Raw genomic sequence first — 72,089 nt, forward strand, 5'->3', positions numbered from 1 at the left:
CACGTAGGTATTATGGTTCCAATCAGGACACCAGCAGCACGTGCCAACCTGATGGGTAACCCGGGGCTTGGCCACTGGTGAGTTAAGTTGACCTTGAAATAACAGCTAAAAAGCAAACATGAAGCAGATAGGCAGGCCTCCACCTCTGGCTCACCTCTTCAAGAAACACAGCTGCAAGGCTTGAGAAAAGACATTTACAAGATTGGTCAGCCAGCAGTCATCAGCTTGGGTGCAGCTAGGGAGCAGGGTAGCTGGAATAATGCTTGGTTGCTACTCTCTGCATCTACTTCTAACCAGGGTGTGTCCGAACTGAGAGTTATTAACAGCTCATAGCTTTTTGCAGCTTGGACCTGACTGACAGAAATTTTTTGAACTTTCCTGTGTGGACAGGTGTTCTCAGTTCTTTGGGATCTTTTGAAGCAATTTAGCAGGCAGAGCTGAAATAGCACTGGAGGCTGGAAAGGAACCTGAAGATTGAGGAGATGATCTGGGCATGGGATACAGAAATGGTTTGCTTCAACCTTCCAGGTCTGACAACTTGAATATATCATGCCACTTCCCTGCCCTGTGTACTCTTATTTTCTGCCAAGAATGAAGATAAATATGTGCCTTTGACTGCAGAGTAACGTCTGAAGCTACTTAATGGACGGAAGGTATTCTTCTTAATCAGATTGGTTTCATTAATGCCTGTTAATTTTTTCTGGGCAAAGACTTTTTCTCTGCTGATAGCAACAGCCACTCCAAACTGCTGTGATTATTAACACTAGGGTAGTAACATTAGAGCAATACAATCGATTACTAACAGTCCTATATAATGTTAGCTTATAGAATGTTAGCATGATGGAATACCTTGCATAAAATTTCTATTTAATTCTCACAATAGACATAGAAAAAAGATAAGAGCACTTTATTATCCTCAGGGATTTGGGGAGGTAAACTCACCTACTTAAGCACACAGTGGAGTAGAAATTTGAAACCAGTTTTTATCATTTTTTCCAGGTTTTATGGTTCTTCGTGCAAATACCAGGGAGGACAGATTAGCTGGCTTGTGACTCAGAGTAAGAACTATGAGCTTGACCTCAGTGCTAGGCACAATGCTTAGGGCATGGAGGCAGAGCATCGAACACATAGTCTAGGTTGCACCTGACATTTAGTTAGGGCTCAATTAGTAGCTCACAATGGACACAGAACAGGTAGGTGTCTACAGAGGATAATTCGAGAACCACTAGAAGGAACTCAAAAAGCCTGTCTAGACTTATGGAATCAGAAAACCTGAAGGTAGACACAGTAATCTGTGTTTCAATAGGTCCTTCAAGTAATTCTGATTCACACTAAAGTCTAAAATCCCTTGGAGCTGGGTATGGTAATCCCAGTACTGGGAAGCTGAGGCAAGAAATTGTAAATTTGAGCCCAGCCCAAGTGACTTAGTGAGATCCTGTTTTAAAATTAAATGGGCTGGGGCAGTGGTGGCAAACCTATGGCACACATGCTGTTTGTATCATTAAAAGCCCTAAAAGGTTTGCCACCGTTGGACAGAAGGATGTAGCTCAGTGTGAAGGTCCTGGGTTCAATTTACAGTATAGATCAGGGGCTCAGCAAACTTTTTCTGGACCAGATAGTAATTATAGAGTCCACCCAAACATTATATACACATTCTAGCAGTTTGCCGTAGTAATAAATGCTTGGAAGTTAAAGGCCACCACTTGGAGCACCTCTTGTAATTGTACAGGTCAAAGGTAACTTGTATTAATCTCATAATGTCTCAATAAATTTAGCATTAAAATATTTATACAAGCTTTCTTTTCCTGATGTATACATTTTTTTGACGATTAAACTCTGCTATGGTAGTGTGAAAGCAGCAATAGAGAAATAGGCTGTGGCTGTGTTCTAAAAAAACCATTAGATTGCCCAAGGCTCTCTCAGTTAATGATAGTAATACACCTATAGAACTGGTAAGTAAATTTTTTTCAAAGTATAATGTGCTATTTTAAGAAAGTTTAAAAAGTTTTATTTTTATGATGACTGATGTCTAGTCTGAAATACCTAGCTTGTTTTTTTCTACAAAGACACCTAAGTGACCCTGAGCTTGATAACAGGACTGTTATGGGGCATTGAATTAGCTGGAGGCATACTGGCCCGGAACAGCCATAGTCACATGTCTAGACATTGGCAAGCTGTTAGCTGGGTCACATTTTTCTCCATAGGAGCAAGCTCATGCTTGCTCCAATGGTAGCTGGTAGGGCTTTGAGAGAACTAGCAGAAGGTTACAAAGCCTCTGGAGGCCTATTTTTACAACTGGCTCAAGACTCTGGAGGCCTATTCTCACAACTGGCTCAAGAGTATACTCCTGCATATACTCTTGGTAATGCAATTCACAAGGTCAGGCCAGATTCCAGTTGTAGAGAACTACACTTCCCTTGAGGGAAGGAGCTGTAAAGGCACATAGCATAGTAATGTAGATTCAGAGACAGAAATAATTGTAGCCATTTTCACAGACACTGTACTATATGGGTGGTTTTAATGCTTAAGACCTGGCTATTAGAAAGTTCTGAGAAAAACTCTGTTGATCATGAGGTTAATACAGACTCCTGCCTGGTACTTTCAGTTATTGTATCCTAAGTGGAACATTTGGGAGAGAACTTATGGGATATTAATGATATACACAGTCAGTGGGAAGAGGCCAAGGAGGTGTTTATTATTATTTTTTAAATCTCATTTGACAAGCTGTGACACTAAAATATTTTGGATCCATTGCCTGTATCTTCTCTTTCTCTGAAATCTAATGTATACAAAATAAAGTTCATTCTTTGCAGTGTATAGTTCTATGAGTTTAACAGATAGTTGCACAGTCTCAGCTGAATCAAGATGTACACTTACTACATCACCTCTGAAAATTTCCTGGAGCTTCTTCAGAGTTAGCCCTACCCTCTACCTCTAGCCCTGGCTACCACTGATCTGTTTTTTGTCCGTGTAATTTTGCCTTTCTAGCATGTCATATAAACAGAAAAACACATTATACAGTGTGGCTCTGGTTTCTTTCCCTTAATTCACTTAATATCTACCCATGTCCTAGCCTGTATCAGAAATCTGTTCTCTTTTATTTCTATTTACTCTGAGTTCCTTTAAATTATTCTTCAGAAAATTAACTTAGGCCAAATTTAGATGTAAGTTCTAAGCACACACACATTTTTTTTCTAGTCCACATCATGTGGAATTACCAAAACAAGGAAAAACAAAAGTCTATCCAGGAAAAAACAACATGGTAGTTACTTTTAACATGTTAGTTGTTTTACATACATTTATCTTTCAAGTGGTTTCTTTCCTTTGAAGTGTTCAACAAGTGACTCTTAAAGCTAATGGCAATTTTAAAGATCACCTAATCTAGCCTCTTGATTATCTTTAAATAAATGCTTATTTCTTAAATCAAATTATTGCAGTCAGGTGATTTTATAGAATCAAATAGTACTAAATGACTTGTAACTAAAAGTCATAATGCCCTGTCCCACCATTTCTTTACTCTCCACTTGAAAACCTCTGTATTTTAACCCTTTTATTTTACCTTTGCATTTTTAAATTGTGTAAACATACTGATAATGTTTGATCTATCCATTTGGATGTTTTATGTAGACTTCATATTATAGTAATGAAGATTTAGGTCTCTTACACTCTCCTCCAGACTCCTAGTGTGATCTCAGAATTTAAGTTGACATTTGTTGTATCTAAATTCTTACAGTTTTGCAAACTTTGTTTACTGGTGCACCAAGTAGTTTACTACATTATTTCCTTTTCAACACTTTCTTGTAGGAAATAGCATACTTGATATGCTTAATTGGAGATGGCAAACGGAGATTAAAGACAAGACACAGAGATAATTTGGAAAGAGGGGGCTAGGGTGCTCTTGCCTCAAGTGGACAAAGATCCCTGAGCCTTTGGCACACCTCACTTTTATTTACTTAGACATGGGAGCAAACGACTAGGATAGCAGAAGATTCATCCGCCTCCTGTGATCTATATGTATGGCCAGGTAAACAACAGGATCTTAGCTGTGTTGATTCTTCCCTGGAACTTGCAATACGCCAGCATGCCTACATATTGCTGAAGGAGCACAGCTTCCGGCTTTTCTCCTTTGTGCTCGCAGAGAAGGTCAATTAGTCCTCAATCCTCATTATCTGGTCTTCTACAGTTTCTCAATAGTGTTAATGATCATCTTCAATATTTCATTTTTGTTGCAGATATCTAATTTTTCCTCTAACAAATGCTTAATCCAGTTTTTCATGATGACATACTGATTTAATAGTTCCTTCTCTTCTCTGGAATTTTCCATCCTTTTGCTCCAGTGTGACTGATTTCTGTCTGGGCTACCTGGACGATACCATTATTCTAAGAATTCCCCTAATCTTCCTCTCTCATGTCTCCCGTTTTTCTGCCCCTAAAATTTTCTTATTATAGTTTTAGAGTTCTTATGTGGAATACATTTTTTAGTAGCTTCCTGAGATTAATTAATGATAGGCAAAAATTTTAGATCCTTTTATACCTGCAGATGTCTTTATATTACCCTCATAATTGACAATTTTGCTAGACATAGGGAGAATATAATTTTCTTTCAGAACTGTAATGAGTTTCCCATTATTTTTTAATTTCCGTTAATGCTGCTGAGAAGTCCAATGCCATTTTGATCAATGATCTTTTATACATGACCCCCACAACAGAACTCTACAACCCATTACAGTCTTTAGTCTATATTGAAATGGGCAATGATGTCCTTTGGTATGGGTCTTTTTCATTCTTTGTACTGATGCTTCGAGGCTCTTTCAGTCTAGAGAATCATGTCCTACACTTTTCTTGCATTATGTCTTTGATGATTTCCTGCCCAGGACTTTTTATGTGCTCTATCATTTATCCGTCAAGCAGATGTTGGATCTCTTGGCTTGAACTTCTAATTTTCTAATATTTTCTCCTTTGGTTTATTTTCTTGTCTCTTTATTATATTTGCTGGGAGATTTCCTAAACTTTTTCTGCTACCCCTTTATTTTAAAATATTTTTATTTAAAGTTTTAACTTTAATATTTTTAATTTTGAAAAACTTTCTCTGATTCTCTTTTTATAGTTTCAGTTATTTTTCCAAAAAGATATTATTTTCCTTATTTTTAACAATATCAATTATACTTATTTTGTGGGAAAATGATTTTTTGCTATCTCCCCTTATCATCACTGTTTTTTCCTAGTCTCTGTCTCTTTTTTACTGTTTTTAGTATTGAAAGATTTTCCACAAATGTCAAGTGACCTCTGATTGTCAGTTCATATTTAAAAAGAAGTCATTAAAGAACTGATTGGAAGCCAGGCGTGGTGGCACACACCTGTAATCCCAGCACTCAGGAGGCTGATGCAGGAAGATTGTTGTGAGTTTGAGACCAGCCTGAGCTACATAGTGAGTTGAAGTCCAGCCTGAACTACATAGTGAGACCCTGTCTCAAAAAGACCAAAAAAAAAAAAAAAAAAAAAAAAAAAAAAAAGAGCTAGTTAGAAATTCCATTTGTAGGATTGAGCTTGTTGGCTTCATTGCTAATTTGTGAAATAATAGCCTGCTTGATTTTCACTGGTGGAATTCTATAACTTTAGATATTTCCTCTGGGGTATTTTCAAATTACCCTTTTAAACCTTGTACTGACTTAAATAGACAATATTAAAAAGGGTCAATTTTCCATATCTTTACCATCTAAATATATCAATTTTTAAATCTTGGTCAATCTTAATGAAAAATGGATATGGTATCATTTTTTTTTATTTTAAAGAGAGTAGTACATGAGACACAAACAAACAAAGAAATAGAAAGTGGCAGTATACCAGTATCACGAACATAAACAAATCAAGGATATGGTATAATTTTTCTTTCTTTGTCTTTTTGAGACAGGGTCTCGCTTTGCAGTTCAGGCTGGCCTTGAGCTCACTTTGTAGTCCAGGCTGGTCTCAAACTCGCAACGATCCTCCTGCCTCAGCCTCCCGAGTGCTGGGATTACAACCATGCACCACCACGCCTGGCTGATATGATATAATTTTAGCTCTATTTCTGGATGACATCTGACAGGATCCACTAACGAGGATATGAGAACCTCAGCAGATGAGGACCTACCTACTCATGAGGTAGGTTTTAGGTTTGTTGAATTGTGTCACAGAAAAGGAATTTTCAAGATATATCAGTGAAAGGCATACAGAGGTTTATTTGGCAGAATGTAAAAGGTATACTCTGGCAGAAGATACATATAGTGTGGGCCCTTGAGAGAGGCTCACTGTAGTCATGGCATGGGGGTTTTTATGTGGTGTTGGGAGTGTCTCCAAGATGTATGATCTAGGATGTGTATTCCTACTGTCTTCAAGTTACTCATTTGGCCAGGCTATGTTAGGATGAAAACCACTTACTAATGTTTGAAATTGAAATATACTGGCCTGGTCATGTTGCTGCTCTCTTGAAGGCGGAGCCCTGTAAAAGAAGGGAAATTTACAGGTGAAAAGAACGGGACTAGAGCACAATTTATGGATTTACTGTGTCATTAAGGCTCTTAAGAAATTGTTTTGGAAATAATTTTTTTGGGAGAGAAAAAGGCTTAAGTAAATTTTGTGTCCTGAAGCTGCAGTGTTTCTTAAAAGTACAATTTTAAAATTACTATTTTCCTTGTCTCCTTTCTAGTTATCTTTATTTTTTTTTTTCTGTCCTCCTGTACCTTTTTGGAAAATATCTCAAAGGGCTCACCCTTCTGACAGTGGCAGTAGCATTTGAGATTGCACATGAGGGGAATTGTTCACACACAATAAAGGACCCAGCGGAATGAACCTTAAGAACTGAGGGCCTGTGCCATTCTTCCCCAGTTTGCTTTTTCAGAATTTCTTCCCAGGAGGCAAGTAGAGGTGACAGAAAGGGGATGGGAGACTTATCCTGCATTATGCTTTCTTCTCAGGCTCCTGACTTCTTAGTTCTTAGGTTTACACAGTATGTGTCCTCTAAACTGTTCAAGGTGCTATATAATCTCTTTCACAGTGAACATTTCATAAACATCCCAACAGTCCAGCTGTCAGATGCTATGCTGAAGGAAAATATTTGGCACAGAAATTAATCCAAATCTCTGGGCTGCAGTCACTGAGGACTGTGGAAAGAGATGTTTAAAAGAGAAAGATCTGATTAAGAAGTTATCTATTCTCATGTTTGAGAAATGTGAGGGGATTGCATTTTCCGTTCCATGACCAACTCTTCTGCATTGAGGACTTTTGTCTCTCTAGAAGTACAGATATTAAGCACCAAAGACTCTAATGGGAGGTATTAAGGGAGATTAGGCACATTTCGGCAAACTGAATATACCCAGTTGTGAAAGTATTTTGCTAATGTGTAAGAGACCTGCTTCTTTTGCCCTTCTTGACACTTTATGGTAACTTTTCTACCTAATTCATACCTATAGCCAGTTTATATCTATGGCTATGTTGAGGAGATCATTTCAGCCCAGAGGAAAGGTTAAGGAAATCAGGAAAGGTTTCAGTTCAGTGTGGCACATTAGTTGCACACACATCACAGCACTCTAACTTTTCTTTTGTGAGACTTAATTATTGAACCCTGTCTTCTAAGGGTTCCTCTCCTCAAGTATTTAAATAGATCTTCAATGTTCTAAAGAATTTTAAGTTAGATGTGGTGGTGCATGCCTGTAATCCCAGCACTCAGGAGGCTGAGGCAGGAGGATAGCCATGAGTTTGAGGCCAGCCTAGGTTACAAAGCGAGCTCAAGGGCAGTCTGAACTACATAGTGAGACACTGTCTCAAAAAAAAGAACCCCCCCCAAAAAAAGAATTTTAAAAACATGTACACTATAAGCTTGGTTTCACTTAAAGCTGATGTATAGTTCTGAAACTACTTGAATGCTCATTTCATCACCTTCATACACAAGCAAATGGAAATACACTTCTTTCTTCCTTGACAGCAGATGAGCAAACCTGACCATGTACTCCACCAGACTGTTCTCGACAGACTAGACACAGGGATATTGGCATTACATTTCAGTTTCTAGGCATGATTTTTAGCTTCCCGAGTGAATGCCTAACACCTGTGGGTCTCTAGTGCCATACTGCATCTCTACCTTATTTAAGAGACATTCAGCAATTTCATCAATAAGGTTTTTTGTTGTCATTTGACAAGGGAACAAAACGCTGACAGACTAAACCCACAATAGCTTCTATCAATCAAGTACTTTGGGAAATCAGGAATGACAATGAAATCCACTACATTAAATAACCCATGGTGCTGGGAATTCATCAGAAATCTGGTATGTTGAAAATAAATGAGTTTTTAATAAATTAGATTTGAGAATTACTTACAAGCTGTGGATTATGGGTCTGTGTGGAAGTGGCTTCCAATTCATTGGGAAATCTATAGGGGGTGACTGCTGCTAAAGTAGACAGGAAAATATGCTTGTTTCTCTGGAGAGGAGGTTACTCAACTGTATGCCAACTTCTCTCTTGCCCATGCTCACACGGGCTAAGCTAATCTCTCTGACCTTTATCTTCTCTCTGTTGACCTTGACATCAATAGAGAAAAATTGATCCTACTTGCACTTTTATGTTCTCCATCTGCTTTTCTCCTTATATTTAATTTGTCTGAAGTTTTAAAACAAATTATGTAAAATATGATGACATGCAATTTTATAATTAAATTAATCAATTTGGTTTGTTTGGGAGACAGCCAATTAATGACCTACCATAGGCAGCAAGAGCTAGTCCACCAGACCCTGGCAACCAATTAGACCTAATTCAAGGCAATACACCAACTATTTATGGAGTGCCTACTGTGTGAGAGATGCTATATTGTGTATTAGAAGTACAAAGTTGCCAAAGATCCCTCAGGGATCTTAGCATCTTGTAGGAGAGGCTGGATCTGAATACAAAGGTGTCCTAAGTGCTTAGGTGAAGTAGTAAAATGCTATAAAAAGGTAGGGGACAGCCAGGGCTTTATGGCTTGAGGAGCTTGGGAAGACTTCACAGATAAAGAGCATGTAGAGTAGATGCGGGTGGACTAACTTATAGTTAGTGAGACAGTGGTTACCAGTATTGCAAGCTGATAGAACAGTATCAACTAATGCTATGATGGAATCTTGAAAGTACAAGACATAATTGAAAATTGAAATTTATTCACTCACCAACCATTGAGTGCTTACTTTAACGTAGCTACTGTAAGACATAGCTGAAATATGAAGTTGAGGCAGAAATTTGGTAGCAGATGAGGTAAGGAAAAAGTTTTCCAGTGCTGGGAACTGAACCCAAAGCCTCACCCGTGATGCACAAGCATTCTAACCCTGAGCTACATCCCAGCCCAGGAAAAAGTTTTGGACTAGAGTTTGAAGGAGAATGAGTTCATGTGAGTTTATATGAATGTACAGTTTTGTTTTGTTTAATACTTTCATAGATGACATACTGAGACTATTTTTCTGTAGCTTGATTTTTGGTTTTCACTTAATATGTTTTAGATATAATTCTGTACCCATATCTATAAAACCCTCATCCTTTTTTTTGCATCATATATAGAGATGAATCCTAACGTAGCTAACCATTTGCCTACTGATAAATATTTACAATAGGGAAAAAAATTTGAAGTGCTTCTTTTCTTAAAAAGAAATCTGCCCAAATGATATTTACTAAGTTGTAAAACTTTTCAAAGGAAGACTTTAGAGCCAAGACTGAGTACTACTAATCATTCAGTCAATCAATTGATCAATCAATCAATATTTGCAGAGTTAGAAAAGACACTGTATATTCAAACTAGATAACTGAGAAAAGTTGAATAAAGTTAAATGTTCATAAAGATAATAAAGGCATTGTTTATGAAAATTCAGGCAGAGTTTATGAGATGGTGTCATACCCCACAGAATAACAGTAGCAGGGAGCTGTTCCACTCGAGGCCAGACCGGTAATCAAGATATATGATTACTGCAAGTAGCTATTCAGAAAGAAGCAACAAATTCATTATGAACAGGGAGAGGCTGAGCAACGACAAACACATACCCTGACCTCACTTTCCCCCTGTCCCTTTTCTCTTACCTGTGCCTCCCACTGGTCAGACCATTGAGGGCAGCGTGGTTCTGTCCACAGAGCTCAGTCTCTTGGGGCACAAATTAGGATGGAGAGAGAATCTGGAAGTATATCTAGGTAATCTTAAGTACAAAGTTATCTAGAAGTTATCAAAAATTTTTATAATTAAAATGTTACACTGAAAGATGGGGAACTTTCACTTAGAATTTCAGAATGACTACCTGTTGGGGGAAGAAGTAATATTTTTTGAGAGTCCAAAGTAGGACTTCTAGGACATTCTGTAATATACTTGAACAGTACTCAGAAAGAACCTCCACAGTGCCTGCCTGGCAAGCGTGAGGTCGTGAGTTCGATTCCCTGTACTGGAAAAAAACAAAAAATAAAAACAAAAAAAAAATAAAAGAACCTCTAAATCTCTACTCTTGAGTTTCAAACTCAGATTTTAACTGATGGCTGGGCATCATTCCTATATTTCTGTCAAAGTTAGCATGTTTCATTCTTACTTCTCTAAACCTGTTCCTGACTCCTGTGTCCCTTGCCTACTCTTCCCTTCCTGTGCCTCCAAATTTCTCTATTTCTTTCCCATTATATCAGCCAAAGTTTAAGTTTCTTCCTCAGCTAGATTGTTAGATCCTTGAACTCAAGACAAGGCTGTGGTTCCTTTCGTACCTTCCACAATATCTGTGTAATGTCTACTTCCATCTTGAGGAGAAATAGAAACTTTTTTCAAAAGAGGTATTCCATGAGACTTACCTGTTTGTATCACCTTAGTCATTCTCAAATCGTTCACATTGTTAGCCATTTCCTCATTATATTACAAGTTATTTAGGGGAAGGGACCATGTATGTCTTGATGCATCTCACAGTATCCTGTATTCTAAGGAAAAAACACTCAGGGGAGTCCAAGAGCTATCGGTTACGTTTTTGCTCTCAGTTAATCGTGTCTGGAGTAAACTGTGTCTCAGCTTGGGTACCTTTAAGCTTACTAGACAAACCCCAGCACAAGAACTAAGTTTGGAACTGTTATATTATAGATTTCTATTGTGTCAGGGCTCCCAGCTGGGAAAATTGCTTTCAGTTCAGCCAGCATTTAACGGCTTCTTCAGCAGACATGAATATGCAAGAGAAAAAAGAGGGCCACCAACAGATCCTGGCATGGCTTGGTGATTAGACATTAAGAAACAATCGAAGTATGGATGGACTGAATCTTCAAGTACTGCAGGTATCAAAAAAGGGTACTAAATCTTTCTGATTTTGTTGAAGTGGCTGTTAGACAAGACTGGAAAATACATGATTATAACTATCCCTTTGTGGCTCTCTTCCACATTCATTTGGAAGAAGTATGGCAGCTCACAAAGAAAAGCAACTTCCTTGGAAGCCAGAGGGCTTAATGAAGAATTAAGGATATTGCAACCTTGTAGCTGAAATAATAGAAAGAAAATTGAATTATTCTTCCCATATTAAATGCATATATTCCTGAGTATTTCTGCCAAAACGACTTCACTAATCCATGGAGTAAAATACACTTTGTTTTCACGTGGGTGCACTAAACAAAGCTGTGGGCTCTCCTACAACTGCTTTGAAGGGAATGAAAAACATCAGGATGAAAAAGCGCTCTGGATGTACGGTTATATCAGCCCTAAATTGTATCACAGCTGCTTCTGGCACCATTAGACGGAACACTGGGTAATTTACAGAAGTCATTTTTAACAATTTGATTGTTGGTATATATCTGCTAAATTGATTGGTTGTGGAGACAGATCTTTATTTTTATAATAGCAATAACATCCTTTGCAGATTACTGCTCAATTTATTCCTGATACTAACATTACCAACAAGCATCGTGCAATTTATATTGGAAAAATATGTTATTTCTTAATTATCTGTTTAATTGTAGAGAGAGTATTGTCCCATAATGCCCTGATGTGCAACACTAGGGAGTTTGCCAGAGTCAATGAGAGCCTCATGGTTAGCTTGTAGAGGGTTCTGTGTAACTTCATGATACTGACAACTTGTACTTCTGTGTATATAAGAAGACACTTGTCCCCTGATATGAGCTAGCAGCACCTCAGTGGAAGTCCTCATAAATGTTTAAATGGATCTCCACAGACCAACTTCATTCCTCATCTAATCTTCTATTTTTTTGTTTGTTTTGGATACCAGGAATCAAACTCAGGACCTTGCCCTTGCCAGGCAGGCATTGTGCCACTGAGCTGTATCCCCGGCCCCTTCCTCATCTAATCTTGCCGGCTCTTTTGGTCCAGAATCTTGGTAATGACACCTCCATCGGGTCTCTATTGGGTTGCATGACCTTTGTGGAGAGTGATTGATTGGCTGGAGGGCAGGACTGCCCACATTTTGTGGCAACTCATTGAAATAAGTAGTAGACCTCATTTCTGAGAAATGGGTTACTTCAGTTGGTAAAAAAGGAAGCTATACACCTATAGCCCGTTTCTTCTTCACCCATCGACTACTACCCAACAGAAACAGAAAGTTATATATAGGTTATAGATGCATATAGGAACGCAACTGCTGTAATTAAACCATTTCATTCATATTTGACCACTTATTGTGAGTCCTCAATTTTTAAAAATTATTTTTATTGTGGTACAATACACAATACACATGACATAAAATTTACCATTTTTACCACCTTTAAGTAGATAGCTCAGTGATAATTAGTATATTCCCATTGTTGTGTTACTATCACTGCCATTCACATCAGAACGATTTCATCTTCACAAACTGTAATTATGTACCCAATAATTAAATTATTATTATAAAATAAATTGGGTGTTATTATTTAATAACTGAATTCAGTTATTAAATAATAACACCCAATTTACCCTTTACCTTAGCCTATGGCTACCACCATCCTACTTCCTATCTTTATAATTTTGACTACTCTAGATATCTCTTAGAAGTGGAATAGCAACATATTTGTCCTTTCAAGTCTGTCTGATTTCACATAGCATAATCTTCAAAAGGTTCATTCATGCTGTGGCATGTGTCAGAACTTCATTCTTTGTAGAGCTGAACATTCCACGGTATGTATGTACCACATTGTATCTATTCATCTCTGGATGGACACTTGGGTGGGTCCACCTTTGGGTTGTTGTGGTGAATAATACTGCTATGAACATGAATATACAAATATCTGTTGGAATTCCTTCTGTTAGTTCCTTTGGTCTTTATCCACTTCTTAGAAATACAGATTTTCCCTTTAACCCTGTGGCTCCATCCCAATTTTCATCCTCACCGCCTAGATTCTACCTCTTCTCTTTAACAGCACCCCCTTGTGTTTGACTTCTGCATCCCCTTCTTTAGCTCACAGATTCTGGTTTATCTATCAAAATCCTTCTTCCATTTGATGGTAGGGCAGAGACAGAAATCCAGGACTGGAGTCTTAAAGAGGGGATTCTCCCACAACTTACCAATGATATTCATAAACCTAGATGGGCCCCATTTCCAAGATTTCCTCAAAAGTAATAATTCTCAGTTTCTACACAGCAGGCTACATGAGACAAGAGTCTCATCTCTGATTCTGAGGCTCTGGCAGAAGAAAATGGTGAACACAGACACTTGTCAAAGATCAAAACCAAACCTGTGGTACTGGCCTCAGCTGCTTTGAACTCCATTAACAATGAAGCACAAGATCATCTTTGTCCTGAGTCAGATCCAAGCTTCAGTAAAGAAAAGCCTTCTTCAGTAGGAAAATAGTTTGCTTGGAGCCAGAAGCCTTTCAGGGATTATAATCACACCTCCTCTAAATCAGGTTTTTTTTTTTTTTGACTATTTTTCTTCATCACAATCATCATCATTATGGTAGACAACCTGAACTTCTAGAATCCTTTCTATATACAAAGCACTTAAGTAATTTGCTTACTATTAATCACAGCAGTATTGGAGACACACTGCCAAGTTTAAATCTAGGTTTGCCTCTTAGTAATGGTGTGAATCTCTGTATTGCTCACTTGCCTCATCAAAGGAGCATAATAATAGAATGCATCTCATACAATTGTAAAAATTGAATGAGCTAACCCATGAAAAGCATTATAACAGTACCTGGTACAAAGTCAGTGCCTGACAAAGATTAGTTTTTATTATTATTTCTCCATCTTAAAAAATCAGGAAACTAATCACAGGTAAATAAACTTGCCCAAGGCCACATATTCTAGGTCTGTTGATAATAAGTTTGTAATATTTAGGAAGTTTATAAATGCTTACTCTGTTATTCATGGAGGAAGAAATAGAATAACCAATACTTCAGCCCTTTATATAAATTACAAATATGTGCCTATCCCAAGATGTGTTTTGTGTTAACTAGCCTACCAATACTTCAGGCTGCAAAGAGTAGAGTTAAGTAAAATTCTACCTCTAATTTTTACTGACCTAAAGCAAGTGGATATCTGAAAGACTGGTATATTGATAATATCTTCCATGTACAAACATACATAAGTTGTAGAGATTCCTTATCTCACACTCTGTTAAATATCTGTTCTCAACATTCCTAGTCACTGGGAAGCAGACTATTAATCCTTTCTCCTATCTCTCTACCCTCATCCTTTCCCACAAATTGGTACATGAGAGATAGTGAATGTAGGTGGCAATTCGCAAAACCAGAAATGATCTCTACAGGTATTCCTGATGCAGAAAACTGCCCATTCCCCAAGAAGAAGGACTGAATGAGTTCTTCTCAAGTACATTTCAAATTAATAGCAGCAGCAGCAGCAGCAAAACTCTTTCAAAACACGGACCATTTCAAAATTATATTTAATAGACTTCCCATTTCATTTTCTTGAGCTTCACTCAAATGAGAACCAATGTCACTTTTCCTCCCTCTAGTCTCACTATTAAAGTGCCATCTATAGTTGATATTGATTGGTTATTTGCAAATGGGCATGGTCCATCTGGCCATGTAAAGGTAATAGGGCAAGTTTCTGAATGTGGTAGTTTTAAATTGAAGCATTATTCTGCTTCGATTATGGGATGGCCTCTGGACACAGATGTAAGCTTAACTTTGAAAGAATACTATGGAAGTTATGAAATACATGTCAACTACGTGTCTATGGAGGTACATAAGGTTGGCAGGGCACATGTCTTAATGTGTTTTAGAAACTGCTTCTGCAGAAAACAAAGTTTACACTAGAAAGTGAAGTGTAAAGTCCCTTTCAATAGCCAGTCTTTCTTATTCCATAGGACTGAGTGAGTGTGTGTTGGAGGTTAGGGTTGGTAAACATTTTATACAAAGAAACAGCAAATAGTTCAGGACTGGCAGACCATGTGGTCTCTGTCACCAGTAGTCAACTCTACCGTTGAGGCAGGAAAGTAGCCACAGATGATTGTCAGTGAGTGAACACAGCTGTATGCCAATAAAACTTCATTTACAAAAACAGTTTGTAGGCTGGATTTAGCTTTTAAGCCATAATTTGTAGATACGTACTGGTTCTATCCTCAGTATTTTATAGATATTGTCTCAATAGTTCATAGCACAGATAAAGTGAGAATTTTTGGTCATTCAGTCAGTGACAGTAAATAAAGGTGACTCCAGTCTTTCACACAGGTGCACTCAGTGCTAGAAGACAAAGGAGGAACATCATCAAAGTTGTAAGAGAAAGTGTGACCCATGAATGTGACATTATCTAGTAAGCTTTCAAGTGAAAGGCCTCAGACAGCCCTTCTCAACACATGAAATAACTCAAAGAGTGTAGCTCCACGAGTGCTTCTGAAACAACTGCAGGGAACAAAATGCCACATTGAGATCAATTAAAATAAAGAACTCAGGCATGGACCTTCCATGATAAAAGGACTTGTAGTGAGCATAAAATGCATTTGAATATAAAGCCAGATGTAGAACCCAATCAGATTTTCAAGTAACCATATACAGATATTAAACTGAAAGCTATTAAATGTGAACAATATAAAAACAATAGTGCAGCTCATACAGATTGAGATGTAGGGGAAGGAAGATTGACAAACTGTGAGAGTGCCAGTGCCTGAAATAGAAGTGTAATGATTCTACCCTCCTAATATTTTTCATAAACTTTTATTGATTTTAGAGGGATCTTTTAGAAATTGTTCCTATGGCAGTACAATGAAATCTTTATTACAAGTTCAACAGTTTTTCTGTTTCACATGTATTCAGATAAGGTGAAATTAAGTTTAATTATTTTGATTGAAAATAGTATCTAGAATATAAACCCATTTAAATATATATTCATAAAAAATATGTGTTCATGATTATTTTTGCAAATCCATGTCTACATTTTTAAAAGAAGCTTTGGATATCAAAGAGTTTTTGTTGTGCTCCATCATTCTTATTAAAAAATTTCAAGGATAGAGGAATTTGGGCAGTTTTTTTTTTTTTTTTTTTTTTTTTTTTTTTGTTTTTCTCTGGTACCGGGATGGGCAGTTTTAAATTTAATTTTTTTTTTTACATTTCCATGTTAATTGAATTTATATCATGATCAAGTAATAATTTGCACAAAATGATGGAGTACATTTTATAAAGAAAAAGAATAAAAAGAGACAAACGTCAATAGTAACTTTTGGTGAGGATACAAATGTTTATTTTTGTTCCTTTATATATTAAAATAACTTTAAGTAAACCAATATGGATTTATAAAAACAGAATAATTATGTTATTATAGAAGTATAGAAAGAACATTTTCAAGAATGGAAAAGAGTGGTGAACAGCACCAATACTAAAAAGAGAATGTACATGTTTAGGACACATATTAGCAGCAGAGAAGGCAAAGTTGACCTCAATGAAAACATTTCAAGGGACTGGTAGAAGCAAAAGCCAGAAATAATTGAATGTGGAATAAATGGAAAGTGAAGAAGTAGAAGATTCGGAAGTTAGAGAATTCTTTCCAAAATGAGTCATTCTTCCTCGAAACCACTCCCTTGGGACAGATGCCGTTCCTACTATTCTTAGGAAGAAGTTGAGATTTATTCTTGTTAATCAAGATAATAGAGAGTAATTACTGGATGAGCATTTGAAAGCAAGTCTTTCAGACTCCCAAGCCTATTCTCTCTCACTATACCATGATTTGTGTGAAGTTTTGGTTGGAAGAGGAGATGGAGAATGTAATCAGAGTGGAGAGAAACAGGAGTGAGAAAGATTTAATTATTTTAATTAATTATAAATATGAACAATATAAAAACAATAATGCAGCTAACACAAATCAAGAGGTTGGGAAAGGAAGACTGATAGAACTGTGGGAATGCTGATGCCTAAAATACAGGCATTTTAGATGCTTGGCCAGCCTACAGTATCCCTTCCTGAGGACCTTCCATTGTCACAGGAATGGGTGACAATAGCTGTGTGTGCGCTGCTGCACCTTGCCATTGGGCCATTATGGTTTATTCATTGTGTCAGCTTGAAATATAGAGGCTTAACTAAGTATCCAGGGGTGTAAAGGACATGCCTTTATCACTCTAGGATGTTGTTCATAGTGTCAACTAGAGAATTTTAGAAGTTTAACTAAGCCATCTAGCAGGGGGCCAGAGTCCTCACTTTGTAAACATCCTGAGCTTGAGGAAGAGAGGGTATGGAGCTGTGAGCTAAATAAACTTTTCTTTCCTTAATTCAGGGCATCAAGTATTTTGTCTCAGCAATGAGAGAGTAGTAACTAAGACATGACGCTACCCTGACATCGAGGCTACCCTGAATGCTCTGACTGGACTACAGGGGACCAATGCTGATTGGATTTGGGTAGACCCAGCCTAAGTCTTCTGGGAATTTTTTTTAGCCAGTCACTTCAACTGAGGAGAAATAAAATGGACTGAGGTAGCCATGTTACTCTATGTGCACATGGAGAGGTGGCGGGGGGTAAGGGGGTGGCGCTTATGCTGGACAGTGAAGATGAGTGGCCATGTGATTTCAGAGAGAGAGAGAGGGACCAAGTGAAGGCAGAGAGGAGCTGACTTGGCTCAGATGCTTTCCAGGTCTGCATCTGGCCAGGTCTACCTGCATTTTTTTTCTTAAGCTACTTTGAGTGAGTGGGTTTGTGTCACTGCTAACGAAATAGTTTTGGCTGAAGAGTAAGATAAGAATTTAACCTCTTGAGGAAGCTATGAAAGGTAAAGTGTCCCTGACATGGCCATGGCCCTGGCCTGCTACCCCCAGGCATTGTATATGCCATTTATCCATCACAGAGTTCCAATCCCATGTAAGCAAAAAGTCTCCTGAGAAATACAGTCCTGATTTCTCTTCTCAGACGTTTCCTTGCTCTCTGACTGGACCAAGAAAACCTCAGAACACAGATTTTTCAAAAGGATATACTACAAGGAAGCACTTGTCATCCAGAGGGAGGTCATAAACTCCTAACACTCTCCTCACAATAATCCCCCCTTTTAAATAGGGACCAGTGAGGAACCCTGGGCTGCTTTGAACATGACATCAGTACTTCCCTGTCTTGGAGAGTTAGATGTTGCCTTGTTGCCCAGTGGGTTGGGTTTAGAAAACATAAGGTCTCCCATGACTGTGGGGTCCCAGTCATTCAGGGAGCATCTGGAGGTGAAGACTAAGAATTCCACCGTCAAATCTTTATCTATAGTGAAAGATTGGCTTTAGAGCCTTGGGTCATTTGTTCTGTTATCATTCATCACCACAGCACCCCTGACAAGTCTCATGTACACAAATCTATTAGTTAGAAGAGTGATGATAACAAGATGATAAGTTTAAACCCAAAGTAAGTCACTTAGCTTTATTCTGAGTTGAGGTGACAACTATGAATCCAGTCTTAACTGCACAAGTCACTTGTCTTTGATATCCATCAGCATTGAGATTTGAAGAGTTTCTTAAGGCATGACCCATCCCACAGTGCATTGAAGGCCTCATCCTCTTCCTTCAAGTTTGAAATATTTTCATTTGTCAGATCCTTTCTCTTAAGAACCCAGTGGTTGTGGAATTTCTCAGCGACAGTGATAATTCAGCGAGTGCAGTGGATGAACTTCAGCTCTCAGTGGGAGTGTGACACCATTGCTGTCCCTTGACGAATTTTACGCCCTCAGCCGGCAGTTCCTGCACATTAGATCATATTCTCTGAATAACGAGCATCTAGTGTCCATGCCGATGTGTGCAACTTGGCTCATGTAGATTTAAATGCTACGATGCATTACAAAGTGCTACATGTCACCCCAGGTTGTATTCGCCTCCTCATGGTTTAGGCTGATGGGATGCAACGTAACAGGATGTGGCAAGCTGGGAGATGTATAATGCAATGCTACGTGTCCTGCCTCTAAAGCAGTGTGCTCTCAGTGGGAGCAGCACATCACAACAGCATGCCCTGTTCTCCTCCAATCCTGCATCTGTCAGTGAGGGCTCACTTAGGTAATGGGCTCTCTCAACACCTTAGAAACCACAGCTTAGTTCTAAGCTGCATTCTATCAGCAACTGCATTCAAAAGCCCAATTCTATCAGTAATTGCTTCAAAAAACAAAGCCCATCAGCTTCAACCTAAAGCCACCTAGGGGAAAGATGAGCTTGGAATGGAATGTCTGTGGTTAGGAATTAGGTATTCTTGAGATCTTGGCATTTGCCTCTACTTTGGAAGGTCCTTGTGAGGGTGACTTCCTATACAGCTTCTGCATGTGTTTTGCTGGTTTGTATTTCACTCTGAATATGATTACGTTGCTGTTGCCAAAGAGCCCATTGAGATATTTTTACCTTAGAAATCACCTCTTTATGAGGCACCACTTTTTTCACCAGGCACCTACGAGGCTGCACATTCTGACTATAGTTAGCCAGTGCAGTCTCAGTTCCTTTTTATTACAAAAGATCTCTAAGCAGTTTCTTCCCACAAAGACCACCCCAGTCAGGCTATCCATTTATTGCTCATTGGCATTAGCCTGCCTCTGTGCAGGGCCCTCGTTAGAGAAAACTTACACAAAAAATAAGTGTGGTTTTAAAAATTTCATGCTCTCTGAAGGTAGGACCAGAGCATGCCAATATATGTCCACGATAGTGAAAAGGAGGCTGTGAGGTTTCACCAAATACAAGGTATTCAGTAATTCTTAATAAATCAGGTGCTGGTGTTTATAAATCATTGGTTTTCTCAATGATAACAGTAATACTTATTAAAGAATAGTTAAAAATACTCAAAACATAAAGTAGAAAACTAAAATAAACCCTACCACTCAAAGATAATTACTGTATATCTTCTTCTAATATATTGGGCATAAACATGCTTATTAAAAAAACTCTTGAAATCAATATACATACATTTGTATGTATATAATAAATGTAATTTTATGCCCTTTTTTACTTAGTATAACATTGTTTATATATCCCTAGAAATTGCTTTGAATAAATTACTAGCACAGGAATTACTGGGTCGAGGGGAATTTGTAAATCATATGATACATGTAGGCAAATTACAAGGACATTGTCTTGCTTTCAAATCTTAGCAACCTCTCAGACCAGTGCAGAATAATCAATCATCTTCCCCTGAGAAGGACACGGGTTCATTACAGACACTAACTTGCAGTGGCTGGAGGTTGAGAGTGATACTCTTGTTTCATTCACCAAGTCACTGGGACAGTAAATGTTTCCCACTTTCAAGTCTTAGTTTCTGTTTCCGAGTTGGACTTGAAAATACCTACATCCAGATTTCCTAAAATTTTATTGTGGGGCCCAAAACACCCAGAATGGGTCTCCAGGCTTTCTTACATTTGTTCTTCACTTTTTGGTTTTCTACAGAAGTAGGTTGTTATGAGTTCCTTTTGTGTTAATATAAGAAAATATTTGAGACAGGGTACTTATAAACAAATAAGGTTTATTTAGCTCACAGTTGTAGAGGATGCCTATCCAAATAGCATAGTTCTGGCTTTAGTGAGGGTGCCCTCAGGAACAGCCCTTCAAGGAAAATGACACCAAGGGATAGTGCACATGACAGGAGGAGATCTCATCACCAGACAGGAAGCCAAAGAGGCTGAGGAGTGGCCATGTGTGTTCTTCTATAACAGCCCTCTCTCAATAACTAACTCAAGGATCTCACACTTTAATCTCTTCCAAGGGCACGTCTCCCCCTGCATGACCTAGGGACCTCCCATGAGGCACCACCTCTTAGTTCACCACCTCAGCACTACTGTACTGAGGACAAATCCCAACACAGGAGCCCTTGGGGGACAAACCACAGCCAAAACATAGCACCTGTCTTTCGACCCAGTGCAGTCTTTCCACAGATTGGAGAAAGGGTTTTTGGGTAAATATAAGGTTGGGAGGAGAAGTGAAAGGTGATTGATAGAGGAAAAATGCTACAGTAACCTTATGCTCTGCTCCATTTCCTGAATGCATCTTTAATTTCCAAATACTTTTTTCAAGAGAAATTGGGACTAAAGCTAAACTTTTTCTGTAAACCTGTCTGATGCAGTAGCCGCATGTAGCTATCTATATCTAAATTAATTAAACTTGAATGCAATTAAAAATTCAGTTCCTCAGTCTCATCAGTCACATTTTTAAGCACTTCACTGGCACATGTGTCTAGATACAGTAGTGCCGTGATCGAAGAAAGTCCTATGTGCACTGGTACTTAAAATTCTTCTTGAATTGAGGATGGCAATTCACATCCCTCTAATTCTAGATCTTCTGTCAGAACTTGGTTAGAAGAGAAATTTCTTTGACATCTCTTATTTGTTTTTAAAAGCTCATGTGAGTTTTTCATGTTGTAATATAACACATACATCTTTGTTTTAATATAAATACAGAACAATGAATAACACTCACAAACCAAGAAGGTGTTGGATATATTCTGTGGGTTTTCATATCACAGTGGAGGAATCCAGCTTTGGGAGCACTGAGGGTATTGCTTGCCTCTGACTGTCGCCAGTGCTGAGCCCTCCTGCCTTACCAGAAGCACTGCAGAAGGAAAGAGGCTGTTGGAATGAAATGATTCATAATTAGGCCCTGAGAGTGATGGATGTGCCAGCTTCTCACAGAACCTCCACCCTCACTCAGTGAGACATTGCGATGCACAGGAAACATCTAGGGTCATTTCTGCAGGACTTTGCCATTTTTTATCCATGCTGTGACAGCCTGGCTGGCTGGGTAGATACAGACTGAATTCCCTATCCTACTGATTCCTGAGATCTTTGCATGCTCTCCTAGGATGCTGATCCCAGGGAGATATCATCAAGGCCAATCACTAATTTGGTTGCCTAAGGCTAGGAGTTTTCTAAACTACTTGGAGAAGTTATTACCTAGAGATTCTGATTTAATCTGCATTTTGAACAAGAGCCCCGAGTAATTATATTACATGTGCTCTCCAGTAACATGAGAACCTCTATTGTATGGGAGCACAGTATTGGACACCAGACATATAAGGTAAATAATTTTTTCTAGAATCCTAATTTTGGAAGCAGCCTCCAAGGATTTATAACCCATTCCTAAGCCATAAGTAGATTCAGATGGAGTCTATGAACTGACCCTATGACTGACACATGAGATTGCATCCTCTGTTAATGATTTGGCCCATGTTTTTTCCAAAGTAGTTCTTTTATCTAGTAAAGGCTGTATAATAATTTTCAACAAAGAAGATGTCCGCAATAATATAGAGAAAAATGAAAACTTGTACAGAACATGAAGGAGGCTTGCATTGGGACTTATAGCCTCTCTGCAGTTCTAAAGTAGTAGAGAAAATTAATTCAAATAACTGTGTAGTTTCCTGTTTCAGAATCTAAAACATCAAAAGTTATGCTTAGTCTAAATTTCACATTTGGCGGTTGAGGCGTATTTCTTCTTTGTACTCAGGAAAGATAGAAGTTGCTAATTTGTATTCTTGGGGAAATAAAAGAAGAAAATCACTCATAATTTTGAAAGTCTTTACGAATGTAATTTGAAGACTTACAGCCCAGGATAAATCACTTATCTTCTTTCACCTTCCTCTTCCATGCTATTTTCCAACTCAAATCACTCTTTCTAGTTTCTGGAACATCTCCAATCTACCTCATCCCTCCTGGGGTAAATAAACTGGACAAAATAAAGTCTTAAACAGTGTGATGGCACTGGATTCACCTAAAACTGTACCAAGACCATCTAACTTCAACTGGCCAATTGGTTTTTCTCTAACCTGGGGCCCAATACCTCTTTTTCCACTATTTTCACCCTTGATCAGATCTGTCTATTAAGATTCTCTTAGCATTCAACTGTTGCAAATAAATCATCTATAGGAATTGTTATTACAAATATTTGTTTCAATTAATTAGCAATGGCCTTATGATGAAGCCTGACTACATTTTTCTATTGTAACCATGTGGTAGCTCTAGCCCCAGGGTGATGCACAGCCCGGCAACATTTCATAACGATCCTCTTAATTACACAGTTGGGGTAACCATTCTGTCTAAAAAATCTGCTTTGTAATTACAAAATCACCAGCCCAGCCAGCCGTGTTGACCCATCAATCGCGTGCATTCCACTGTGTCCTTAAAATGTGCACTTTCGTCTCTCCAAATGACAGGGAAGCTTTGGAAACTGGTGAGTCCGAGTGCAGCTGCTCCTGTATTAAAAATGTTGTCCTGCCTCTCTTTCTGCCCAGAGCTGCTCCACTGCTGGGCATCTTCTTTTACCTCCTGCCATCTTTCCCTCCAAAATAGACTCAAAAACACAAGACAATTCATCCCCTCTTTCAAATCATCTACAGAAAGATCATTGCAGTAATTTAACATAAGCCTGAAAAAGTAATTACGTCCCCTCAGGTTGACTGGCCTGGTTCCTGGATGCAAAGGCTGTCATCAAAATTGTCACTTAACTTTTTCCTTTTTACTAACCAGATCTGTATCATCCACTCCAAAATCAATGTGTGTTGCTTTGTTAATGTGCATACTGCCTGGGCTAGTGATGATTTGTGGGCACGTTGGTCTCCTTTGTAATATGAATCCTGGGACGCTAGTGCCTAGCACAGTGACTGGCCCCACAGCACAAGCTCCATGGATCTTTGTGGATAAGTGTGGGCAAATGAAAAGATTGGGAAGATCTTAACTTTTTTTTGATGTCACATACTTATACTTTGAAAACTCTGCTGGTTAATTTGTCTCACCTGCTGTGTATCCAAGGAAATCTTGGGATCTAGGTTATATCTATGTCCAGCCTGAGTGTTGGTTTATGAAGCTCCTTTTCTATACTATAGAACTACTTTTGTGCAGTGAGAATTCTAAGTACCTTGGGTGCTCTCTGCACATTCTTTCCTTATTGCAAAATGATCGCAGCTGTAGGTGTCCCCTATAGCCATGGGATGGACACTGGGCCCTAGTCACTACCTATTCTTATGCAGACCATGCCTTCTGCAGCCAAGGAGATGGGCTGGGAGTTTTTCTTCCTGTTGTGAAATAACATGATCTGAGTTAAAAGGGGTGGGTCAGAGCAATAGGATCTCTGGTGGGAACCAGGGATGCACAGGGTATATATACCCTGGGCTTCATCTATTAGGGAAGTATTTTAAAGAGAATAAAGAGAGGGTCAGTGTCTTAAAGAGAATAAATGGCAATGTGTTTTTTATTGTGACAATTTTAAAAATTTGAACGTTCACAGCCTATTGTCATTAATACCCCCTTGTACATGTAAATAGCAGCTCTATTCCCGATTATTGAAAACTCGAAACCGCCAAGATATCTTTCAATAGGTGAACAGCTGAACAAACTATGGAACATTCACACCATACAGGGTACATATATTTGCTGGTGGGAATGCAAAATGGTACAGTCACTTTGGAAGATAATTTGGCCACTTCTCCCTAAGCTAACCAATGTTTTCATATAACCCAGAAACTACACTCCTGGGTATTTACTCAATCGATTTGAAAACTTAGGTTCACACATAAACCTGCATATACAAGGTATGCTAAAAAAATACAGTGAACATTTAAATTCTTTAAATTTACTGCAATAAAAGACACATTACCATTAATCTCTCTCAAAATACTTTTCCTTTCTTTAAACACACTTATCCCATTGTTTTTGCCACTTTCTAAAGCAGTTGTAGAAGTGATTAGCGGTGCTGTGGTAGCTACCCCAATGTCCTTAACTGATTCAAAACATTTAACTTTCACGGCCATTTAGACTGTGGGGAAGAGCCAGAAGTTGCACAGTGCCAGATTTGGTTAATAAGGTGGAAAGGACACACCATAATGTTTTCATGAGCCTGCTTTCTGGTGGATGGCACTTGGCAGCAACATTTACCTTATTTTTTTTAATCACAACTCATAAAGGCAGGAAAGAGGACTTCCAGAACTGCTTCAGAAAGTGGCACGGACAATGGGGTAAGTGTGTTCAAAGACAGGGGGAGTATTTTAAACATAATAAATGACAATGTGTCTTTTATTGTAATAAGTTAAAAATAATTTAAACATCGCTACCTATTGCCATCACCCCTTATAAATGTAAATAGCAGCTTTATTCCTAATTACCAAAACCCAGAAATGGTCAAGATGCCTTTCAATAGGTGAACAGCTAAATAAACTATGGTGCATTCATACTTTGGAATATTATTCAGCAATAGAAAGAAATGCACTATCAAACCACAATAATGCTGAAAGATTCTAAAAGCCCCTAAGTGAAAAAAACCCAGTTAAATAGGTTTGTATTATATGATTTTAATTATTTGACATTCTGGGGGAAAACTATACAGCCAGTAAATTTACCAGTGGTTTCCAGGTATCAGGGTGAAGTGTGTGTGTGTGGGAGGAGGGCTCTATAGGTGAAGCACAGAGTATTAAAGTTATTTTGAATTATACATAATAGATATAGGGTATTATGCATTTGTCACAATCCGTGGAACTTTACAGCACACAGAGTGAACTTTGATGTTTGCAAATTTTTTAAAAATCTCATTTAGAAAGTTGAAGGATCCCAGGAAGAGTGCAGACTATGAATCCAATTGTATTACAAAAGTATGGGATAGCATCACTAATGAAGGCAGGCGAAAGTGCCAACCTAAGTAATTTTGGGAATTAGTGGAATCTGAAAGACTAAAGACAAAGAAACTGCACATAAGCACTGTATTCTAATTGATAAAGCATTGCATCTATACAAGTTGATAGGTTGTTGACCACAGGGTTGTGAGTGAACAGTTCTGATCCTCCCACAGATGTATTGGAAGTGGAGAACTAATAGAATGGCAGGTGGTAGAAGCCCAATTTCTTTATTTCTATTGGAATGGAAATTTACAGATAACAAGAGGACCTAGAGTAACTCATATGATAAAGGGGATTAGAGTTGAAGACATCAGTATGAATTCACGGTTTGCTTACAGGTACAGATGACTGCCTATAGAAATACATATAGACAGGTTTTTTTTCCTCTGTCACCTAAAAGAGCCTAAAAGAAACAACACCACAGCAGCAACAAACAGACCTAGTGTCCAGATCTTGGACAATATCATTTTCCAATAAAAGGAACCAGGGATCCTTGGAAAGATGACAGATTCTAGGACAAGGACCAGAAACACACTAGATAAGCCCGGGGCATCTTGTAGGGACAGAAATAAGAAAGTGCAAACAAAAACAAAAATAGAAAACACATTGATAGTAGTATGTCCAAGGAACACAGGAGCCAACTGCAGGAGCCCCCAATGTCCACAGCTGGATCAACTTGAGCAAGATGATACATAAAGTGGTATCAGATTATAAACCAAAGTGTGAAATAAATATTCATGGGCCCATACTGATATAAGTAGATGACTGGTTATGTTAGCAAACAGGAAAGAACAGAGAAAGAAAGGAGAAATCTCTTATGCAGAAGAATTTATGTAGCTACTCCACTATCCAGGAGGGAGGTGTGGCCCGCTCTGTAAGTATGGGCTACACATAATGACTTCTTCCCAGAGAGTACAATATTGGAAAGAGGGGGTATAATGACATTACAGAAACCTGATGAACACTATCTCAGCCTGGTGCTCAAGACCAACATTAACGGCCATAAAGCAAGTTGATAGAGTGGACCCTTGCTATGACATGATGAAAGTAATACTTTAAATCTATGGCCTGTCCCCTAATAACTCATAACCCCAGTCTTCATAAGAAAAACATAGCTGGTGTGGTGGCACACACCTATAATCTCAGTACTTCGGAGGCTGAGGCAGGAGGATGGTTGTGAGTTCGAGGCCAGCCTGGGCTACAAAGTGAGCTCAAGGTCAGCCTGAGCTGCATAGGGAGACCCTGTCTCAAAAAAAAAAAAAAAAAAAAGGAAGAAAGAAAGAAAAACATAGAACAAATTTCAGTAGAAGGGCATCTCCTGAAAGATCTGCCCAATACTACTCAGAACTGTCAAGGATAATAAAAGCAAGGCAAGTCTGAAAAACTGCCCAGCTAGAGAGAGCCTAAGAAGACAAAACAACTGAGTGTAATGTGGTATCCTGGCTAGAATCCTGGCACAAAAAGAAGCACTGGAGGACAAGTATGGGCATCTGGAAAAATCTGTGGACTTCAGTTAATAGCAATATATCAGCATTGGTTTGTTCATCATAACAAAATGTTCTGTACCAATGTTAGATGTTGATAATAAGAGAAGCTGGGTGCAGGGTGTATGGGAAGTCTCTGTACTATCTTCAGATTTTTTCCGGTAATTCTAAACTACTCTTAAAATAATCAATTTAAAAAGAGGAGACAGGCTCTGGAGTCATCTGGGCCACCATCCAAGTTCTGCTCTCTCATGGTTCATATTGAGGGAGTTTTACACCTCTTCTTCTTTGCCTTCCTTTACCTTTGGCTAAGACGACAAAATAAAGCTGTTAATACTCTGGATTTCTCTGAATTCCTTCACTACTCTTCTGGATTCCTTCACCACCCTTCTCTATACCTCTGCAAGTTGATCGCTATGAATGGCACTAACTGTGTACCCTTGCCCCCAACTTTTGCTTGAGTTCTACAAATAGAAGGCATTAGCAGGAAATCAGAAAGAGAGCAAAGAGTGGCAGAGTTATCTGTCCTCTAGTGTTCCTACTGTTTGACTGTGGGTTAGTAATCACTCTTGTGTCCTTGAAAGCTGAAGCCCAGTCTCGGACACCCTCTCTATGGCTCTTCCTCAGGCTTTCTCTAACTACTTCCTGCTTTTGTTCCTGCAGGCATCGGCAGGTAACTGTTACCACCTTGAATATTTTACCATCACTTATTGGTTTCTTTTAACACTTCCTACACCTTTGCAAGCAGCCCCTTCATGAAACTCATCCAAATTTTTCTACTTGGGTGGGCCATATGTATCCTTTCTGACCCTATGGATACTTAAGGGTTCAGAACCCCAATGGCCACCAACACTGCCTTCTGTGCTTGCTTTGCCCTTGATGCCACACCCCACCAACAGTGACCCACCATGCTTCTCTAAGAAAAGCAAGAGAAACTTGTTCCCCACAGACACTTATGCAGCCCCTCACCAGCTCTTCAGTGTCTGCAGACCCCGTAGAAGCAGGAAAATGAGAGATGTACTTCACCCCACAACAGAAGCTCATGGTACAGCGCATTCTCACTACTTACCCAGGCTTTCATTTGAAAAAATGGGGATATTGTTGCAGGCCACCCCATTTCTCTCTAAGAAATTGCTAGGGATAACAAGAAGGAAGCCATTATAAACTTAAATATGAAAAACGTTATAATTGTGTCTCCTCATTATAAAAGTCATATTATTTCTACAGTGTGAAATGTTTTACAATAAGCATGTATACTTTTTGTAATTAAAAGAGTATAGAGAAAAATAAAAGTAATATATGCTTATTATTGACAATTTGAAAAATATTTTAAAAATTTAAAAGACAAAGTAAAAATGGCTTATAATCCTGGAACAACAAAGTGGTACACTGAAAAAAAACTTGAAAATTCTCAGTTCAAATATTGGGTGTTACTGTTTAGCTGTAACATTGTACAAATCAATTAGTTCCTCTGAGTGTCATTTGTCACAGCTGTAAAAAAGGAGACACCAATACTGTCTTGCTCTTTTTTGGCAAGAGATATTATAAGGCATGTCCTTTAGCACAGTTCCTTGTGCAGAGAATATAGGAATGAAGACAGATCTGGGTTTGAATCTCTGCTTGTCAGTTCCAGGCTCTATGAAGCTTAGAAAAATTAGAAAAAAATCTGTAAGTCTATAAAACAGGGATAAAAAGGCTGTTTCCTAGAATTAAGCAGGGCAATCCATGAAAAGAAACAGAACTTCTCCTAGTGCAGTGGATAGCATGTGGTGAGTATCAAAACGACTGTCTTCATCTTCATTATCATTATTTTATACCTATTTTTTTTAAGAGCAGAATATATTTATTGAGGAAAAGAAAGCTATGTCCAAGAGAGGGACGGAAAGGGGCCCCAAGTGTGTTGCGCAGGACCTTGCCCTTCCCAGGGACTTTATAGAGCAAAACCACGAGGTGAGGCGGGTCCAAGATAGGGGCAAAATGGGAAATCACAAGGTGGGCATGAGGTGGGACAAAACTATGGTCAGCCAATAAGATTACAAGTATAATTGTTAGCGGGTATGAATACAGAACAGGGGCTTTTCCTGTAGGGGTTGGGTCAGGGACTCTTCCTGGCTTTTTCAAGGTGATTGCTAGATCATCAACAACAGGCATCATCTACAGGAAAGCAACGAGGGTTGAAGTGACCTACCCACATCTGATCTTTTTTTTATTCATTTTTTAAATTTTAAAAATAAAAGAAGGAAAACATTAACAAACAGACAACCATTTACAAAATAGCAAAAGAACAATACAAACAATACAAAGTCCCACACCTGATCTTAAAGATAGGGTATTTACAACTCTGTGAGCCCAGAGGACCCGTCAGACCCATCCACTGTCCTTAAACTTATACTTTCAGCGATGCATTTATTTAGTTCAAGCCCACTAAAATGCAGCAGGGATAACAGTGGAGCTTATCAGTCACTAGTTTTTTTTAAGAAAAACCTTTTCCAAAGAGGAAGCTTTTCCCACCACCAAGTCTTGCAGACTGATAAAGCCAGGTAAGAACAAAAAAAGGAACAATAACCTTAAATTGGAAAAAAGCAAAATGCAATTTGGAGGAAGCAAAAGGAGGGGGAAAAGTAGAGGCGACGTAAGAGGGATATGAGGTGGGGCCGTGTTCTCTCATTTCTCTCCACAGTGGGAGGAGGTTGGCCAGCTTTTTATGTATTTTATTTATGTTTGCTTGCTGCTTAAGAAACTCATATATTGTTTTCTTTGAGCCAAATACCACTATAAACACTTTATAAATATTAAATCTGTTGGAAACAGACAATATACATGTATAATCACTTGGTTATACATAGGCCTAGGAGTCTCAGGCCTTTTTTAATGTAAGAGGGTATCTGTGCTTCCCTATATATGTCTCTCTTTTCTAGGGCTCAGTGAGACAGCATCTGTGTACCAAATGCGTATATATACCACTTATTAATTCTGAGAAGAAAGACTCATCAAGAACATGTTAGGTCAAGGCAGATGCACACACTGGCCTTCCAGAACTTCTATTCTTATGGAAATAATTAGTCACTATTGTTCTAGGGTACAGCATTCAGCATGAGCAAGCTCATTGCCATTTTCTCTGAAAACAAGTTCTGATGGAGAGAGGGTGGCAAAAACCCAAGGACCTGGTATGGGGGAAGAGGGTTCAATTAAAGACTCAGGTGGGGTCATCACAAGCCCGGATGGTTGCCTGGAGTCAGCCCAGGGTCTCTGCCCAAAACTACTGGAGCTTTGGAGTCTCTGGGTTAACTATTGCCAAGCTCAGCACCTTCTCTGGAGCTCATAGGCACGTGTATGTGTGCAGACACAAATCTCCATCCAAGGATCAAGGTTGTGCTGAGTCCAAAGGCCATGCTGTTTCAGAACTTTCTTATCACTTCATCTCCTGTGGGGACTGTTTCAACAAGTCTGAGGGGATCTGGGGATGATAAATTTTCTTAGGAAAATCATATTAAAGTTCACCTTGTTAAATCAGCCTCCTGATCTTATCAACAGTGGGCAGTTGTTCTAGCAGCAGAACCAAGAGGTGATAAATTCTTTAGGCTGAGTCCGCAGATGGTTATCCTAACAGTGTGGATGAAATCAATGGGGAAGTCATCTAGAGAATGTACTTGGGGCTTATATAATACCAGGCTGGTAATACTGCTTGATCAGATTGGAATCATTATTTTCCTCTGGTGTGTGTGTATCATTTTAACAACAAAGCTTTCAACTGAGTTGGAATTTTCTTCTTCTGTCGAGAGCAGCAGAAACACCTGTTACCTCTATTCCTGTTCTCAGCTACTAAATTCAGATGCTTACTATGCCCGAGCATTTCCTGGAAAGGTTTAGAAACAAGGCTGTGAGAGGAAGTTTTATGCTGCTGGCAATGAGCACAAACTTATGCAATGTCAGTGCTTTTCAGAGGGCCTTTGGTGCAGAAAAAAATATCCCAGCAGATGGAGGGGCACGGAGTTGTGGGAGCCCTTGCCTTTTGGGACACTTTATGGGGAGATGGGACATAAGGTTAACCAAGTGAGTGCTTTTGGGGCATATGCCCCAGTTGATTGGCCACCCGGTAAGTGCCGAGCAAGTCCCACGTGCAGTGGTACCTCAGTACTTGTCATTAATTAGTTCTGGGATGTTGAACAAGTACCAAAAACAAGGAGTACCAAATAAATTGCTTTGATTGTAAATGGTGGCTGATATGTTCTAGTTTGCAAGTACCAAACAATCAGCCCTGGGCTAAAAACTTCCCATCAAAATGCATCAAATACCAAATTCTAGAAGTGTCAAAGCAGTCAAGTACCAACATACGACTGTCCCAGGCACGGTGCTAAGCTCAGATGGAAGCAGCTTGAAGAAGACATTCCCTCTCAGGCTCTCAGGGTCCAGTTCAGGGAGGGCCCAATCTACCTGTTCATTTTTGCACAGCCTAAGGGCTAAGAATGGTCTTTACAATTTTTTTAATGGTTGGGGAAAAAAAATAACATTTCGTGACATACAAAATGCTACGAATTGCTAATGTCAGTATCCACAAGTAAAGTTTCACTGAAACACAGCCTGGCTTTTACATGTATATACTGATGGTTGCTTTTTCATTCTAATGGCAAAGTTGAATAATTGCAGTAGAGACTGTATGGCCTGCATAGCCTAAATATTTACTATCTGCCCTTTAAAGAAAACACTTGCAACCATGATCTAGGAGCACAGACAAGTAAGAGGAAGCTACTTGGAAGGCTGGAGAGTAGTAAGTACAGCCTATAGCTCTCTGCCTTTAGGATTGCAGACAGCAAAGCTATTGACTTGGTCATTGGCAAATATCACTGCAATTACAGAGCTGAGCAAGCCAGGAGGGAGTTTGAGCACCAGGGAAGGTGGTGCTAGCTCAGTGTAGCTGCTAATACAATGCAGGAGAAGACACAAAGCCAGTGAGAGACGCAGGGGAAATGCAGGAGAGGAGACTGACTTGAGTTTGGGTTTCTTTGAAAGCAAAGTCTGAGAGAACAACTTGAGTATAGGGAAGCTAGATGGGAGGCAAGCTGAGGAACCAGTAGTGAGATAGTGGAGAGAGTGAAACAGGAAGGGAGATAAGGGTATGTTTTTTTTTTTTTTTTTTTCAGTACTGGGTTTTGAGCCCCGGGCTTTCATATTCCCAGTCATTTTTTAAATTTTTGAAAGAAGTTCCTGCTGCATTGCATGTTGCCCAGGCTGGCCTCAAACTTACCAACGTCCTGCGTCTTCCAAAAAGGTCTGGAATTGCAGGTGTGCACCACCATGCTGGCTTGATAAAGGGTATCGTAATAACTGTGGGCCACCAGGGCTCCGTTCTTCCGGAGATGCTCGAGGGAACAGTGTGGAAAAAGCCTCATGGTTGCTCCCTCTCCCCGACAGGACGACAGAAGTGGGCGTTTATCTGCTCCTTTATGCTTTGGTTTAACTCATTACCTCCGTTGCACTTTTTGGTTGTACCTGCAGGTGGCTGCTGAGCACCTCCTTAGGCTTCAGTAAGGTTAAAGAGCCCCCTAAACCTGAAGTGAGAGGCGGCAACATGCACGGAACTGTCCACCACTCCGTGCTGAAATCGAGTGCGTTTGGATCCGGAGCCATCCATCACGACCATCTGCTGCAGAGATGTCCACACAGCTAAATAGAAGGATTAACCTTGGCCCCAGGCTGTGGTGCAATTTACTGTGCTAACTCCCGATGCTGGCTGCTCTGATCCCCGGGCTGACTGTGCAGCAATTGGGGGAGCCTGTGGCTCATGTGCCGGAAAGAACAGTTCTGGGGATTGGAAGCCCTTGGTTCCATCTGGGCTTATACAGTCTTGTTCCTGACTGACCCTGGTAATATAGGTCTCTTCGATGGGAAAAAATTGCCATAAGTGCCATAAGTGAGAAACACTTATACATTTGTGATGAGGATTAAATATGCTTCAAGTTTTACAAGGACAGAGTGCCATGTAAATATGATAGCATTATTACTATTACTTCTGTCAGAGGCCCCTTTTCATTTCTCCCCTCTAACACAGAAGATTTTTCACAGAGTACTAATTACCCATCAGCAGCTTGCCAAGAGCCCTGTTCTGTGTCTATGCAGTGTTTCTTGGCAGTGGAAGTTGTCTTCCACAGGTTGGACAGGTTTGCTTGGCCCTAGCACGCGTCTTGTTACCCAGTGGATACTTTGGCATTTCTCCACCTCGTTGTTGATCAGTCCCAGCTTGTAGGCACCAAGGAACTACAGTATCTATAAAAAACTAGGAAGCTTGCTGGCATTGACGGGGCAGAGTAACGTTTGGCCAGGATTTTCCTTTGAAAATTAAAAAAAAATAAAATGTGTAGGACTTTTCTGGACTTGGTGCCACTCTGTTTCTTGGGATTAAAAAAAAAAAGAAATATGTTTGGGTGGCAGATGGTAAACATCTTCACATTATAAACGTCTCACTTTCCTAAGACACTTGAAAAGGCATTTTTCATATTTCTAAGCATTTGATCTTTGATTGTGTCTGCTACCGGTACAATATCTAGGAGAAAAAGAATACCCTATTGCTTTTAGATATATGCTACATATCCCTCCCCAGTAGAAAGTGTTTTTCATCAAAGGGAGAAATAAGCAGAGAAATGAAGAAAGAAATTGAGAGAGGGTGGTGGGAAGGGTGGAGACAGAGGGCAGTGAGCCATCTTAGGATGCCATCCATACCTTGGGCTGTCAAAGGAGAAGCAGGAGCAGAGAGAAATGATAGCAATTGCTGATCATTAACATCTGGAATTCAACACTCATCACTTTCTCGGTTCAGTCTAGGTGATAATGTTGCAGGAAGATCTGTTTTGCTCAAATCCATTTTCACAACAACTGAGAGAGTCATCAGGTATAACCGGTTCCATTTTAGAGATATGGGAAGTGAATATCTAGTGTTTTCTGACAGTGAACTTGAAAACTTGAGAATTCAGGTATGTCCATTTCATGGGCCGGTATCACCTTGAAACAGCCTGGTTTCTGTCTTTTTTTGGTCAGTTCATCCCTCCACTTCCAATGTCATTTAATTCTTCAAAGAAACCATGAGAATTTGGGCTAAGCTTCTGCCATTTGGAGAAAGAACTTTAAAAAAACCTGAAGCTTTCCAACTCTAGAATTAATCCCTTTGGTTTCTTTTTTGTTTTAAATACCAAGTTGCAGAAACACTCACGATTCATAAAGAAAAGCACAGATCAAAGGCAAGAGTTAAACCTACCTGCCACTTAAAAGATTTTCCCACCATTGCTGTATTTGGAATTTGCAGTAAGCAACATGTCTCATGTCAATTGCTTCATCTTTTTTCATGCTGTCTGTCCCTGAGAACTTGACAATCTAACATTTTCCCACCAATCAGAGAAGCCAACTTGATATCCTTATTTCTACCTAATAGATAAAGGCCCTAAAATGGAGAAATGGCAAGTGACTTTTCTGGGGTTCTTTTCAAAGTTAATAGAGGAGTTGGCCTTTGGAGCTGTAAATTTAGCATCCCCTTCTACTTGCTTACTAATATATGCAGACCAGTCCTGAACGCACATGATAAAATGCATATTTTATATATCCTTAATCCTACTTTGCCTCTCCCTCCAGAGAGATAATTCCTTTCTTTATCTAATTGACACCTTTCTTCCCCCAGGAACAATGAACACAGGCTACTGCTCAGTCCCATCCTGGTTGAAAAAATTTCAGACTTACCAGAAACCAAAAGGAACCACAGGCACAAAAGCCTTAGCATACACGAAGACACTTCTGCCTTCCCACTCGCCTGGAGGCTATGGTCTTTGCTGCATAGCGATAGTTCAAGTGCCAGCCACTAAACTGATTTGACTTAGAAAAAAAAGAAACATCAAATTTCAGTTGAAACCTGTATTAAGTGCCTATAATTCATAAGGCATAGAAAACAAAGAAGAACATTGAGCCTCCCTGAAATAGACTTGCCAGAGAGAAGTATTGCCTCAATTTTCCTGGTTCAAGTTTTCTAGCCTCTTCAGTAGGACCATCAGCTATCTCTGGTGTAAGAGAAACATCTTAATTTAGCAGATTCAAGAACAGAGCCAAACAACTGGATTGGGAATTCCTCTGGTTTCAGAGCTGCGATTTCTTCCACTAAGCCCAGTCCCTTTGGAGCATGCACTGACAGTGACCCACCAGCAACTGGCCAAATGAGTAAGCCTTACCTTCTCTGCCCTCAGTACCCACATGCAAGATTAATGCCTAGAGTTTGAGAATTGTCACAGATTTGGCTTTCCAGGAATCTGGAGTTTTACTAGGGAATTCTCTTGGGAATGACACATAAAAAGAAAGGAAACTTTGGAAGAAGAATTGGACAAAGAGAAACACTGGTCTGTGATGCCGTCTCAACAGCCCACCTTATAGGCAGCTGTGACAATGTACTCAGCTCAGAGCTGTCCTAGTTGGGGCAAGAAGGCCTGGCTTTTAACAAGTTCACTATGGGGCTGTAATTTGTATGTCTTGCTGTCAGGTAGCTCTTAACCACCAATGGTGCCTGCATGACTGTACCATTGAGTGGCTTGGGACAGTCCTATTGGGTGGTAAAAGCTGCTCGATGGGATAGTCATGAATGTACCACTAATGGTTCAAGCTGAATGCATTAAATTCTCTCTTGATCAGTCAGTGGATGCAGATTGTCTTAGTTACTTTTTTCTCTTTGCTGAAACAAAATAACCAATGCCCACAGTTAAGGCAGGAAAGCTTTATTTAGCTCACAGTTTGTAGAGGTTGTAGTCCATAATCAGCTGGCTCCAAGGCAGGGTGGCAAGGCAGGGGGGCAACTGTTTACAGTGACAAAAGACAGAAAAAGCAACAAGAGCAAAAAGGAGGAGCAAGCCTCTTCTCCATCCCTTGTAGTGTATGTAGGCTCTCTGCCCTAGGGAGAGTGTAGCAATCACACCCCCAATCCCAGCACTAGACAATGGACCAATCACAAAATCTAGATTCAGTTGCATCCGAAAGGCCCACCCCCCATGGCTGCATGAGACTTTGTGAGGACATCCAGACACACACCAGAACAGATTTTCCTAGGAAGGGAGCATGACCTTGGGCAAGGTGGTTCTCTTTAGAACTCTCCAGAGGAGGATGGCAAAGTGGCCAACAATAGCTTCCAGCAGCTGAGCAGCAATTCCTTCATTTTGGAAGGGGATCTGGGTTATAAATCACAGTTTCTATCATAACCATAATAGAACAGGCACTGATACTTCCAGCAAAAGATCAGAAATCAGATGACAATGAATTCAAAATTCTCCGATTCCCTAGTCCCTCCAGCCCCTCCAGATGGTCCATTGACAGGAATCTTATTACATGCATTCAAGAAGCTTTGGAAGACGTAAGACATAAGCTGAGAGATACAAGCTTAAATCTTCTTATTTGCACAGTCTTGACATGATACAAAGGACATGTTCACTAGCATCAGGGGGCCAGACAGTGTCTCAAATGTTAGTTCTATGAGACAAGGATGCGACTCCGAGTATATCCTCTTTGTTGCTAAGGAAACTCTGAGCTTGCAGAGTTCAGGTTGGCTTAACTCAAAACTGCCCTGGAACGTGGTAAACAAAAAAGGACAGATTTGCCAAGATTTCACTTATGAAACAAGAGCTGAGGCAAGCTGGGTGGGTGACTTGAGCCTTTTGAGTTACTCCTTAGAAATCCTTCTACTCATAGCACAGGAGGCTGGACTCCAGTAACAGTGCAATAGATACTCAGAAGTGGGGCTTACCTTAAAACTGGGAAAGAGATCTACTGAGAGAAATTATGACCACTCCTAAGTTTGGATATGCTTTTCCATTTCTCCACTCTACCATTTTAATCTTGATGTGAAGAAAGAGATCTGGGCCCAAAATTAAGTTCTGGTATCACAGAGTTCTAGGTAAGATGGGTTTATTATTGAAAAAGGTCCAATTTAATGCAAGTGTGGAGGGCTGATCTGCTGTTTTCAGTAATAACCTTTTGAGTTGTGAACAATTACAGAGATGGATGCACTGATGTAACTGAGCTGATCTGCTTAGATTGTCTTGATTTTAGTCAGTAAGTTCCTATATCCTATCCCTGTGTGAAATCTTCCTATGCATTCTTTCAGTGGATATTTTTGTGGATCTACTTTTGGTAAGATATTGCATTAGAAAGTGCAGTTATAAAAAGCTATTGATAGGCTTTTCCCTTGGGGAAAACATAGTAGGCCTTATGGTGGTTTTTCCTAGAATCACTGTGTCAGTCATAGTGTTAGGAGGGTCAAGGTTGCATTAGAATAGAAAAGATATTTGAGGATTAGTCTCAGGCTCATTGGCCCTGACTATTCATGTGAATGCCAAGGTTTCTGCTGGGGCAAGAGCTCTGCCTTAAACCTCAGGGGCCTCAGCATCCTCTCTGACACTTTGGAAAACTCTTCTGCCTAGTGTTGGACTCTGACAGGATGGACTTTTTGAACTTTGATATGGCCATCTTTCCACCTTCATGTATCTCAGCATCACAGAAACTTCTGCTGACATGACTCACCCAATTGGCTGGACTTCTACATACTTATGTCATCCTGGGCTATGACCTTCCTATGGTCCTTCATACTTGGTGGCTTCCTTCCTTCCCCCCTCTTTCCCTCCCTTCCTTCCTTCCTTTCTTCCTCACTGGGGCTAAGGCCGCTGTCTGTCCTCCTTTGAGAACCATCCACATAGCCACAGTAATTCTGCAAACCCAGTTCTACTTACTTACAGTTTTCCCTCTTTCATCTTGTCCAGCAGCTGAGAGGCTAGTATGCCTTCAGCATAAGCCTCACTTTTGATGACAATGTCTATATTAAGCCATAACCAAGAAAGATATCATCCTTCATACCATTTATTTTATTTTTTTTCCAGTACCGGAAATCGAACTCAGGACCTCACATTTGCCAGGCAGGCACTGTGCCTCTGGGCTAAAACCCCAGCCCCTCTTCATGCCATTTATATCCCACCTCCTCCCCTGTGTTCCCATCATGGATTTCTGTGTATGCAGTGGACAGGACAGCAGCTCTCGAACTTGAATGGTATAAAGATTTCAAACTCATGTGTAAAGTCAATTGACCCTGATGACCTCCTTTGATTATTTTCTCCAGATAATTGTATAGATCAGCTTGAACTAGGAGTACGCTTAGGGCACTGGTGGTGAACCTATGGCACATGTGCTGCAGCCAGCACACAGAGCCCTCTTTGTCTGCACTTAAAACAAGTTACCTCAACATCAGCTCCAGTAGCCCAGCATCGGATAACTGTACATATGGGCCATGCGCATGCTCGAAAAGGAACAGTGGCACAAGGTGATGACGTCACCACCCGCGACTCATTAGCTGCGACCCTCCCAGTTTTTTCATGGCTGGTCAGTATTCATATTTCATTGTCGTAATGGCACTTCATGATAAATAAGTGGGTTTTGGGTTGTAGTAAGGGCACTTGGTCTCTGAAAGGTTTGGCACCACTGAGCTAGGGCTTTAAGCATGGTGGGCATGGGTTCTAATGCCACGTTTGCCTTTTTCTGTGACTTTGGACATATTATTTAGCTTTGTAAGTCTCTGTTTCTCTAACTGTAAAACAGTGACATCCTGCTGTCACTCCGAGAATTGTGAGTGTTTAAATGAGATGGTTTATTAAAGTGTGGGTTTAGTGTCCAATGAGAGCCCAAATCACAACAAATATATATATTTTGGTGGTGGTAGGGTGATACTGGGGATTCAACCTACAGCCTTTTTTATAGAGCTTCATCTCCAGTCCTTAAGAAAAAATGTTTTTGAAAAAAATTTGAGACAAGTTCTCTCTAAGTCACTAAATTGCCAAAGTGGAGCTCAAACTTGGAATCATCCTGCATCAACCTCCCAGAGTGCTGGAATTATAGGCTTTCACCTCCATGTATGGCTTCTATTATAATTTTTAATTGTGATAGTTTCTCCCTACTCAAATCTGCGAAGAACCTTAGTGCTAGATTTGCGGCACCAGTATTGAGATGTGCCTCAGGCAGGTCTGGGGGAAGAGCAGTTTGGGAAATATAAGAAATGGACAGGTAGCTTGAGGGGAGGCTCTGGGGTTTAGTCGAGACCTATCAGTGGGTCTCCTTTCTTCTTTTTTGCCTTTTCTTTTCTTTTTAGTATTGCTTTCTAGAATCTCTAGCTTTTTGTTTTCCTTTATGTTATGGATACTTTCAAATATATATAAAAAATAGAGGGATGCACTAATCAATCTCCTATGTGCTAACCACATGGTTTTAACAATGATCAGTATTCTTGCCAATCATGTGAAAGTTGCATTTGGTGCCTTAATTTCTGCCAGATGTGGAAGGGAATCACCACGTCCGTTTTCTTGGCTTTAGGAGCCAATAGTGATAATAGTGAAGACCTACAGTGCACCCAAACCCCAGGACACCTTCCACAAAAGCCCTGAAACACAGCATTCCCTCTTTCCAAGCACAAGAGATTTCTGGCAATGTTGGAGTTTTCCAATCTGCCACCCGCCTTCCCAAGCTTGTCCAAAAATCCTAAACATAACCACATCACACTTCTCCTCCCTCCCACCACATTATGCAGTACGAAACAATTTGAGATTAAAGTGACAAATTAGCTGTTAACTGCTAAATATTTAATGTCAAGAAAAAGCTGTTTAAAAGCCATAAAAATTCAGGCAGTAAATCTAAGTAGGATAGTGGAGAAATGTTATATTAACTTAGATTTTGCAGTACTTTAATATTGTCTTATATCAGGCATTTGCCAACTGGAGAATACACAGCACATTTACTGCATAAATTTATGAACATGTTCTAGTCACCCCATCCATTTTCTCTGTATTGTTTTCTGTTGGCATTTATAGCAACTTCAGTTTGTCTCTGCACAAGGATAAGTGATTTTTAATTTCTTCCTTCCAGATTTGGCCCTTGTTTGCTGGAGTACACTTATGGCCAGCTTACTTTTCTTCCATCATCCTTGAAAAAATCAGGTTGATTTTTTTAGAATTTAAGTGGTAGAATCCAAGACAGTCCTGGAGAGAAGTTAGGGATTGGAAACTATCACTTGCCACCTCTGCCAATGATTCACTCTCAGAGTCCAAGTTGCTACTTTTAATGTTTTCCACTGAGATTGCTGTGAGGGTAGTGATACTTTGCACAAACCAGTTCCCCAGGGATACAGAGGGAGTTAATGAAGTAATAATGAGGTGACAGTGTCAGTGAGTTACAGAATGACCTTTGGATGAAAGTGGTAATAAAGGAATGTGGATCAAATGAGAACTTCTGGCTATTTGCTCATGGTATCTCCACTTCTGGAACACTTCATCTCCTTCTTTGTAAATGGTCATGGGGATGCTGTATACAGCTGTAAACGTTGTGCACTGTATAGCTCCAGAGCTCCACTCACACAGACCACAGAGTGACTGGCTCCATCTCTGGGAGAACTTTTCTCATCAGTTCATTCTTCAGGTCTTTCTAGTCAGTGGACACTTAAAGGTGCTACCAGAGGTGCCTCTGACTTCAATCTGTTGAAAGAACCATGCTCTGTGTATAGTCACTATCAAAAACGTTCCCCAGAAGGTTTGAGTCGAAAGTTTGGTTGCCAGATGATAGGCTTTGGGAACTGATTGAATTGTGAGCATTCTAACTTGATCAATGGATTAATACACTGATGGGAGCATAATTTAATGACAATATAACAACTACTATTAACTTCCTATTATCTTATTTTGAAACTCTGTATCATTTTTATTATTTTTGTGTTGTCTTGCTTTTGTCTTTGTTGTTATTTTGGTTTTTTTTCTCCCTTTAAAATAAAAAGAGAAAAAATAGTTTAATGACATCACTGGGAGGTGATAGGGCCTACTTAAAGGTAGTGTGACTTATGGGAGCACATCCTTGAGGTCTGTATCTTGTTCCTGGATCCAAGTCAATCAGTCTCTATCTCTCTATGTCTGTCTGTCTGTCTGTCTCTCTCCTGTTCACCAGGAATTGAGCTGCTTTGCTTTACCACATGCTCCCTGTGATGATGTTTCTGCCTCACTGCATGCCCAGAATCATGGAGCCAGGTGACCATGGACTGAAACTCCAAAACCATGAACCAAAAGCCATTTCCCTTCTCTAAATTGTTTTTCCTTAAGCATTTGTCACAGTGATGAGAAGATGGTATACTCCCTCAAAGGATTCTCACTAGGGAATACTGAAGAAACTAGATGCCAATACTGAGCCGAGAAGGAGGCTTTAACTGCATTCATAAAACCCAGTACCCTCATTGATGTTGAGCTACCCATAGTAAAACTACATCAGGGTGGGCCTAAGACTTAACCGTTGCCACTGGAAAACCAAAATGGGTACTCAAGCACAAACAGTCCTTTCATGTGAAGATAGATCAGCTTGAGGTTTAGCTTGAAGCTTTCTGGATATAACTGACAGAATTCCATACCTAAATGCTGAGGCTACAAATAGACATAAGCATTTTTCCAGCTTCAGACTTTCTTGGGAGCCATAAGGATCTAGGTTTAGTTGAGATACAACTAAGCCTCACTTTGCTTCAAACAAGAGATTAGGACTTTTCTATTAACACCATTTGGGTGCCTAGCCAGAGTCCTACTGTAGACCTTGACCTGTGCACTCCCCGCCAGTCATCCTCTAAGCCTAGCTGGTCCATCTCTCATCACTTCAGCCAGCTAACTTCAGCCCAGGGTAAAGAAGCTGTACTAATAGTTCGATACCTTGCCATATGGTACCTGTGACATATGTTATACACAATATTCTTCCACCTTAGTCTGGAAGAAAGAGAACAAGTTACATTGCTCTTCCCCTCTCCAGAGGCGAGCACAGTGACAAACACACTGCGGCAAATCAAAATGCATTTGTTAATAGAATCTTGCATATGAAATAGGCAGTTTAAAATTGCCCAAGTAATAAGAATAATATAGCTCTATATAATCTACCTTTTATTGCCTTGTGTTTGCATGCCTCTGGTTAGTAACCCACACTTATTTCCATGTTGAGTGTGACAAAACTATGTGGTTATGTATCTATAATTTTCCTTTTGGAAAATATACTTTATGGTCACACAGACTATAGCTTTATTTCCCTCTGTACATTATTTTAAAATATTATCTTGCAGCTAACCTATCACTTCCAATGGCCACCTAGAGTTGCCCTCCTCTACTATACAGCTGACTGTTTCAGAGAAAGGTCTCATAAAAGTTAAAGGAGAACTAAGGTAGAAAATATGAAGGTGGGAATGAGGAAAAGAGAAATTATATCTTATGCTACCATATGGCTGCATTTAATTCTTACAACCCCATTTTCCTGATAAGAAAACTAGTGCTCTGAAAGTCAAATAACTACTTAACATAAGATAGGTCTTTAAAAGTAGAATTTGACTCAAACCTCGATTTATCTGACATCAGTATCCAGGCTCTTTTCACTACATGTGCTTTAGAAGAAGTTAGGTTGGTAAGGTAGGTAAGTCAATGATGAAAACTTTGAGGGTTAAGGATAAAGCCAGGATGAATGATACCCTACATAGGCCAGTTGTTTGATGGTGAAAAAAGACAAAAAGAGATAATATTTTCATACAAAATGTGGCCTTGATTTTATCCAACAGAAGGGCATGATAACATCTGTCTGCCCAATGCTAATACAATGTCTGGCTCCAAATTTGTGCTTAATTTGTTGAATACATTTCTAGTCTCTAATGTGAGACTTTTCACAATTAGATTTCAGCAAGAATAATCATATGCACCTTTAATGATCTTAGCTACTGTGCTTACAAATTTTCTAAAACTGCAATCAGTAAATCTTCCATTAGAAGGCAATTGAACAAAGCAGTTTGGAGCTGTACTGTCTGACACCATAGCCACTAGCCACATGTGACTATTTAAATTTTAACAAATTGAATGAAAAATTCAGCTCCTCGGTTGCACTAATCACATTTTAAGTTTCAAATTTACATGTAGTTGGTGGCTATGACATTGGCTAAGGTAGATACAGAACATGCGCATCACCCCAGCAAGTTCTATTGTCCAAAACTAAGTTAGAGCATGGGTTTAGTGCCAGACAGACTGGGGTCAAATCATACTTTCATCTCTCAATGGTTCGGGAGCTAATTAGTTGGCATTCATAAAATGAAAATCATAGCTGTACCCGTCTTAGCCTAAGTTTTCCCATAAAGTGGAGCCCAAAATGAAAGTTAACAGGCAGATGCATTACTGGGGAGTGACTTTCCAAAGAACAAGCATAAGGAATCTGGCATATGAGAAGGGAAGGAGGGGGACTGCACACAGAGTTGTACATTTGAGCTGGCCTGAGCTGTAGGTAATTGGCTTCTTGATCCTGCAAGACTCAGAAAAGCTGTATTTAATGCATCTCAGAATCATTCATCTGGAGAGTATAAGGGGAAGGGAAACATTTATCTTTCAGTTCCTATCCATTTTTCTTTCCTGGAGCCTGGTGATTCAGATCTTAGTATCTAAATGGGGTAAGCATTAGTTGCCTTACCAGGCAGCAGGAACTAGAATTCCCATTCACCACTCACTCACCACTGCATTGATTCACCTGGCTTTCAGAAGACTCCTCGCTATTAAAACTGTATAGTAGTAGCTACTTGTGATAATCAGGGTCAATTACTCTTGACCCTGATAATTTCTTTCTGTTTCCTTATCCTTTACCATAAATATCCCAAAGTGATCAGGTGGTGGTGGCAGCTTCAAATTCAATGACTAAGGGCCCTGGCATTCATCATGTATCCATCTCCACCATGTATGTTAGTTGTGGAGAGATAGCACCATATATCTTGTTTTTACTCAATGTATGTACCACATCCTTGAGAAAAATGTCACAACCCAGTAGAGTGTTATCCCTGAGATAGCAGATTGGGGATGACACTCCCCAACAGAGTTTTCTATTAGGTCAAATAATGTGATACAAGGACCAAGCCAGAAAATCCTGTGATCATGTGGTAATTGTTGCACTTCTTTGACATATAAACAGGCTCTACTAAGACAATGCTGTGCTGTGTACTATGCTAAGAGATCAGGCATCCTGCAGATCAATAATGGTGGCTCAGCTGGAAGCACTACAGTAGAAAGGCAAATACTTTACCTGAAGTAAGTAGGAATTCTGATAAGGATAACTTTCTGTTCCCTCTAGAATAGAAGGATCTGATATAATTAACCTGTCACCAGTATCTGGCCAGTGTTCCCTGAAGAATGTGCTATATCAAGGGCTCAAGGTGAGTCCTTGCTATGGGCAGGTAGGGCATTCAGTAATGCTGTTAGCTTTTGTGTGCTTTTGTTTTCATGAACAGCCACCATTCCTGCTCCTGTGGCCACCATGTTTATAAAAGCATTCTGCCATCATTGGAGTGGCTTAGGAGAGAGGCTGGCGACATCTATAATATGAGTTATCCTGTCTATCCACCTGGCTGCTGAGATCTTCCTCTGCAAGGGATGTTCTCTATTGGGCATTGATATGAGACACAAAGACCTGCATGCTTTCTTCGTAGAAGTCAGAAGTCCATCAGCATGCCTTTTCTCCAGGCTTGTTTGTCTCATATCTCACAGTTTTATACCTTTCAAGCCCCTGCCCACTAGTCAAAGTATTCACTGCTGCTCAGGAATCCATGCCTTCAACCATCTTTCCTTTCATAAAAGAATAGAATGATTAATGCATTACTGATCTTTGCTTTGCTTTGACACTGTACTTTATAAAATCCAATTTGGATCAGCACCGAGATACGATGCAATTCATCTATGAGGGAATTGTTTCTTCCTGTTACAGTAGTTGGATGAAGGGCTCCCCGCTCCAGCCTCATAAGACCCATTGGTGTGACTTGAGGAGGACATGCTCATACAGTGGAGCAGGTGACTTGGGGACAGGGCCAACTGATCATATGTTTTGCATGTGCCTTCTAGGCCTGCTCTGGCATGATCCTGTTCCTGTTTGTAATGCATAGTGGATTGCAGCTATGTGAACTGACTTAGTGGTTTGGTGATTGTGGCAGCAGTGAACTCAGAGTGGTCAATTTGAGCCTGACATTCACTTTTATGTCCCAGGTGTTAGATTTCTAATAAGGTCAAGAAGCATGAAAGGGATTATTTCTCAAAAGGAGAGCAATTCTTTGCTTTAGAGCTCATAGTCTTGCTACAGATATGTTATAGTCTGAATGTAAGGGCTTGGCAAAAACAGACTCAGAATTCTTATCCACCATAGTTCTCTTTAAGTGAGTTAGACCTGCTGTGTCAAGTGGCAGGGCAGTTCGTCCCACTCCTGGCCCTGTTAACAGAGTTTTTTTTGTGTGTTCTGGGTCAGTTTTCCATCACTATGAAAGCTACTTGAAACAACATATGAAGAGAAAAGCTGTATTTTGGCTCAGAGTTTTAGAGGTTTTAGCCCAAGATGGATCAGTTCAATGGCTTTGGGCCTGTGTGAGGCAGCAGAGCATGGTGGGGCTGTGTGGAAGAGAAAAACCTGCTCACCTCAGGGCTGGGAAGCAAAAGAGAGGCAAAGAAAGGGTGTGGGTTGCCCTCCGAGTGCACAACACCTGCTCCCTACCAAGCCTAAGATAATAGCTTCCCACAAGGCTTTGCCTCTTAAAGGTCCCAACACTTCCCAACAGCACCACCCTGGGGACAAAACCTTTAACACATGGACTTTGGGAGGATATTTAAGATACAGATTATAGCAGGATCCCACTTGAAAAATGGATGCCTTTCTTTTTTACTTTTTTAATTAGTATATGTTTGTGATACATAATAAGTGCATTTCTTCTGGGGAATCCATACATATCAGATGCCTTTCTGATCATCTGTTAAACTGATTCAAGCACATGTACACTGCTACCATAGTCCAAAAAGACTCATCAAATATTAAGCCTCCTCCTCACTAAAAGGAGATACAAAGTATAAAACTTGTCCTTTACTTTAGAGACACATACCCCTGGAGACCCCAGACCCCTAAAAATTTCATCATCAGCTGTATATTTATGAAAAATATAGAAAAATATAGAAAAGACATCAGAGGGGTGCAATTAGCAAAATCTAACCTGTGTGAAAAATGACCCAGTTTCTTTAACAGATAAATTGAAAAAAAGAAAATGGAAGGGAAATTTATAAACTAGAGACTTTGAAAACATATCAGCTAATATATAGGTTTTATTTGTAATATAGTTTATTTAGAAAACTATCTTCTAAAAAGTGACACTTAGCTCGGTGTAGTGGTACATGTCTATAATCCCAGCACTTGGGGGCTGAGGCAGGTGGACTGTTCTGACTTTGAGGCCAGACTGTGCTACACAGTGAGTTCAAGGCTGAGCTGAACTACATAGTAAGGGCCCTAACTCTCGCTCTCAATAAAAGTGACTTTTATGAAACAGTTGACAATTTGAATGGTTGAATATCTCATAATATTAAGAAATTATTATTTTAAGAAGTTTTAAGGAAATGATAGTAATGTTAAAAAGTTCTATCCTTTAGAAAAGCATATGTAATGTTTATAATGAAAAAATATGACATCTAGGATTTGTTTTAAAATAATATGGGGGATGCAGGGCATGGTGGTGCATCTCTGTAATCCCAGCACTCGGGAGGCTGATATAGGGATCACCATGAGCTCAAGGACAGCTTAGGCTACATAGTGAATTCAAGGCCAACTTGAACTCTATAACAAGACCCTGGCTCAAAAAACAATAGGGGAGGGAGGGAAATTATTGTTTAAGCTAGGAAAAGGACATACATGATTTATTATATTATTTTCCCTAATTTTGTGTATGTTGAAATTTTTCCACAATAAAAATCTAAATTTTCTTAATTAAAAATGTTAAATTATTATTAAATAATTACATTAGCTGAGCTTACCATGTAAGTCTGTGTATACATAATTATGGGGCCAGAACCCCAGCATCTTTTAAGCCTTTGATGGTAGCATTAACCTCTGCAATTCTTTCTAGGAGGCAAGATTGCTCTATTATCCTGATCAGAAAGGTAGAGGAGGAAGGCAGGGACAAGGGCTTCCCTTCCTATCACTGAGATTCTCTACAGATCAAAGAACTGTATTCCTTCCAAGTCCCAAGTATATCTATCCAAAAGACACACTCAGGAATTTTCTGTAAGTGTCTCATATTGCAGCATCAATGAGGAACTCAGGAGCAGCAAGCAATCAGTGTTTGGCAGGAGTCAAGGGCACCACCAGGGAACATCTGTATGGAGCAGGCTGATGTCTATGTATAGATAGCACTGGTCACTACAATACAGGCTAGGTTAGCATGTACCTGAAGCTGAGGGAATGTGAAGCAGTGCACAGGGAAAGTCCTATTCAGCACCCACCTCAAAAGATTGTAAAGGGAAAGATCAAGTGAGAAAAAATGTAAAACTGTATTGTATGTTAAATACTATGTACTCAACAACTGTTAGCCACTCTGTTATTGCTCTCATTCTCATCATTATTATTACCCTGAGGGATGGAATTTTTATTTAGAGCAAGGTGCCAATAGCTTAAATTATTATACTACCTCCCATTATCTCTGGGGACTTCTTCAGGAATTCACTGCTTGCTTAGCTCCATAAGGCCTATAAGCATAATTAAAACTACAGAAGCAATTGGCATTTTACCTTTTCCACCAGAATCTCTGCTGATAATAATAAGATATTCTTTTTTAAGTTCTCTTCCCTCCCATTATTAATTAATTTTTTACCTAGTAGCCATGCTGTCTGTTTCTTATTCCTTAAATTCTCTTCTCAGAGGCCTGTTATGATTTCATTATGGCATTTGGATTCTGAGCTCTTCCTAATTCTGAATCTTGTGACTATATTATCAGGGTCACAAAACATGCTTTCTTGCAATATAAACATTCAGGTTTGTTCAGAGGGAAAACATGAGAAAAATGAAAAGCAGCCAATTTCCAAGAAAGAAAAATGAGAAATAAAAATCATAAAACTGAATAATAATATAAAGATGAAGTGATAGATATAAACCTAAATATATCAGTAACACAAAACTTTGAAGCTAGATTCAGAAGATGCAAATACATACATATATAATATATATATATATATATTCTGAAGTTGCAGAAAGACTAAAAGCAAAAACATGTAATTTCTGTTTCCAACCAAAACTGAACAACACAAACCAAATTCATTCTCTACCTGAAACAACAAAAACAAACAAAATGTATGAAATAATTGTCTTCATACCACTGCACACCAGACAATGAAAACCAATGTTCTCAGAAAGATGGGATACAAATGAGATGGCCTTGCCTCCTGCCTCAGTTTACTGTGTCCAGAGTTCCCAGATTGCTAAGGAGGGGTGGGTAAACTCTAGTGAAGAATCCCTGGATGGTGGAAATGGAGCTCAGAGTCTGGGGACAAAGGTGACTGGAGTTTGCAGGCTAAGTACTGTACTGGAACGAGCTGAAGAGATAGAGAGCTTTGGAGATTTGCACAGGGTACCCGACTATTCAGCAGAATACTGATCAACACACACATGTGCAGGAACTGAGACTACACAAAGAGCCACTTGAAAAGATGACAGGGAATAGTACAAAACTCTCACACATGGCTGGGAAGAATTAGTACCTCTTCCCGCCAGTCAATCTAGAAACCCAGTTCACAGATAACCGGACAGAGTAGTTTGAAGGGTCTTGCTTCAGCAATGAGGAATGATTTGTGCTAGACTAACTCCTGCTCTAACCCTACCTAACAAAATGTAAATAAAGAGGAGAAAAGATCATTTGGTTTCTAACTACACCCCAGAGTAGAACACAAACTTATTTATAGTATTACAAAAATATATAGCCCCCAGCAAGGTAAAATTCACAATGTCTGGCATCCAATTAAAAATAATCAGGTATGAAAGGAAACAAATATATGATCCAGAATGAGAGGCAAAATTTATAGATCGACACTGACCAAGAACTGGCAGATAACTCAATTAGCAGTCAAAGACATTAAAACAACTATTATAAGTGTATTTTTAAAAGGTTCATAGAGATATGAACATACCTTTAAAAACCAAATTAAACATCTAGATATGAAAATTACAACGTATTCAATGAAAAACATGTTGGATGGGTTAATGGCAGATTAGATATTGCAGAAGAAAGAAGAAAAGTGAACTTGAAGAATAATGGCAATAAAAACTACTCAAAATGAAACACAAAAATTTTTAATAAAAAGAACTGCAGTGAAATTGGAGGTAACAGTAAGTGGCCTGAAAGATGTGTAAATAGAATCCCTGAAAAAGGGAGCAGGGGAGAGATAGAAAAAATATTAGAAAAAAAAGAAGGAGTAGTCTATTGATACATCCAAAATAAATTCCAAAATAATTATAAGTGACAGAAGCCAGATTTTTAAGAGTGCATAGTGTGTGACTCCATTTTTTTCTTTTTGGGGTACTGGGAATCAAACTCATGACCTTGCGCTTGCCAGGCAGTCACTTGTGCTGCTGAGATATATCCCTGGCAGTGACTCCATTTGTATAAAATTCTAAATAAATGAATCCACAGTGACAGAAAGAGGATCAGTGGCTGCCTGGGAATGATGATGAAAGGATGCAAGGAGAGTAGAGGGAAGAGAAAGAGGTGAAAGAAACTTTGGGGAGAACTGGTCATGTTTGTCATTTTGATGGTGCTGATAATCTTATGGGTGCATTACTATGTCAGTACTTCTTTGGCAGTATGCTTTACTTATGTGTAATATATTAATGTTCGTTATATTTTGGTAAAGTTTTAAAAAAACCCAAAAAGTTGCATAAAATTAAACTAGACAAATAGTAACTTAAAGAAAGCTAGTGTTTAGCTCTACTTATATGTAGTGTAATATTTTAGTATAAAAATTACTAGTGGTAAAGATGATATTTCTCAGTGATAAAATTGCAATTTTCAAAAAGGTTGAGTGACTTTAAATTAATATATTCCTAATATCATGTCAAAATATAGAAAGCAAAAATGGGCAAAATTAAGAGACAGATAAATCTACAATCTCACTAAGAGATTTTAACTGCTTATCTCAGAAATTCTTAGAATTTCTCACTGACAAAACTCAGAAAGAATATGGAAGACTAGAACCAATAATGATTCAATCAACAAATTTTGCCAAAGGACATCCAACACCGCAGCACCAACATTTTTTGGATGATGCTTTTCAGAGATTCATGGACAATTTACAGAAATGGATAATGTACTAAAACAAAGGAAATCACATGTTGCAAGAGTGACAAAATCATATAGAATAGCATTTCAAATCAAGTTCTCTCTCAGCATACTTTGAGATAGATCTTGAGTGCAAGATAGTTCCTAGAAATCAACATTGCCGAAAGAAAATTTTAAGAAGCCAGAAGGAGTCAAACTACAAAGCAAACCTAACCAACCCTTGGCTAGCATTAGAGAGAGTTCTACAGAATTATGCATTTTGGTGTAGCTGAAATTGCTGGGTCTTTCTATGCCTAAGGTCACTCAGTGCAGATTGCTATGTGACCTCAGGTGAGGTGCTCCTTTGCACATGAAGCAGACCTCGAAGGAGCTGATAAATAAAATCTGTCTGCTGACCATATGAACCCCAGCGAAACTCTTCCCTGAATGAAGATTTGGAAGGCAGATACACCCACATGTTTACTTCACAAGCATATCCTCACAAAACAAGACTTTTAAATTAAGTTAAAAATTAATTAGAAAGCTATAATGGGGGAAAAATCCCTATATATTTAGAAGCTAGGAATATTCTTCTACAGAGCATGCTCCTAAATAACCTCTGAGCCAAGAGGATAACAGAATAAAAATTTAGAAGATGCTTTGAATAGAATAATGTGTATTATGAATGCACAATGCAATCTCAATTTAGAGAAAAATTTATGGCCTCCAAAGGTCAGAAAATTAACAAGTCAGGAAGATAAAGTGAGAAAAGTTAAGCCAGAAGCTCAAATAGAGAAGAAAGAAAATCAGAATGATAAGAATGGAACATAATGAAATAACAATATAATGCTATGAAATTAAGGGTTGATAAAGCCAAAAGTTGACTTTAAAAAGACTAACAAAACTAACAAACTTAGTGAACTATATCAAGAAAAATTTAAAAAGAAGGCACAAATGAATAAGAATGAAAAATGGAACATTTCAATAGTTGGTACAGGAGCAAATGAGAAGATATTATGAACAATATTATGCCAATACATTTGTCAGTGTAGGACCAATCGGAAAAAAATTTTTTTTTTTTTTTTAATTAACTTTAGAAGGGTGACTAAACTGCTTTGGAACCAGTGTGGCACTTTTTTTCAAAAAGTTAACAGGGTTACCAAATGACCCAGCAATTTTACTCCTGGGTATATTACCCCAGAAAATTGAAAATATATTACACAAAAATATCCAAAAAGTGGAACCAGCCCATATGTGTAGACAAATCCATAGAGTCAGAAAATGGGTAGTGGTTGCCAATGGTTTGAAGGAGAGGAGAAAGTACACTAACTGCTGAAGTCTATGCCTTTCCTTTTCAAGGTACAAAAATGTTCTAAAATTAGACAGTGGTGATGGATGAATGACCTTATTAAGGTTCTAAAACTCACCAAAATGTACACTTCAAAAGGGTGAATTTTATGTATGTAGATTTCAATTTATAATCATAGAAAAAAGAGCAGTAAATTAATGAAATTATTTCAAAAAAGCTAAGCAAAAAAGATCCTTAAAAAATCAGAGTGGTCCAAAACCACTAAAGAAATTGAATCAGTGTTTGAAAGTTTTTTCTCATGAGATAGGAAAATGAATGCTAAAGTGTATGCAGTTTCATTTCTGTGAGATAGATGAGTCTAGAGATCTAATGAACAGCATGAGGACAATAGTTAATAATAATATATTATATATTGGGAATCTACTAGAAGAATATATTTTAAGTATATTTAATACACACCAAAAAAGGTAACTGTATGTATAATAGATATGTTAATTTGTTTTAGTGTAGTGATCATTTCTATATATACTATCTGGTATACTTTAAATATACAATAAAAAAAAACTTTAAAGAGTACATAAAGAGGGAATGCTCATCTTTAATAAAGCTATCATAACCTGATACCAATTTGAAGAAACATTAGAATAAAGGAAAACTACAGGGTAAACTTTTTCATGTTTTCAGACACAAAATTTTTAAAACCTTGATTAACCCAATTCAATAAATTAAAAAGACACTACATGATGAACAGGTTGACTTCATCCCATGAAATATAGGCTATTCCTGGTCCTGCTTTGTCTTTTTGCTTTGCCCTTTCCCACAGGGAAAGTCAAGGTTTACTTTTAAACATTTGCATCAGATACTTGTCCTTGTATGCCCCAAGATCTTTCTCCTTATGTCTTACTTTGGATTCTCTGGAAGCAGACTGTAGACAAGGACATAAATACAAATAATTAATTTGGTTGGGGATCCCAGATATACATATAGGGGTATGGGAGAATGAAATAGGAAGTCCCCCCAAAAAACCTATGAATCCAAAGCAATTGCTATGAAAGACATAACTGTGATGGACCCTGGGTCTCAATCCTGCCATAGAATACTAAGAGTTAGTATGAAACATGTGCTTCAAATGTATTGCTTCCAAAAGACAAGGGACTAGGGCTGGGGATATAGCTCAGTGGCACAAGCACTTGCCTGGCAAGCGCAAAGTCCTGAGTTCGATTCCCAGTACCCAAAACCAAAACAAAACAAAAACAAAAGACAAGGGGGTGGTGGCTTTTGTATTCCAGGCTAGGGGCTCCTCCCCTGAGCCAGGGCTGGAGAGGCATTCATTCTTTGCACTTATTATGTGGGATCTGCGAGCCAGAGACACCCTCAGATAAAGAAAGACGAGGCAGGAAGTTGAAAATTGGATAGGTAGGCACTAATGTGAGAAGGGCGAGGGTATGTGGGTAGAACACTATATCATGGTACAGGTGGGGGCAGGAAGTGTGATAATGAACAACACAAGATGGTCCTTCAAATTACCTTTTATGTGTTAGCTTTCTTGTACATTTCCTGGAGGCAGAAGGTGGACCAAAGCTGACCATAATATTCTTTGCAACTCCCTAAACTTGTCCTGCATCCATGGTCTAGCACTGCAATTTAGAAGGTCAGAGTATTTTGCACCAATTATCATGAGTGGGGAGAGCCTGAACCAAATTTCAAGGCAACAAGGATACAATTTTTGCATCCTAATACAAATTCTTATCATTCTTCATCCTTCCCCATTTTCACTTGTAGCGGCTTGAAAAAAATCTCTATTCTTTGAAAACGTAATCTAAATCATACATATGTTGGTGAACAGGGGGTTAAGGAATAGTAGTTTAAGTATCTTTGGAAAATACTGGAGCATTAGCAATATTGAGGCATATGGCACATGTTCTTTTGTTATTTTTCAAAGGGCAGAACAAATTTTAGTGAGAAAGGAAATCTTTTAAATGCTAGAGTTGACTGTGGTCTGTACTCTGTAAAGGATCCATCTGTGCAGCAGCTCTCTGCCCTCGGAAGCACGAGTCCTACACATGATCCTCCCACTTACCCAAGAAAGTAGTGCCGATAAACTTTCCATTGCGAGTCCAAAACCAAAAAGTTGGAGAGATCATTTTCCCAATCTGTTCAAGCATCAACACACCAGAACAATCCAGTCCTCCAGAAATGTCTGTCAAAAACAAGGATGGCCATCTCCAACTGAGAGATCTTATGATTTGTGTCCCAAGTCCTAGCGCTTGGTATTGAGCTGTTGATTCTTTCTTTGTGGTATCTCTTGAACATGTCCCTCCATTCCCCATTTCTGCCTTCTTAGATAAGGTTTCCAGCTGGCCTTTATGAACTAGAGTCAGGCCTTGTTTGAACACTTAACTCTATTCTTGGAAATGCATTGTTAAGCAATTCTATCATTGTGTGAACATGCAGTAAACCTACACAGACCTAGGTATAGGCCAGTTGCTCAATAAGACCTCTTGAGGCAGTGGGACGATGTGGTAAACATGCGATGTATTAGGTGGATAACATTGTAACACAGCATACTGTTTCACGGTGGGGGTACACTCACACAACACTAGAACAAACAATATAGTAAATACATAAGCCAGGAACAGCCATTTATTATCATTATCAAGTATATATGTACACATGTCTTAGTTACTTTTCTGAGACAAAATACCCGACACACAAAGTTAAAGGACAAAGGGTTTATTTGGCTCACAGTTTGTAGAGGTTTCAGTCCATAATTGGCTGGCTCCAAGGCAGGGTGACCTGGCAGAGGGGCATCACAGAGAAGAAACAGTTCTTGGCAGGCAGAAGACACCAAAAGCAAGCAAGCAAGGGACAAGACAAGCCTCCTTATGTCCATTATATTGTGTCCAGGCTACTGGGGATTAGGGCACAGCCAAATCAATCAGTGGAGTGCTTTAGTAATCACTCATCCTTAATCCTGGCACCCTTAATCCTAGCATTGCACCATGAATCAATCACACACTCTTGACTGATCCACTTCTGAAAAAGCCCCACCTATGACTGCATGAGGCTTTCGAGAGGCATCTAGACACAAGGTATAGCAATGTAGTTATCTGTGCTATACTTTCATGTGACCGGTAGCCCAGTGTGTTTGTTTATATCAGCATCACCACACATGAGAATAATGCATTGTGCTACAATGTTATGATGTGCAAGATGTCACTAGGTGATAGGGAATTTTTCAGATTCATTATAATGTCACAGGAACACAATAGTATATGCAGTCTGTTGTTGATCAAAATATTTTTGTGTGGCACATAGCTGTGTAAACTTCTGGAAGGTTTTCTTGCCGCCTGAATGCTACATTCCATCTACCCTGGACTCTGTGCCCGGAGTAGGCCACTTACAATATCCCTTTCATCCTGTTGTTCTCCTGCTCAGTTTTCTACTCTAGCTCCAAATTTTTGGGTTCTCTACTGGCTTTCAAAAGGCTGACCTTTCCTTATCTGTCTAGGATACTCAGTCCCTAATCTCCAGGGTGCACCCTATGTCCTCCCTAGTCTGGTCTGCTTTCTCACTGCTGCCCAAACACGTGACATTTTTTCCTTGCTTTCTCACTGCCCATACTCTTAACTATTTCCTTCCCACCCCTCCTAACACATCCACGTTAGTAAGTCAGATTAGATGTGTAGAGGCATCCAGTCCTCACAAATCTCACTGATCATAATTTGGGGTCCAGTCAGGAGCCTTTGACCTCAGAGGAATGAGACAAAAAGAGACTGGTTTCAAGTTTTAATCAATGGGATCTCCTAAGCCAATCACTCTAAAGCGCTTCACTCCATTTCTCTTCCATTCTGTTTTAATTTTCTTCATAATATTTATCAAAATTTGGAGCATCTTATTCATATCCTTAGGACTGGCCCCTGCCTGCTAGAATGCGAGTGCTGCGGGAACAGTGCCTTGTCTTATCTGACCTGGCATATAGCAGGTGCTCAGGAAAGAGCAGGTGAATAAATGAACAAATCTATTCCATGAAGCCTTCTCCTGTTAGGTTAGAGAGCACTGATGCCTCACTTTCTTGAATGCTAACTCTATAACATTTGATTCTTGGCCAAGTATATCGAGTGTGGCAACTTACAGAAATTATTTCTCTAAACCCTATTTTATACATATGTCTCTCATTTGTCTGCATATCTCTCAATTTATTTGCAAGAATCAAGACTTAGGGATAGAAATCACTAGTTTTGGAGTAATACAGTACCAAATTTAAATTCCACTTATTAGCTGGATGACTTTGAAAAAAGTTATTCAACCTTTCTGAACTGCAGAGAAAAAAGAAAAGAAACAACTTTTCTCAGAGGATTAGGGGGAAAATTTAATGAGATATTCATGTAAAGCACTTGTTAAAGTGCCTTGGACATAGTGAACACTTATTAAACCTGGACACTTTTAACTTGAAAAATTGCTTTCAGAAAATACAATGCATATTATATTTATATTAGTAAAATATTTTTAATAGATATTATAAAATATATATTACTACAATGAATTTGTTAAAGAAAATATGAAAAACATGTGCCCCATTGAGAATTAATAACTATTAACATTTTATCATTCTTTCAAATCTTTTTAAATAAAGGAAATAAAATATTAAAGCATAGAGAAGTTGCTTTTGCTAAATATAACTGTGATTTTTTTTTTTCTTTGTCTTTTGGAGATAGGGTTTCACTATGCAATTCAGGCTGCCTTTGAAGTCACTTTGTAGCCCAAGCCGGCCTCAAACTCACAGTGATCCTCCTGCCTCAACCTCTTTAGTGCTAGGGTTACAGGCGTGCACCACTACATGTGGCTGATTATGATTTCTACCCAGAAAAGTTCCTTGAGAATAATAACCACATCACATATTCTTATCTTCTTCCATTCCAGACTTTCCAGAACAAATGATCATATAGGTGCTGTAGGAATATTCATTGAATTAAACTGGAATGATAGTTTGTTTATTCACACTGCAGAAAGCTGATTTAAAATGGATAAGTGGCTTCCTGACTGCCAGAGGCAGGCAAAATCTGCAGCGCTTCTAGATCATGCAGAAAAGATTTTTATCGTTTATCAACTCTGCGACGAGGCTGGAGATAAATTCTCTCCCTGCAAAATCTCAGAAAAACAATACAATTTTTAAAAGATACCAAACGGGGGTGGGATTCATATTTTACTCCATCTAGAAAGCCTTTGACAGCAGCATCCAGCCAGCTAATGGGAGTGAGAAAGGCTTCCAGCAGGGAAGATACGATTAAGAAGACGCTGTTGGCCTGTTCAAGGCAATCTTCTTTTATGCACCAGATCAGGGTAGCAGGGTTGTAGCATCTAGCCAAGGCCTAAAAGTCTGAGTGCTTATGCTTGTCAACCGGAGCAACAGCACTGACCAGAACCAATACCAAGGCAGGAGTCAGAAGATCCAGGGCCCAAGGCTAGTGGTTGCTAACCAGCAACATAATAAATCGCTTAACTTCCTGTGGGCTCAGGCTCCTCGCCTGTCAAATGAAAGGATTAGCACTGGTCTCTGAGGCCCCATAAACTCCTAAGTGCTGCATGCTAACAGTGCTAACACTCTGAAGTTTGGTCTCTTTCTGAACTGAGTTCTACTTCTTCAGTTTAAAATCACATGAGTTCCTTTCTTCCATGTAACAAATTAACCTCAAATTTGGTATCTTAAAACAGGATACATTTACCCCGTCCCAGTTTCTATGAGGAGGCATCCAGGCACAGCTGAGCTGGTTGCTGGCTCAGGACCTTTCAGAAGCTGCTGTCAGGTGCTAGAAGAGGCTGCAGCTCCAAGGCTGGAGAGAGGGAGGATCTGCTCCATCCAGTCAGGAGGCCTTGGGCTGGAGGGTGTGGGTTCCTACTGACTATTGGCTGGAGACATCAACTTCTTGTCACACAGGCTTTTCTGGAGCGCTTTTCCCAACGTGGCAGATGGTTACTATCAGAGGGGAGAAGGGACGAGGGTGGTGGGGAGAGTAGGAGGCAGGACAATGAGAGGAAAGAGCAGGGCAGGGGAAGGGAGGAGAAGAGCAGTGTCATAGATGAAAGCCACGGTCTGTTTTAGTTCTAAAATAATCTCAGAAGTAACATCCTTTCACTGCGACCCTTTACTCATGAGAATCAATTGGATCATTCTCACCCACACTTGAGTGGAGGAAATTATATAAGGTGTGACTACCAAGAGTGGGGGTCATTGGGACCATTTCCTCTTTTAATTTAAAAATGTTTGATTTTTCTTTCCCCCATTTGTTTGTGATATATAATAAATACATTCATCATGGAGTAATGGTGTAGATACATGTGTCATATTTGATCCTTTGAAAATTCCCTTTTCCCACCTCTGCCTCCCCTCTTCCCCCATTCCCAGATTCTCTTCCCAAACCATTTCAAACACCTACCATGAAACGCAAATGGAAATAAGCTTGTATGGACAAAAAGGAACTTGCTTGGTGAGAGCTGGGATAGAGACACAGGTAGAGGGGCCACCTCTCTCTGGTTTATAACTTTCTCAATTTGAGCCTTGTAAGTCTTGCTTGCCAAGAAGGCCCCTGAGTCCCTGGCACACTGGGGCAGTGGGTTACCTTGTAGATGTCCCGACAATCACTAATGCTCCTCCTTGAGGTGTGCTCTGTCAGACAGTGGAGTGTTCTCTGGGGAGGTTTCCCTCTATCACAGCAGCTGGGACAGACAGTGCTCATTTTACCCCTGGGCCAGGGTTTCCACTGAAATGGGTCATGTGTGACTTGCTGTAATGAACAGTGTGTTCCTCATTTGGCAGTTTATTCCTTCCCTAGGAAGACCTTCTTGTTGAATCAGTATACAGTTTATTGTGTCATGCAGGGCATTGTTGCTAATGCCACTTTGGCTGGCACTGGGGCTGGTGGATATTAGCATGTCATCGTACAGAAAGGGCACTACGCCATCTGGACAGATGGATTCCTGTGCTGGCATATTACAGAATCAACAGGTCCATCAAGTATGAAAGTGACAGGCCAAAAAGAAATTTCAGAACACATATTGACTCCTAGGATACTTGGGGATATGGTTTAGGTAGTTCTATGAACTTCTAAGTTTTTGAGACAAATTTTCTGAAAATGAACTGCTGTACCAATGTTCTTATGAAAAGCTGTGCAAAAGAATTTGGCATCAAAGAAAAGTTCCACCCACTATTGTTTTGGTTTTTTTCTCTCTTAATAGCAACGAATGCCCAGATGGACGATCATCTTCTCACCATTAGCACAGTGAATCAATCACAGGAAACCTGAGAAAGAAAAAGAGGGAGAGAAACAAAATCCTACAAATCTAATTTAACTTCCAGTTCCCCCACCGTTCTACCTTCTTATGCATGTGTGTGGTTAAATTAGTTGTCAAGTTAATAGAAAACTCCTTAGGTAAAATCTCCTTTAAGAAACACTTCTGCTAAAAATAATAAAAGATATCTCATACGTAATTACATTTTTTTTTTTACCTGACAGTCATCCGCATTCTCCTAGAATGCAATTCAATTTGCCATTGTGACTATTATCTCCTGTGTTTTCCTTAGAAACCTTGGGAAAAACATTCAGTGAAGAGAAATTATATCAGGAATAAAAAAAGGATGATTTTTAGTTCCAATGCAATGTTTCTATTTTTCTTAGAAACAGAAGGGCATGGGGTGAGAAGGGGCCAAGAAGCCTTGCCCTAGACTGATGTGATGTGCTCATAATTTCGGAAGCTCCCAGCCTGGAAGTTCTAGAAAGGAGACAGAAACAATGTTTACAGATGGAAACCATTAGAAGGAGTAAGAGTGAAACAGAATGACAACATTTCCAGCCAGGGAAATGCATTTTCAACAGATCTGTTAATTTTTCTCTTTGATACTTTCTTATCTACAATCCCACCTTGCAGAGGAGGTAGGAAAGGTGACATTAGCCCCACTTTACCTACAAGGAAAGGAAAGGATGAAGAGAAGCATGCCATGGGTCTGAACACCCAGTCAGTGTCTTATCCCTGGGCTGAGAAGCCTGGAGTAGAACACTGCCTAAACAGAGCTAAAGCATGGGCCAGGGATATAGCTCAGCAGTACAAGCACCTGCCTGGCAAAGCACAAGGTCCTGAGTTTGATTCCTGGTACCCACAAAAAAAGAACAACACAGAGCTAAAGCATATATCATTCAGGGCATCAGTACCTTGATCCACACTGACCCATTTAAACAGTCCCTTACACTTAATGTGACAAAGGAAAAATTATTTGCCATTTTCAATCCTTTTCTCCTCTTAGGAAGATGGATGCCCGAAGAAGGTCTATGTGGGTACGTAAATTGAGGAAGCCAAGAGGAGCTCTAAATTACTCAATTCTGAACAGCTGTGGGGTCAGTTTACAGGAAGGAAGGGCTACTGGGTGCTGAGAGAAAATGAGAAGGGCTCATTTTAAATCTGGCTGACTGAACTGTGGGTTAAGTCTCACCTTTACCTCATCATAAGAACTGGCAAAGTTTACACAACTTGCTAGAGCTTTTGGTGTTTGGGTTATGGTATTTTAGATGGGTTTCTCATTGTTGCATTTTGGTAAGGGGTGGAGAAGGTCAGTCAAGTGCTGAGGTGACCTCAAGGTGGGCACTAGAGGGTGCACAAGGGCTGCCCACACAGAGCAAACCAACCTCAGTTGCCCTGGCAAGAACCTAAAGCTGTTCAGCGGCTTGAGATGTCAGAAATGGTCAGGATGTATGTTGCAGGGTTGCAGAAGAAGTAAGGAAATGAGGGTTTGTTTACTTCAGAGAGTCGTTTAAGATGGAGAAGATGCTTGTATAGCCTATTGCAGAATGGGCTTAAAGGGGATAACATTTTGAAAGTTTGTCCCTGGGTACTTGTCCCTGATTGTCCTCAAATGAAGAAGAGCAGAACAGCATCTCAACCTTCCACTCCAGAGCAGCCAGGTTAACTGTCCCTGTGTACAGACTTGGGTGACCTGTGGCTACTTTTTTCTGTGCTCTCTATCCCTTTTCCTAATAGTATATTATTGCATAAGAGGACATGATGTAAGCCTTCCCCCGTTCATTCTATTATTTGTTTGGCCGCCTCTCACCCAGATTCTATGGAACATTTTTTTTTTTTTAAGAAGAAAAAGAGAAACATTGCATTGAAACTAAAAACCATCCTTTTTCTATTCCTGATATAATTTTATATTGACCCCAAAACTTAAAAACTCCAGGTAGTGTTAACCTCTACTTTAAAATCAAGCAAGTTGAACATATTAGCAACAGAAACTTGAAATAAGAGCTTTCCACGGGTCTCTTACTGAGAAAATAACCTGTTGTAGTTGCTGGCAATTAATCAGTGTTATTTTGCGTGGGATTCAGAGACTCCCATGTTTTCCATGGGCTGGTAGCAAATTATATTTATTCTGAGTAGACAATCAGTTCTTTACCAATGCTCCACCGAAGCTGATGGAGATGTGAAGGGACAACGCCCAGAAAAGAGAATGGGCTCCGCACGGGGAGGTGGGAGACATCTTGATGCTACTGCCCTTCCCACATACCCTGGTTCCAGCTCTGAGAGTCAGAGAGAAAATGGACTCCCAAATGCCAGCAAAACATCTGTGCCTCCTGCAGCAAAACCCTGTGCTCGTTCCCTCTGCTTTTTGACTCATTGCAGGAATCTCATTATGAACTCATTTCATCTCTCTGGGGAGCAAGCTGATGAAAGACACTGTTAAAACTGTATTTCAGTGTCTTGAACCTATTTAAAGCAGACTGCTGGGAGGTTATTATCATTTCTGTCATTAAAAGTGGAAACAATGCTAACAATAATAATTTTTTATGGAGCGCTCAAACCACAAATATTTCTTAAGTAAGTATTATGTATACCTTGGACAGTATCAAGCAGGAGGGGAGCATTAAAGCAGATTAGTACTTTGTCCTTGGCCCAAGGAATTTTCAGCATAGTTGGAAATGAAGATGGACTTTAAGCTATTTTTAGTAGAGTGGGTGGGATAGACAAGAGACAGCAGCCCAGTGATACAGAAAACCCAGTTTCTAGGTTTGAGCTCACTGTCTACTCACTGTGTATATGTGGCCTCACTCTGAGACCTGTGGCCTCAGTGTTTTTATTGACAGAGACAGGTTTATCCTAATTTTTTCATTCCACCAATATTGACTGAGCATGTATATATCAAGTATCATGTTGGCATTATAGAAATAAAATAATTTCTATATTGTAGTAGAAGCAGTCGAAAAATCCATAGATAACTACAGTATTCTCTGTAAGGTAATCAACATAACAGATTCATTTGTTCACTCCTTCACTTATTCACTGAGCACCTACAATGTGCTATATACTCCTGACGTGCATGAGCTCCAACAGTGATCAAAATGAACAAAAATTCCCTGCCTTCACATATCTTATATTCTAGTAGGGAGGAAGCAAAAATAGTAAATTGAAAAAAAGTAAATTATACAAGATGTTACAAGGTGACAAGTATAAGGATAATAAGATAAAGGTAGGAGAAACTGGATGAGGGGTGAGGAATCTGAGAAAATAACTTTTGAGGAAAGGATTGAGGAAATGAGGGAGTTAATCTTGCAAAGAGCTGTGGAAAAGGATTCCAGGCAGAAAGTTGACCCAGGGCAAGGCTCTCTGATGGAAGGGCCTGTAGTTATCTAAGGACTGGGAAGGAGGCCAGCATGACTGCACAGAGAGGATGAGAGGCAGAGGAGTAAGTGAGGGCAGGGAAGGATGGGGGCAGGTGTGGCAGGTCCTTATGAATCCTGTGGGATCCTGGAATACTGGTTCTTATCTCCGTGTGGAATGGAAACCATGGGAGAGTTCAGAGTGAAGAGGTCATGCCCTGGCTTAAGGAGCATGAGTCATCGGTATCTAACAACCCCAAGGAGATTAGGTCATGGCCTGAAAGCAGTGGAGTATTCTATACACTGGAATGACATGACTGCTATCCAAATTTTAGAGGGTTACTATGACAACTAATCTCCACTGTTAGTTTGATTGAATTAATAGAGGCCTGAAGAAGGGACTGGACTGTGAGGGTGCTGACCTCATCAATGGATAGTCCCCTGATGAGTTTATAGCTGAATGGGCTATTATATATGGGGCCTAATTGAAATAAGTTGATCTGTGGGGCGTGTCTTTAAATGGTGCCTCTTTTCTCTGGCTTTTTCCTTAGTCTGTGCTTCCCAGCTGCCATGAGGTGAGCAGCTCTCCCCGGCCACATCCTTTCACCATGATGTTTCTGCTCCCCTGCAGGCCTAGAAGCAAAAAAGCCAGGTAAGAACAGACTGAAACCTCTGAAGCCATGAGCTAAAATAAATCTTCCCAGCTGGGCATGGTGCCACACGCCTGTAATTCCAGCACTTGGGAGGCTGAGGCAGGAGGCTTGCTGTGAGTTTGAGGCCAGCCTGGGCTACAAAGTAAGTTCAAGACCAGCCTGAACTGCATAGCAAAATGTCTCAAAAAATAAGATAAAAAAAATCTTTCTTCCTTGAGTTATTTTTTTCAGGTAACAATGACAAAAGCTGATGGCTTAGTTTCTCACTGCTGGGACAAAATATCTGACACCCATAAGTTAAAGGAGAAAAGGCTTAGTTTAGCTCACAGTTTGTAGAGGTTTCATTTCATAGTTCCAAGGCAGGGTGGCACGGTATAAGTCCATAGCATGGCAGGCAGGAAGCAGAGACTTCCTTCTTCTTTCCCTACTGGTTTGTGCAACCCACTCCCAGGCTGGGTCTTCCCCCTTCAGTAAATCCATCAGCCACACCCAGAACTATGCCAAACCAGTGGACTAATACAGTATCATACTCCCATGATCCAGTATTACACACCAATCATTCCCAAAAACCCCACGTATGAATGCATAAGGCATTGGCAGGACATCTAGATATAAGCAATAACAGCTAACTAATAGATACTTCCTGCATCATGTAGAGATGACCAGAAGCAAAAAGATAGAAAGCATAAAAAGAAGGCTCTTCTAACAGTTCAGGAGTGAAGTAAGGTAGGCTAACCCTAAACTAGTATTATAGATGGAGAGGGCAAACCAAATCAAAACCTTTTAAGATAAAAAAGTCAAAAAGACTTTATGACCAATTTTATTTAGAGAGGAAGGGAGATGATGACCACCAGGTTGGGCTTGTGGGACCAGAAGGATGGTGTCCATCTCTGGGAATGGGATAGGGGTACAGGGTGGGAGATAACCTGTTCAGCTTTAGCCTTGCTATATGTGAGGAGACTGTGGACCATTGTGATGGAGGTGTTTCTTGGCAGCTGTGTGAGACTTAGTGAGTTCTTGTCAGCGTCTGCCTCTCTTCTCCTTCCAGGCTCATGGAGACCACTCTTCATATCCCTGTTACTGTTGGGCAGTTCTATGTGGTTTGTTCTGATCAAGTGAAGTGGACCATTTTGGGGCTAAAGCCCTCATCTTCTGTGTAGTGTTGTTCTCTTCCTAGCCCCTTACCAACTAAGATAGGTGACATATTCCAGACAATTTCACAATAAGATGTGGAGTCTCTATCAAGTTAAGTCCCTATTACACATTGTGGAGGACCACCTGGATAGCTCTTCTTAAGAGAAGAGCATGTAGTCCTACCTCTGTGCGTTGATATGTACAGAGTGGCTAGGGGATTTCCTTATCCCCTCAACTGGCAAATGAATCTAGTCACGGAGCTGATGTGTAGTCTTTGAAGAAATGGGACAGTTCAGTGATGCCCCGCCTACAGCTCTCAAATAATATGTGTGAGCTAGGCCAAGTAACACCATGCTGTGGGCTGAGAATGAGCCTCAAGAAAAGAGGCTATGAGTTCTCAGGGCATAGAGTACACATCAAAACTGAAGCACCAGCCCCAAAACACTAGATACTGCCCCAATCTGTGATATGCAGGTTACTATTTCTGTCTCTCTCTCTGCATGTTGCAGAGGTGATTTCAGGCTTACTACCCAGCCCAGCTCACAGCACTCACATACTTCCCACCATTCTCTTAGTCACTCATCCTTGAGCCACTTCTCTCTTCACGAATTAATAAAACCCAGGTTCTGCTCTGGGTCAAGGCCTTTGTTCAGGTTAGCCATCATTCTAGCTGGACTTAGGACCCCCTTGGCTCTCTATAACTACAAATACACTTTAGTGTCTTTATTTTCACCATGGGTTGCACTGGAAGTGGTAGATTGGAATTAATTTATGAGAATTCCAATAACTTTTCCATGGGATTACAAGTATAAACTTCACTGCGCTGTAATGAGGTCTAGGAAGGGCTTTCTATAACACATTGAATTTTGACCCTTCAAATTTTTATGTTGATGGGGCTGGAGATTTAGCTCAGCGGCACTACCTGCCTGGCAAGTGCGAGGTGGTGAGTTCGATTCCCAGTACCAGAAAAAAAAAAAAATTCTCAAACCAAATTTTTATGTTGAAATCTCCCACCCCAGTACCTCACAATGTGACTGTATTTAGAGATAAGGCCTTTAACAAAATGATTAAGTTAAAACAAGGGCCTATGGGTGGGCCCTAACCCAATGACTGTCCTTAGGCGAAGACAACGTGGACACAGACATGTACACATACACAGAGAAGAATGAGTGGGAACATGGAAAGGAGTTGGCCATCTACAAGCAGGAAGGGAAGGTTCAGAAGACACGATTCCTACCAACACCTTGTTCTCAGATTTCTACCTTCTAGAACTATGAGAAAATGAATTTCTCTTGCATAAGCCCCCCAGTCTGGGTACTTTGGTGTTTATGGTGGTCTGATCTAACTCAGACAGTCCCTGAGTAACAGGGTAGAATAGGAGCCCTCCTCCATCTCCCCTGTTGGTCCATGTTATATTTGGGGGGAGGGGGAATTTGACTTATCAAAAGTGGATCAAGGTACTAGAGCTTTGAGCTTGTTTGCTATATATATATAAAACAGCCTGTTAGCTATATGAGTCTGGAGTTCAAGAGAGGAAGCTGGGCTAAAGCTTTGGGAATTGTACATATGCAGGTGATATTTGAAGATATGGGTAAGATCTGGTTGCCATGGCAGAGGAAGGTTTGAAAAACTCATTTGAAGAGTCTCTGATCTTTCTGAGCAGTTATAAAAACATATTGATACAAATAATTTTCTTTGAGTAGGTGACTTTGATCTTTTAAAAATATCTTTGGAAGACAGTCTGAAAAAGCTATCTAAACACTTTTAATTATGCATCTTCTTTGGTCAAGTAAATCTACATCTTGCAATCTTTTTTTGTCTCTCAGTAGAGGTATGTGCAAATATTTAGATGCTAGTTTATGTGCTGTTTCTGTTTACAATGAAGGAAAATTAAAAACAAACTTGTCAGAAACGAAGGATTAATTTTTAAAAGTTGTAATATAGCTGCACTGGTGTAACACTAGGTGGCTATTAAAGATAATATTCAGGTATTTTTAATTGACGAAAATTCACATAATGTAAAGTTAACCATTTCAAAATGAACAACCCAGTAGCATTTAGTACATTCATAATCTGTGCAACTAACACCTCAATCTAGTTTGAAAACATTTTCATCACTTAAAAAGTGATGAAAATACCCATTTAGCAGTTACTCCCACCTTTCCCTGCTTTTTCCAGACCCTGGCATGAAGATGTTTGTTTCCTGTCTCTATAGATTTACCTATTTTTTTTTTTAGATTTACCTATTTTTATATATCATATGTACACAATCATGCAAATATGTCTGGCAGCTTTCATTTACGATAGCATTTTTTAAGTTTATTCATGTTTTTTAAAATTTTATTTTAAAGAGAAAAAAACTAACAAAACAGCAATGAAGACAAACCAAAACAGCACAAAAATAACAAAAACAATACATGACCTCAAAACAAAATGATAGAAATTAACAATGGTTGCTACATTACATACTGTTACCTTCAACAAAATCGCTCAGTCCACCATGTTTTATCAAATACTAATGTCATTCTTTTTTTGTAGATGAATACTATTCTAGTACATTCACCACAATTTGCTTATCTGTTCACCTGTTGATGGACATTTGGGTTGTTTTCACTTTTTAGTTATTGGGAGTAGTGGCTCTATGAACATGCATATGCCTCCATTTGAGTGCCTATTTTCAGTTCTTTTGGATGTATTCCTAGGAGCCGAATTGCTAGGTCATATTATTTTTAAGGAACAGTCAAGCCTTTTTCTACAGTGCCTGAGCCATTTTACACTCTCAATCACAAAATATGAAGATTCTAATTTTTCCATATCCTTATCAATGAGTCTTTTCCATTTAAATTTAAATTCCATTTAAATGTTTTTAAAAGACAGTCGGCTTATTAGGTGTGAAATATTAACTTGTGATTTGGGTTCATATTTCTCTAATGACTAATGATGATGAATATCTTTACATATGCATATTGGCTATTTACATATTTTTTGAGAGAAATGGACGAGTCCTTTGTCCATTTTTTAATTCAGTTGTTTTACATTTTATTGCCCATTTGCAAGAGTTCTGTATATATTCTGAATTTGAGGTATATGACTTGCAAATATAGTCTTTGTACATTGTCTTCTTACTTTCTTTTGCATGTGGATGCCTATCTGATTGTCCCAGTAAGGGACTGATTGATTGATTGAGTTGTCCATCACATCAGTCAATGATTTATTTTGAGAGAAGGTCTCACTATGTTGCCTAAGCTGCTGGCCCTGACCTCCCAGAATCAAGTGATTTCTTTGCCACACCCTTCTGAGTAGCTGAGACCAGAGACATGCACTACCACAACTGATGCAATAGAGGAGTTTTTCATAATGTAAAAGGCTCTCACAATATATTTAGTGGGAAAAAGTACAATGTACAAGAGTCTAATATAAAAATGGTCCCATGTTTGTTAAAATTATAACAAATTTGTACGTATCAAATTCTATATGTATCACCACTTTCTACATATCACATAATTCTACATACTTCTTCCTCATGCTAAATTTAACAGTTCTATGAAAACTCTTGAAGTTTCTGAGATAGAAGTAATTTAAGTATCTGTAAATAATACTAAGGAAGTTTATACTCATGCCACTAAGCAAACATTGGTCCATTGGTTAGGACTAATCTTGAAAGTCCTTTTCATTGTACCATGATGCCAGGGGCATGTTGCCTCTTATCCTTTATATAACACTAACATACTGGGGCCCTCTGTTCCTCCTCCTGGCTGTCCCTCCTGCCCAAATGCATTTGTCTCTTTCTATGAATTATGCAGAATAATCTTCTCAGCTTCTGTCTACCTGCACATTTCTATTACTCCTCCCAGTATAGTGTGCAACAAGAGAGTTGCCTGTTATCAGCAACCTCCCTCCTTTTAGGAACTAAGGTGGTGGAAGATAACATTAACAATAATAACTTTGTGTTTGTGACATTCAGGGGAAAATGCTGGAAAATGTAACCCATATTTAATTTATAGTTAATTTCTCTAGGCAGTGAGATTATAGGTCTTTAATTTCCCTATTTTTGCATATTTGTGCTTTACTCAATAAACATAGATTGATTTCAAAACAAGACAATGTTATTTAAAAATGTATCACCATGTTAGAACATTGACAAGAAATGGTTAAGAATCTACTAAGATAAAAGAATCTACTAAGAATCTACTAAGATAAAAAAGAGTAAAGAAGCAAGAAGAAAGGTATGCACTCATCTAGACCAAAAGAATAGGAGAAAAAGCTAGGGTAAATACATTTCCAGACATTTTTGGAAAACGGCAGGAAGAGGAAGGGGTGTGAGCTGATTTTCTCCAACAGAAAGCACTTATGGGAGCAGGGCATCCGGCCTATATCACAGAGCCTAGACAGCTCTGAGTGGAAAATAATATCCACCTTAGGGTAATCTCCCTCGCTCAAATTATCATGTGCAATGATATAATAAAAAGATTTTCAGACATGCGGCCACTGTAGAAGGAGAATAAGGAAGGAGGGAGGAGGAAGAGGAGAAGAAGGAAGAGGAGAAGAAGGAAGAGGAGACAGAAGTGCAAAGAAGGGAGAGGAAAGAGGAAGGGAGGAGGGAGACCTTTTTCAGGAAGAAAGTGGGGAGGATATGGTCCACAAGGAGAAGGTAATATCTCCAAGAAGGGAAAATGTAGGATTGTTGTGTGGGGTTGTGGGAGGGTTGTGACTATCCTAGGTTCTTGGTATTCCAAATAAAGAATTGAGCAGGACACACTCACAGAAGCAGAAGTGAAGACATAGATACAGAATACTTGCCTCACTCAGGGTGGGAGCTGGGCAGTGAAGGAACTCATGGCCCAGAAGAAGCCAGGTGTCAGAGCCTATAGTATGTGGATTTTACAGGCAGGCAGTAGCTCACTCCAATCAGGGACAAGTTTCCTCCTTTTTCTTGAAGCAGGTAGTTTTTGTCCCTTAAAGGAACGGGGATGACATTTAAAGCCCATGGAGAAGGGTATCAAATCACAATGTAAATAAGATTATAATTAATTATAATTAGGTCAGAGTCACTATTGCTTTTTTAGAATATTCTATAGTACATGTGTCACCAGGCATAGCTTAGTCATTTGAGGTGGGTGCTCTTTGTGGTTTCTACATAGCTTATCTTGGGCTTCCCAGAAACTTATAGTGCATGTACCTTCTTGTCTTTCCGGGTTGTGGTCTAGCTGTTAGAACGGGGTGCTTCCTGGGGTTTGGGGAGAGAACCTTCTTTTTACCTTTCTACCTTTCAGACCTCCTCCCTCTGGGTATTTCTCCTTCCTCCTTCCTCAGGATGAGGGAAGAACATGAGAGCAGTAAAGGGAATTCTGATGCTGATATTTGTATAGAGAGACAGGGCTTCTGGAGGACAGGATACCAAGAGAAAATGGAGTTGGTCTGTTTGACCACAGTAGACCACGATGAGTGGATATGTGACAGCAATGTTGAAACATTTGGGGCCTATTGTGAAATAAATTTACAGGGGCTCTTGTTTTGGACAAAAAGACCAGAATAAAAATCCAAAGGGAGTTACCAATACTAAAGTTCTGCATCACCAAACCAAAACTAAGTTGTTATCTGACCTTCCAAAAATCAGGATAATGTGAAATCTCCCAGTCAAATTTGATGATGAAGCCAAATTTCCCAAACATTATAATGATGAAATTCCCTCAACTTCAATTAACCCTTACAGGAAAAGGTAACCTGAAATAATTTAAAATTGACTAATCAGTTATTTTTCTATTGTTCTGTTCCTGCCTTAAAGGAATGTAACTTTGATATGGCCAAGCAGCTTTTTTGTTCTTTCTTTCAAATTTCTCCAGATTTTTTCTGTCTGTAAAGCCACCTTCTGCTTAGGCCACTGAGCAGGCCATACTTGCGTACATCATAATGTGAGCTCAGGACAAATTTACTTTACTTTATAAAATAAAATTTTGCCCAGTGGTGGAATTGAAAATAAAGTCAATTAAGATCTTTAAGCAAAATTGCTGTAGTTTTATCCTTTAATAAGAGGGTCCTAGAAAACCAGGCAAATTGATTTCACAAGCATCAAGCTAACTGGGCACAGGGGCACATGCCTGTAATCACAGTTACTTGGGAAGCTAAGGTAGGAGAATCTCAAGTTCAAGGAAGCCTGGGCAACTCATCAAGACCCAGTCTCAAAAAAAAAAAGCATGAAGACATGTCATTTTATGTACAGTGAACTGTTTAGTTTAGGAAAAGAAACAATCACAATGGACCCTGCAGAAATCCAGAAGATCACATACACCTACTTTGAAAATTTATTTTCTAATAAGATCAAAAATGCAGCAGAAATGTGCAGATTCCTAGATTCATATGAATTACCAAAGCTGAGCCAAGAAGATATACAAATCCTAAATAAATCATATCAATCAATGAAATCAAAGATGTAATTAAAAACTTAGCAACAAAGAAAAGGCCAGGCCCTGACAGATTCACTGCTGAATTCAAAAGAAATTTAGAGAAGACCTAACACCACTACTTCTCAAATTCTTTAATGAAATTGAAGGGGAAGCAATACTCCCAAATTCATTCCAGAAGCAGGCATTACCCTGATACCAAAACCGGAGAAGGACCTAACTAAGAAAGAGAATTACACAGGCCAGTCTCCTGATGAACATAGATGCAAAAATCCTCAATAAGATACTGGCAAACAGAATGCAGGAAATCATCAAGAAGATTGTATACTATGACAAAGTGAGATTCATCTCAGGGATGCAGGGATGGTTCAACATATATAAATCAATAAATGTAATACACCATATTAACAGAGCCAAGGATGAAAATTACATGATCATCTCAATATATTTGAGAAAAAGCTTTTGACAAAGTCTAGACACCCATTCCTGACCAAAAAAAAAAAACTGTAGAAAATTGGAATAGATAGTCTTTATCTCAACCTGATAAAAGCCATCTATTACAGACCAATAGCCAACATCATACTAAATGGACAAAAATAAAACTTTCTCTATAACTTGAAGAACGAGACAAGGATATCCACTATCCCCCCTCTTATTCAACATAGTCCAGGAAACTTTAGCCAGAGCAATTAGACAAGATAAAGAAATAAAAGGAATAATGATAGGAAAGGAAGCAGTTAATTAATCGTTATTTGCAGATGACATGATACCCAACACAGAAGACTCCAAAACTCCACTAAAAACTGCTAGATTTAATAAGCAAATTCAGTAGCCTCGCTGGATTAAAAAGTCAACACTCAAAAATCGTTAGCATTCTTGTACATGAATAACAAACTCACTGAGAGGGAAATTAAGGAAGTAACACCTTTCACAGTAGCATCCAAAAAGATGAAATACATGAGAATCAATGTAATGAAAGTTGTAAGAGACCTCTACATTGAAAACTACAGTACTCTGAAAAAGGAGATCGAAGAGGATATCAGAAAATGGAAAGACAGCCCTTGCTGTCAGGTAGGAAGAACCAGTATAGTGAAAATTGCCATATTCCCAAAACTGTTATACAGATTTAATGCAATTCTGATAAAAATTTCAACAATGTATCTCACAGAATTAGAGAAAACAATCCTAAAATTCATTTGGAACCAGAAGAGACCTAGAATAGCAAAGGCAGTTCTGGCCAACAAAGGCAAGGCAGGGTGCATCACAATCTGTTTCTTAAAATTATATTATAAAGCTGCTGTGATGAAAACAGTGTGGTACTGGCAAAAAAACACAGACCTGAAGATCAATG

General features: G+C 39.4%; 1 long non-coding RNA gene across 1 annotated transcript; it reads right to left on the reverse strand.

Annotated features, from left to right (window-relative positions):
* Positions 1 to 18,775: 18,775 nt before the first annotated feature.
* On the reverse strand, positions 18,776 to 38,757 carry LOC102005908. The gene is made up of 3 exons (XR_001232718.1): positions 38,702 to 38,757; positions 21,792 to 21,940; positions 18,776 to 19,088 (listed from the first exon to the last, which is right to left on the reverse strand). It is a non-coding gene; the product is annotated as an uncharacterized LOC102005908 (long non-coding RNA).
* Positions 38,758 to 72,089: the final 33,332 nt, after the last annotated feature.

Source organism: Chinchilla lanigera, unplaced genomic scaffold (genome assembly GCF_000276665.1).
Source record: "Chinchilla lanigera isolate Chin_1 unplaced genomic scaffold, ChiLan1.0 scaffold00009, whole genome shotgun sequence".
NCBI classification, from domain to species: Eukaryota; Metazoa; Chordata; class Mammalia; order Rodentia; family Chinchillidae; genus Chinchilla; species Chinchilla lanigera.